Here is a 72089-nt window from a genome sequence, read left to right as displayed (position 1 = left end):
ATCAAGGGTATTTATACTCAGTTACAAAGCAACAAAGAAACAACTGTTAGAAACTCAAATTAACAAACTAATTACAACTAGAGTAAAAATGTAAAACAATAATAAAGGTGTTTGCTCTCTAAATTCGCCATGGGCCTTGCGGGCATGCTAGGAATTTACTCAAACATGAAATTGGTGGGTGCGGGCGTGCCACTACTAGATGTTGCTAGTAGACAGGATCTGAATGATCGAGGTTGCGCCTGAGTTCGACTTCAAACCAAGAGATTGTGCCATTGAGTGGGAGTCGCTCAAATTAAGGTTCTTTGTTTGCCTTAAAGATAAGGACTTTACTTATATGGAAAAATGTAATAACAAGTAAATGACAAGGTTGCTAGAAGTGTGAATGACCGAGGAAAGTAAATGATTGGTGTTGTAGATTGCTTGTAATTTAAATGACTGAAAAGGAGTTGTACATGAACTACAAAGGAGATCGATACCACTAGTGAGCAACAGAGCTAATAAACAAGAAAAGCAATGGATGCTTGGCTAAAGCTAAATGTCTATAAGGAAGCTGATGAGCTGATTTGAGTAAGCAGATTTGATTGGTTGTTTGAGTGTCCATAATCCTTCTGTCTCTGCTTCTTTATATAGAGATCTGAAAGAGTCCCCTTGCTGAGAACAATGAACTTGCTCAAAAGAAGCTTGGCCAGCTTGCATTGTGAAATAACATTAAAATGGGAATTTGCATCTCCACCGCATGTTTTCACCACTTGCAATAAACTATTAATTAAAAGAAGCAAGTTAGCCTCTTTCACCATGTATCCTCTGTCAGAATGTCTGTGTCTTCCCATCCATTTGTATTTAGGAAAACATGCAATTGTTGTTTAAACAAAGCTCTAGGCAAACCTCCACCACCCAAATAAAAAGGAAAAATATTATTTTAATGTCAAACTATTCCATTTGCACCCAAATATCTTTCCAAATTCAATGTTTTGCCCCATCATCCTCTAAATGCCATATTTAGTCCAAATGGCACATTTTAGGTGTAAACAAAAGGAACCAATTCTAACAAACTCTGTTTTGTTAAGTCTTTTCACATGGAGATTGCTCTATACTAGTATGGAGTTGCTCTTCACACCCCCTTAAGTTGAACAGAGGAGAACACAAAGAAATCTTGGATTGCAAGTACAAAAATCGAGCTTTAGAAAGAGACTTCGTATGTATATCGGCAATTTGATTTGCACTACAAACATATTTAATTTGCACATTCTGATTTAGAACTTTGGCCTCTACTGTAATGGTAATGAATTTCAATATGCTTTGTTCTAGCATGGAAAATAAGATTAGAGGCTAAACACACAATAGGTCTTTGTGACAAAGGAAAACCCAATTTCAGTAAAGATCTTGCCAATCCAAGTAACTCAACAGCAGTTAAGGCAAGAGGTTGATATTTAGCTTCGGTAGAAGATCAAGCCACTGAAGAATGTTTTTTGGCACTCCAACTAATAAGATTTGGCCTAAAAGATACCCAATTGCCACTAGTTGATTTCCTATTAAAAGGGCTCCAACCAGTCAGCATCGTAATAGGCATTAAGATGTAAAGAATCTTTGGTTATCCACAAAACATGAGTAGCAATGCCCTTAACAAATCTTAATATCTTTTTAACGGCTTGAAAGTGACCATCTGCTGTTCTTTTAATTTCCAAACCCAAGAAATAATGAAGAGGACCCAAAACCTTCACTGGAAATAGAGAACTGAGTTTTTGAATCAATTGAGAACAATTGGCAGCATTAGGACCAGTCAGTGCAGTCACCATTATATCATCAACGTATACAAGAATTAAAACCAAAGTAGGATCAGATAGAATGAAGAGTGAGTTGTTAGACTAGAAGTTCAAAAACATAGAGACTTGAAAGCTCGAAACAGCTTTTCATATGAAGCCCTTGAGGCCTGCTTTAAGCTATAAAGAGATTCAAATTTTGTATATCATGTCGGGCCTCGTATTTGCACAACTTATTTCTGAACTCCTTAGCACCACCTTCAAATATTTGGCCGATTGTATAGATATAATTTTTCCAATCATATAACAAACATATTTTCATTAATCTTCAAGCTAACTTATTCCTCTTGTCTTCTTGAAGTGGTAGCAATCCTCATGACGCTCGTAAGGCAAAATAATCACAAGCAAGTTTAAACGATGAAGTTCCTCCTCGTGGCTAATTCACAAATAAAAAATATATGAGACGATCAATGTTGTGTTTTGAGTTGGTTTAACAAATAACAAGGAACATTTGTCAAGAACAACTCAATCTCTTAAGAACTAAGTAAACAATTCATATATGATTTTGATTTCCAAGTTGCTCAAGATGCTTATAATGGAGAAAGTGAATTAATGTTCATGCCACTTGCTTGCCATTTTTATTGCTATTTATTTATGCATATTAATATATATTATATAGAGGTTTCTTGCCTTTTAAAAAATGAAACCAGCTAGTGTGGCTTCACTACAACAATCCAATCTTCCGGGAGCTGGGATATTATAAAGAGGTTTGTTTCAATAAAAGTGGCGATGCTATTCAGCTAAGGTCCAAGGATTAGGAAAGGGAAAATTCAACTGCTAATATAAAGCCAGACAAACTAATAATCCAAATGCTGATTTGGTGTCTGAGAATCTCAGACTTCCAAAAGTCTATATATTCTCCTGTGACCATTGCATGATTGAGGATTTCTTTATTTGGGGGGTCCAAATAAGAAATTGCTTATGCATACACAATCTGTATCATGCATAAATAATTCTCGTGTGTTAAAAATATCATGTATTAGTGGTCACATACAACGCATACAAGCCTTATGATCTCAGAATATTCACTTTCTCAAAAAACATAACTAAATCAAATATATGATCCAAAACATCAGCATCACCATTTCACCAAACTCTACCCATACCAGAAACGTCATACTAATTATTTAGTGTTAGTTTAACTTATACAATATTCTTCGACTTGTTTTTGTAGGTTTACATCTTTTAGCTAGGTTTGGCTTTACAGTTGTTAGGTTTCATGTCCACCATCATTTCTTTGCATCTTTATTGTTTTAGTTTCTAGAAGGGTAATGTTTATGTCCCCCTCTCTTTCATGTAGTTTTTCTTTTCTTTTTTGATAAGGGGGGTATAAATAAAATTTTCCTCATACCGTCGAGGTTTAAATAAACAAAATATATATATACACACACACACACACACACATACACAATATTCTAATGTAAATCATATAATTAAGAATCCAGTCCAACTCCAAGCCAACATGACACACCCCGATCCTAGATTCAAGGTGTGCTGGCCGTCACGTGGGCGTGACGTAACCAAAAGTGCGATGTGGAAGCAAAAGATAAAAGAAATACGAAGGAATAAAAACCAACTACTAGAAATAATATCCAACTAGCATGCTAGAGCGAGTTTAAGTGTGAAACACACATATTCAGAGCATAATTACTAAGTGCAGTCAAGTAGGACAATTACTATGTTACAACACCCGAAGGTGAGTCCTACATTTAAGTAGTCTATCAGTACACCGTGGGAATCCTCGTGGGCCACCAATACTGCTAACTAGAACCTGGAGGGGCGCATAACAAGATTGAGTGGGTCAGTAAAACAAAGCTTTTCGAAAATATTTCATTTAACAACACTTCTAACCCCTCACTGTAAAACCTGTATACTTTCCCAGAAAATAGTATATATATAACTATATATAACAGTAAAACTCAAATCACAAGTCTTTAACACTTTTCAAGAAATATGCCATGCTATGCTTCAAACATGATAAGGATACATCAATATAACAGGTGAAATAATGAATCAACCGGAGACCCTGCAGCTGTCCTGTACGGTTAATTCTATGGCTCACTATCCAACCCAACCTGAGTCACCACTGTGACCTGTACGGCACTACTCTGCACATAAATCGGAACTACCTGAAGTAGTTTGTACGACAAGAATGGTGTAATAATACGCTCTAGTGCTTCTCTCATCAACAGCTGCATAATAATCTAAAGTCACCTATAAGTCGGAACCACCTCCAATGGTCTGTTCGACATGCACCTACTTGGATCCAAGGTGAGCGTGTGGTGCGAGGTAAATAATATAAGCACTAACACCAAGGGTGCAGGTTATGAGCTCTCAACAGAATTCATATCATTAATAATTCACATGAACACATAAAACTCACTTGATACTCACCTGTGCGTCCATAGCACCATTTCATACATATGCATCAAATACTAATTCATATAATTCATATATTATGTATGCATGGCATTTTAAAACCTACTTCCATTTAAATTCAATTTCTGGGAAAAATCAGTAGTATATAGGTATAAACAGAAAATAACTGCCCACTCACTAGTAAGTCGAAGGGTCGTAACCCCCGTGACGCCTTTGAATGCGCTCGTCCTCGTGATAGGTCTCACTTATATGCGAAACAACTATAAAAACGTTATTTTAAAGCACACAACCAACAATACGTAATAATTTCTCATACGATGCTCAATTTGGGTATATGAATATACCACAGTGACCTACTCGACGTCACGGACGTCGAGGTATTTTTAGAAAAAAATTTCAATGCCGCACGCACCCCCACGCGCCGGGAGAGGCACGGACCTACACGCCCCCACACGCGTCATCCCCTACCTCGAAACGCCGGAAAACTGGCAGACCTGCAATCGCCCTTTTCTCGCTCGATTTTTGCACCATTTTTCATGAAATTTTCACCAAAGTGAAGCCCTAAACATGAAGAATCACGATGTACTAATTTAAGGCTAAAAACACACACGAAATCTCACCAGAGAAAATCCAAGAAAACCGGCCAACTTCGAACCTTGCGATCCCGACGTCCAAAACCTTCAAACTAAGTACTCCGAGCTTCCTTAGGACCTCACTAAGCTCCCTGCAGGCTTAGAATTCCCTAAAAACCAACATTTCACGTGTGCATGAACAATTTTTTCAAACTGGGTTATAGTTTCGACGTGATTTCGAGGGTTTCCAGTTCTAAAAATAGTACCAATCGATTCAGAAGGTTGCAGGGATGAAGGAACTCACATTTTTTATGTTGATCGGTGAAGTTTTGAGGGGTTTTGCTCTTGTCCGTACAAGTTCAAAAGGGAGGGAGAGAGAGTGAATTGAGAGGGAGGAGAGATAGGGCACGGGGTGAGGGTATGTGTCCCCTGTGTGTGTGAACAAACCACAATCCAATTTTCTTTAAGTCCCTAACCACACAAAAATGTATACAATTTTAATCCACTTACTTTATTTTCCAAGAACTTAGGAGAGTATGAAATATTCAAATAAACATGTCACACATACCATAGCAACCTTTAAGGGCAATTCCGTCATTTCACATCCACGATAAATGAAATTTTGGGACTGGCTGTGACAATCTACCCTCCTTATAGAATTTCGTCCTCGAAATTCATACAACACTCAATCCACTAATTCTCATAAAACAACCCTGGATACATCTCTCTCATTCGATCTTCTGTCTCCCAAGTAGCTTCTTCTACTGAGTGGTTCCTCCACAATACTTTTACCAAGCTCATTGTCTTATTCCCTAGAACCTTGTCTTTCTGATCCAAGATAGTCATTGGTTCCTCATCACACGTCAAATCCGGATTAATCTCCAAAGGTTGAGGAGGAATCACTTGTGAAAGATTTGAAACATAATGTCGAAGCATCGAGACATGAAACACATTATGCACCTTAGATAACTCCGGAGGCAACTCCAATCTGTAAGCAACTTCGCCAATCCTTTCAGTGATCTCATAAGGTCCTATGTACCTAGGACTTAGCTTGCCTTTCTTTCCGAACCGCACTACCCCTCTCCAAGGTGACAATTTCAAAAATACCAAATTACCCACATCATATACTTGATCAGTGGCATGTCTATCTGCTAAACTCTTTTGTCGATCCTGGGCCGCTTTCAGGTTAGACTTAATCACCTGAACATTTTGAGTAGTTTCATCCACAATCTCTGGGCCCTCTAGCACTCTTGTGCCAACCTCTGACCAACACAATGGCGTACGACAAGCTCTACCATTAAGTGCCTCAAATGGTGACATACCAATGCTAGAATGAAAACCATTATTGTAAGCAAATTCCATCAAGTCTAGGCGATCATGCCAAGAATCACCAAACTGTAACACTGAAGATCTCAGCATATCCTCTAACGTCTGAATAGTCCTCTCTGATTGTCCATCTGTTTGAGGATGATAAGCAGTGTTGTAAAGCAATTTCGTACAAAGAGCTTCCTGGAAAGCTATCCAAAACTTAGAAGTAAATCTTGGATCTCGATCAGAAATAATATTCACTGGAACTCCATGATACTTCACAATCTTCGTGATGAACAACTTAGCAAATTTATTCAGGGGATACTTTTCCCTCACTGGAATGAAGTGTGTTGACTTGGTAAGCAGATCTACAATCACCCAAACGCCATCAAATCCATTCTGAATACGTGGAAGCTTATACGCAAAATCCATAGTTATATTTTCCCATTTCCACTAAGGAACGGGAAATGGTTGCATCCGTCCAAAATGTTTCTTTCTTTCTACTTTGACTTGCTGGCAAACAATACACCTGCTTAGATATTCAGCAATTTCCCTTTTCATACCCGGCCAATAATAAAATGGTCGAATGGTATGGTACATCTTAGTTCCTCCTGGATGCATCGCATAAGCCGAACAATGTGCTTCATCCAAAATTTCCTTTTTTAGTTCCTCATTATTCGGCACATATATTATGTTCTCCTGCATAAGCATGCTATCCGATTCTCGAATCTTGAGATCTTTCTTTTTTCCCTTCATTTCTCAATCGGATCATTTCTTGGATCTCTTCATCAACCATCTGAGCTTCAAGTACACGATCGACCAAAACTGGCCTGACTTGGAAACTAGCAAAAAAAGCTTCTCTTCATTCTTCTAACTCCAACTTTACTCCAGTAGCTCTCAAATCTGCAAGAAGAGGAACACGACAAGCATACAAAGCATTAAGTTGACCTTGAGGTTTCCTACTCAGTGCATCAGCAACCACATTTGCACGACCCAGATGATACTCAATAGTGCAGTCATAATCACTTAGTAACTTCATCCACCTTCGCTGACGAAGATTAAGATCATGCTGAGTAAAAAGATACTGAAGACTCTTATGATCTTGAAGATCTTACATTTCTCACCATAGAGATAATGCCTCCAAATCTTCAAAGCAAAGACAATGGCTGCCAACTCAAGATCTTGAGTAGGATAATTCCTTTCATGAATCTTCAACTATCGAGAAGCATAGGCGATCACTCTATTATGCTGCATCAAGACACATCCCAAACCATTCAATGAAGCATCACTATAAATCTCAAAGTTACCGTTATCGTCAGGAAGTACCAATATTGAAGCATGAGTGAGGCAATATTTCAGCTGCTGGAAACTTTGCTCACAATTCTCGTCCCACTCGAACTTAACATCCTTCCTGGTTAACTTCGTTAGTGGTAAAGCAATCATAGAAAAATCTTGAACAAACCGTCGATAATAACCTACTCGACCAAGAAAACTCCGTACTTCTGTGACGGTTCGTGGTTGTTCCCAATTCTTCACTGCTGCTATCTTTTGAGGATCTACTTAAATTCCTTGAGCCGATACTACATGTCCCAAAAATGCCACTTGATTCAACCAAAACTGACATTTGCTAAACTTGGCATACAGCCGATGTTCCCTCAATTTCTTTAATACTAAATTAAGATGTCGAATATGATCTGCTTTCGACTTAGAGTATACCAGAATATCATCAATAAAAACAATGACAAATCTATCAAGATATTGCTGGAATACTTCATTCATTAACCTCATGAAAACTGCAGGTGCATTAGTCAATCCAAATGGCATCACCAAAAACTCATATTGTCCATAACGGGTCTTGAAAGTTGTTTTAGGTACATCTTCATCTTTAATCTTCAACTGATAATAGCTAGATCTCAAATTAATCTTAGAGAACACACATGAACCTTTAAGCTGATCAAACAAATCATCGATACAAGGCAATGGATAACGGTTTTTAATCGTTACCCGATTCAATTGCTTGTAATCAATACATAATCTCAAAGTTCCATCTTTCTTTCTTACAAACAACACTAGAGCTCCCCAAGGTGAAGTACTAGGTTGAATGAAACCTTTATCAGTTAATTCCTGTAACTGAATTTTCAATTCTCTTAACTTGGCTGGAGCCATTCTATATGGAGTCAAAGATATAGGATCCGTACCTGGAAGCAAATCAATAGAAAACTCCACATCTCTGTCTGGCGGCAATCTAGGCAAATCATCTGGGAATACATCAGGATAGTGCCTGACTACTCCAACTTCCTTCACACTGCTAGGAACAACATCATTTAACACCACATGTGCTTAGTATCCTTGACAACCTTTTGATAACAACTTCTTTTCTCTCATGGCAGAAATAACACTATGTCTGACCCCACTTCTTTCTCCCACAAAAGTAACTTCTGGTAGTCCAGGACGATGAAAAGTAACATATTTCCCATGACAATCTATATGGGCACGATTATAATGTAACCAATCTGCCCTTAAAATCACATCAAAATCCACAATATCTAACGGGATAAGATTAGTTAACATAACTACACCATCTATCATCACTGGACACCCTGGATAAACATTATCAACATAACATTTGTCACCTCTAGGCATAGCAAACTCTAAATCAAATCCTAGAGGTGTAGGGTGAGGTTGTGTCATTTGAGCAAAAGTTTGAGAAATCACAGAATGTGTAGCACCACAATCAATCAAAACTCTAGCAAAGTGACCAAGGATGTTTAACGTACCCATAATCAAGTCCGGATGATTCTGAACATCTTGCATTGAGATGTGATTAACACGTCCATGAGCTTGTTGTCGTCCTCCACGACCTCTATTACCTTGATTGTCTCGCCTCTGAGAAGTACTTCCCTGTCCTGTCTGACTAGACTGTCTAGACAGTCCTGCACTACTAGCAGCAACCTCTCCCTGTCGGGGTTGACCTTCTTGAGATCCACTAGCTGGCATAGAAGGATATGAGGTATAACCTCCAGGATCTTGGGAATACCCAGTCTGAAAATAAGAATCCTGGGAATATTGATTCTGTCCGGAAGCATAGGGAGCAGCATCACCCTGATAGTGGTAAGCACCACCACGACCCGTCTGACCATAACTGCTTGATCCAAAGTTCTGCTGAATCAGCGCTGGAAGTGGCATAACAGACTGCTGAGGCCTCTGCTGACTCTAGGGACACTGAACAGCTCTATGTCCCATATGTCCACAAGTGTAGCAACCATCGCCACTTCTCCTACACTCTCCATGATGTCTGAAGTTACAACGGCGGTACAACGGAGGACCTGAACCACCAGTACCACTAAAGTCTCTCTGTCTCTGAAACCTAGGTCCACCAGTAAATCTTCCACCTCTCCTCAGGCCTGTGACACTAAATCCTCCGCTGGAATAACTCGAGCTCGCTCTACTTCTCTTAAAATTCTGTGTCTTACGGGGTCCCTGAGTGGAGATACCTTTACCCCTATCATCTTTCTTCTGATTATTATTCTTATCTTCATCTTCCTCATTATCACTATGAAGATTTTCGGAATCCTCCATCCGAACCAAAATCTCAGAAAACTCATGGTAAGTGGTGCAAAGAATCGCACTAGTAAACGCTGCCATTTCCTCTTAGTTCCCTGCTTAAAACGGCGAAGCATCTCTACCTGATTACCAGCTGTATCAGGATCATAGAGTGACAAGTCTGTAAACTTCCTGTAATACTCATGCGCCGACATATTCTTTTGCTTCAATTGAGTGAACTCCTGCTTTTTACGATCAATGTACTCCGGGGGAACAAATATTTTCTTAAAATTCTCTTTGAATACTTCCCAATCAGTTGCCGCTTCAGGTGACATAAACTAAGTTTGATTTACCCACCAAGCTGCTGGCTAACGTCCTAAAAACCAAGTAGTGGTCTCGACCCATCTACTAGCAGGAAGATTTCCTTGACTCTGCATCACCTGAAAGGTCTTCTCAATATGGTCTAACCACTTTTCTGCCTTTTCATGACCCTTATTACCCATTAAGCGGTCTAATTTCAGATTGTACATAGTCTCCAGGGGTGTTCTCTGAGGAGGACGGATTGCAGTTTGAAAGGCATGGGCCATCATTTCCCCTAATTGAGTTATATCAGGGAAATTAGGTTGAGAAGCACGACGTGATTCCCTACGAGGCGGCATGGTTATGACAGAAGACACTAAAAGAGCATTAGAGCATTCATAATTTATACAGGACTACAAACCTACGCTCTGATACCAAACTGACACACCCCAATCCTATAATCAAGGTGTGCTGGCCGTCACATGGGCGTGACGTAACCAAAAGTGCGATGCGGAAGCAAAAGATAAAAGAAATACGAGGGAATGAAAACCAACTACTAGCAATAATATCCAACTAGCATGCTAGAACGAGTTTAAGTGTGAAACACACATATTCATAGCACAATTACTGCAGTCAAGTAGGACCATTACTAAGTTACAACACCCGAAGGTGAGTCCTACATTTAAGTAGTCTGTCAGTATGCCGTGGGAATCCTCATGGGCCACCAATACTGCTAACTAGAACTTGAAGGGGCGCAAAACAAGATTGAGTGGGTCAGTAAAACAAAGCTTTTCGAAAATATTTCATTTAACAACACTTCTAACCCCTCACTGTAAAACCTGTATACTTTCCCAAAAATAGTATATATATAACCATATATAGCAGCAAAACTCAAATCACAAGTCTTTAACACTTTTCAAGAAATATGCCATGCTATGCATCAAACATGATAAGGATGCATCAATATAACTGGTGAAATAATGAATCAACCGGAGACCCTACAGCTGTCCTGTACGGTTAATTCTATAGCTCACTATCCAACCCAACCGGAGTCACCACTGTGACCTGTACGGCACTACTCTGTACATAAATCGGAACTACCTGAAGTAGTCTGTACGACAAGAATGGTGTAATAATACGCTCTAGTGCTTCTCTCATGAATAGCTGTATAATAATCTAAAGTCACCTACAAGTCGGAACCACCTCTAATGGTCTGTACAACATGTCGGAACCACCTCCAATGGTTTGTTCGACATGCACCTATTTGGATCCAAGGTGAGCGTGTGGTGCAGGGTGAATAATATAAGCACTAACACCAGAGGCGCAGGTTATGAGCTCTCAACACAATTCATATCATTAATAATTCACATGAACACATAAAACTCACCTGATACTCACATGTGCGTCCACAACACCATTTCATACATATGCATCAAATACTAATTCATATAATTCATATATTATGTATGCATGGCATTTTAAAACCTACTTCCATTTAAATTCAATTTCTGGGAAAAATCAGTAGTATATAGGTATAAACAGAATATAACTGCCCACTCACTAGTAAGTCGAAGGGTCGTAACCCCCGTGACGCCTTTGAATGCGCTCGTCCTCGTGATAGGTCTCAATTATATGAGAAACAACTACAAAAACGTTATTTTAAAGCACACAACCAACAATACGTAATAACTTCTCATACGATGCTCAATTTGGGTATATGAATATACCACAGTGACTTACTTGACGTCACGGACGTCGAGGTATTTTTAGAAAAAAATTTCAATGCCGCATGCGCCCCCACGCGCCAGGAAAGGCACGGACCTACACGCCCCCACGCGCGTAATCCCCTACCTCGAAACACCGGAAAACTGGGCAGACTTGCAATCGCCCTTTTCTCGCTCGATTTTGCACCATTTTTCATGAAATTTTCACCAAAGTGAAGCCCTAAACATGAAGAATCACAATGTACTAATTTAAGGCTAAAAAACACACGAAATCTCACCGGAGAAAATCCAAGAAAACCGGCCAACTTTGAACCCTACGATCCCGACGTCCAAAACCTTCAAACTAAGTACTCCGAGCTTCCTTGGGACCTCACTAAGCTCCCTGCAGGCTTAGAATTCCCTGAAAACCAACATTTCACGTGTGCATGAACAGTGATTTCAAACTGGGTTACGGTTTCGAAGTGATTTTGAGGGTTTCCAGTTCTAAAAATAGTACCAATCGATTCAGAAGGTTGCAAGGATGAAGGAACTCACATTTTTTACGTCGATCGGTGAAGTTTTGAGGGGTTTTGCTCTTGTCCGTACAAGTTCAAAAGGGAGGGAGAGAGAGTGAACTGAGAGGGAGGAGAGAGAGGGCACAGGGTGAGGGTATGTGTCCCGTGTGTGTGTGCTCCACCCAAAACAAACCACAATCCAATTTTCTTTAAGTCCCTAACCACACAAAAATGTATACAATTTTAATCCACTTACTTTATTTTCCAAGAACTTAGGAGAGTATGAAATATTCAAATAAACATGTCACACATATCATAGCAACCTATAAGGGCAATTCCGTCATTTCACATCCACGATAAATGAAATTTCGGGACGGGCTGTGACACAACATGTTACATATAGGCACCTAATTTCACCTAAAACGCACAGAGTGCAATTTTCAACAAGATTCTAAAATAAGCTAGACACTAGTCGGACATGGGGTTGGGGTCTAGCGCCTAGGTGGACTAGGCGGATTTAAATAAATCTATTATATTTTGTGTAAATAAGTATCTACTTATACTTAAAATATATAAAATATCACCATAAACTACAAAATAGAATGACATATATATTATGAAGTAGTAGAACATAATATAAACATGGGGAACAAGGATATAATGTATGTTCATTTAAGTATGCAACAAGTGACATACAATTTATTAAAAAAATAAAATGCAAAATGAAATTTATCTATTTTTTGTTTAAGTGAATCGTGATCTAGGTGAGTTTGGACGGGCTAAACGGTCTAGGTGGGCGCCTCAGTAGGTCTAGAGGCCCTTCTTAGTTTTCAAACGCTTACACATTAATCGGGGCGGTGGCCAGCCGCCAAACATCGATTTTCAGAACAATAATTTTAAATATATTAAAGGGGATAATCCACGTGACGTCCATATCCATTTATGTATCCACATATAATTTCTTAAACTTTCCTTGGGAGTAGTTGGAGTCTTGACACAGTAAACTTGCTTCTTTAAGGTTTGGTGGTGTTTCAGATTCGTTGATTCCTAAAGCACCTAACAAAATTAAGTAAATCATTAGTCAACTTTTTTATTAATTTCATTTCAAACAAGTTCCATATTGATTAGGGTTAGAATTGTTCCTCTGTCCCACTAGTTAGAATTGTTCAATTCGAAATTTCCATGGTTCTTTGTTATAAAAAAAAAATCAAGAAATACTAACAATTCTGCGTTGCTGTGGATGTTGGAAGATCATGAGTCATGAGTTGAACTAGGAGATGAAACCTGATGCAACGGTGGAAGGCTTGGTTCATGATATTTGGATATTGACTGAGAGTGTCCGGTCTGTGGAGTTTGTGTTCTCGTTGAGAGAAGATAATAGAGAACCACCCTCCGTGACAACGTTTGTTCTTAAGGAGGGGGCTCGTTGGAGTGGGATTGTATTGGTACTCCTTTTCTGTTTAGTATTTTTGCTGTGGATGTAAACATTTTGACTAGAATTTAATAAAATCCATCTATTTGACAAAAAAGGAAAATCCAATTAATCCACCGTGTGTAGTATAGGAATTAGGATTTTGTCCTACACCAGGACACCACGCGCGTATGTTAGAATATTTTATATAAAGATCAGACTAGTAGACTGGGATTTGGATCCTCTGCTGAGCAGAGGGTCCGAATCCTGCTGAGCAGAGAGTCCGAATCTTACTAACCAAACAACATGGACCGTTGGATTAAGATTCAACGGCTATAATTATTATAACTTTTAGAATAGCCCCTTCTGTTTGTAGCCTTTGGATTTTGATCCAACGGTCCGTATTGCTTGGTCAGCAGGTTTCAAACCCTTTGCTCACGAGAGGATCCAAATCCACTAGACTGGTCACAACTCCCAGACACAACTCCCAGACATATACCTTTTGGACTGCTAATGAGTACTGACGACTATGCACTAGGATCCTCCACCCTCCAATCCTCGTTTTCAAACTTTGATTCATTCAAATGTCTAAACACAACACCAAGGGTGTTTTTGTCATATTAAATTGATAGACTCGCCACATGGCGCCATGACCTTCTGTTGCCGCGAAGAAAATTTTAGTTGTGACGGGAATACGGATGGTACACCACGTGTTTTTATGCAAGTGGTAGAAAATTTTAATTTTTAAGTTATTAATCCTTTAACACACATAACCCACCATGTATATAGAAACACGTGGTGTATCACCTTATGTGACGGTCACACTGAAAAATCTCTCGTTGCCGCGACAATAAGCCCATTATACGTATGAGTGCGCCCTACTTTTTAATTTTCTTAATTAATCACAAATTCACGTTAAGTGAACTTTTTTCTCTTAATTAACGATTTGATCATTTGTGGTAAGTATTGATCGCCAGGTGGCCCAAGCTGCATGATCACCTAACCTATCACTCATTTCTCCCCTAAAATAGATAATATTGTTTGTTAAAAAAAAAATTATATATATATATATATAGGCCTTTTAAGCAAAGAGATTCTCATTTTTTTTTTAAAAATGGGGATTAGGTGTGGGGCTCATTCCACATTGAACTTCAACGATTTAAACTGTCTATTTTGTAAGTTTCGATTCATAGATCATCCTTGCAAAAATTCAATTCAATCCAAAATCATTTACCTATTTAATTATCAAGATAAAATTTCATTGTTTCTTATATAACAAAGTATTCATTAATTTCTTTGAACTCAATTAGATGTCTTAAATATTTTCGATTTGCCTAATATTTTGCAAGGATGATTTATGAGGTGCAACTTGAAAAATAGACGGTTCAAATCGTTAAAATTCGATATAGTGTGGACCCCACAACTAATTCCCATTTTTATTAAAAAAAAACGAAGATCCCTTTTCTTAAAAGATTTCCTATATATATATATATATATTGATGAATTAATTTGTAACGGCATCCATAAAACATTAAAATGAATGAAAGGAAAATTTTTGTTTGATCAAACTAATAATGCCTTTTGCTTTCTAACCCATGATAAATATTAGATTAAAATTGTACAAAACAACATGATACGAACAAGTGTGAAAATTTAAGTGTTCGAGTCAAGCCATATCTGGACGGGTTCAAAATGGTTCGTCACATACAGAAAATTAGGCCTGGCAAACGGGTCGTGTCAGTCGTGTTCGTGTCGTTTTCGTGTAACACCTGTTATCTTAACGGGTCGTGTCGTGTCACACCCGTTATCTTAACGGGTCCTTAACAAGTCGTGTCACTTTACCCAACGGGTAAAGTGACCCGACCCGTTATGACCCGTTATGACCCGTTAAGAAAAATATATATTTTTTTCTTAAATTTGCACATACCACACATTGCCACATAAATATTACTTCAAAACATTAAAACACATTTGTCGTTTAAGTACTACATCTACACTCGAAAATAAGAGCCTAATAAAAAAATAATACATACACTACTAATCTATTACAAATTTTTAATGTGCAAGGATATGCAAAATGAAACAGTTTTTGTTTTCAAGGTTGTGAAATCTTTCTCAAAAGTTTAAACCTCAATTTACAAAATCCTCGATTTACATCGATCATCATGAAATTGCATTGGAACTTTGGCTTGATCTATTGCCTTCAAGAGTTACGTTGATGATGTTTTCAGTAAGGTTTTCCACGTCATAACTATCTTCTGCATAAACTAAGCATAGAAAAACCAAACATTAAAAATCATTCAAATTATGAGAAGTTTACCAAAATAATTATGAAAAACAATAAAACAATAGTACTATACCATACTTTTATTAAGTATAAACATAAGATTTTGTGGTATCCACTAGTGTAAATATTTTAAATTGAAGATCGAATTCAATCATTGTATTCATATAAGGTCAAGGAGTGTAGTTGTAAAAAATCATCAAAATCGGAGTTAAATTAACCGTTAAATCGTGATTTTTCGTTTATAACCGTCAAAAAGTTTTGTCCCGTTACGTGCTCTCTGAATGTTTGTTTTTTGCAATTTTTTGTGTATGCGATCTCGAAATATATACAAACATATTTGACGGTTGGATCATTGAAACTAGTTTCGTAGAATGAGTATCCCATCAAAACAATATATTCACTAATACTTAAGAGTTTATTCATACTTTTATTAAGTATAACATAAGATTTTGTGGTTTCCACTAGTGTAAATATTTTAAATTGCAGATCGAATTCAATCATTGTATTCATATAGGGTCAAGGAGTGTAGTTGTAAAAAATCATCAAAATCGGAGTTAAAATGACCGTTAAATCGTGATTTTTCGTTTATAACCGTCGAAAAGTTTTGTCCCGTTACTTGATCTCTGAATATTTGTTTTTTGCAATTTTTGGCATATGCAATCTCGAAGTATATATAAACATATTTGACGGTTGGATCATTGAAACTAGTTTTGTAGAATGAGTATCTCATCAAAACAATAGATTCACTAATACTTAATAGTTTATTCATACTTTTATTAAGTATAATATAAGATTTTGTGGTATCCACTAGTGTAAATATTTTAAATTGAAGATCGAATTCAATCATTGTATTCATATAGGGTCAAGGAGTGTGGTTGTAAAAAAACATCAAAATCGGAGTTAAAATGACCGTTAAATCGTGATTTTTCGTTTATAATCGTCGAAAAGTTTTGTCCCGTTACTTGATCTCTGAATGTTTGGTTTTTGTAATTTTTGACGTATACGATCTTGAAGTATATACAAACATGTTTGACGGTTGGATCTTTGAAACTAGTTTCGTAGAATGAGTATCCCATCAAAACAATAGATTCACTAATACTTAATAGTTTATTCATACTTTTATTAAGTATAATATAAGATTTTGTGGTTTCCACTAGTGTAAATATTTTAAATTGAAGATCGAATTCAATCATTGTATTCATATAAGGTCAAGGAGTGTAGCTGCAAAAAATCATCAAAATCAGAGTTAAAATGACCGTTAAATCGTGGTTTTTCTTTTTATAATCGTCGAAAATTTTGTCCCGTTAATTGATCTCTGAATGTTTGTTTTTTGTACTTTTTGACGTATGCGATCTCGAAGTATATACAAACATGTTTGACGGTTGGATCTTTGAAACTAGTTTCGTAGAATGAGTATCCCATCAAAACAATAGATTCACTAATACTTAAGAGTTTATTCATACTTTTATTAAGTATAACATAAGATTTTGTGGTATCCACTAGTGTAAATATTTTAAATTGAAGATCGAATTGAATCATTGTATTCATATAAGGTCAAGGAGTGTAGTTGTAAAAAATCATCAAAATCGGAGTTAAAATGACCGTTAAATCATGATTTTTCGTTTATAACCGTCGAAATGTTTTGTCCCGTTACTTGATCTCTGAATGTTTGTTTTTTGCAATTTTTGGCGTATGCAATCTCGAAGTATATATAAACATGTTTGATGGTTGGATCATTGAAACTAGTTTCGTAGAATGAGTATCCCATCAAAACAATAGATTCACTAATACTTAATAGTTTATTCATACTTTTATTAAGTATAATATAAGATTTTGTGGTATCCACTAGTGTAAATATTTTAAATTGAAGATCGAATTCAATCAACATATTCATATAAGGTCAAGGAGTGTAGCTGCAAAAAAATCATCAAAATCAGAGTTAAAATGACTGTTAAATCGTGATTTTTCTTTTTATAACCGTCGAAAAGTTTTGTCCCGTTAATTAATCTCTGAATGTTTGTTTTTTGTAATTTTTTACGTATGCGATCTCGAAGTATATACAAACATGTTTGACGGTTGGATCTTTGAAACTAGTTTCGTAGAATGAGTATCCCATCAAAACAATAGATTCACTAATACTTAATAGTTTATTCATACTTTTATTAAGTATAACATAAGATTTTGTGGTATCCACTAGTGTAAATATTTTAAATTGAAGATCGAATTCAATCATTGTATTCATATAAGGTCAAGGAGTGTAGCTGCAAAAAATCATCAAAATCAGAGTTAAAATGACCGTTAAATCGTGGTTTTTCTTTTTATAACCGTCGAAAAGTTTTGTCCCGTTAATTAATCTCTGAATGTTTGTTTTTTGTAATTTTTGACGTGTGCGATCTCAAAGTATATACAAACATGTTTGACGGTTGGATCTTTGAAACTAGTTTCGTAGAATGAGTATCCCATCAAAACAATATATTCACTAATACTTAAGAGTTTATTCATACTTTTATTAAGTATAACATAAGATTAGTGTAAATATTTTAAATTGAAGATCGAATTCAATCATTGTATTCATATAGGGTCAAGGAGTGTGGTTGTAAAAAATCATCAAAATCGGAGTTAAAATGACCGTTAAATCGTGATTTTTCGTTTATAACCGTCGAAAAGTTTTGTCCCGTTACTTGATCTCTGAATGTTTGTTTTTTGTAATTTTTGGCGTATGCGATCTCGAAGTATATACAAACATGTTTGACGGTTGGATCGTTGAAATTAGTTTCGTATAATTCGTATCCCATGAAGTTCAATGGTGTGTGTGTGTGTATATATATATTTATTTATTAAGTAGATTTAAATCTATTTATTTTGTATGTATAATTATTATAGTTTTTAGGGGTATAAAATTTAATATATATATATATATAATTATTATAGTTAATATTTTGGGTATAATTATTATAGTGTATATAATTATTATAATTATTATAGTTAATTTAATATATATATATATATATATAATTATTATAGTTTTTAGGGGTATTAAATTGTTAAATTAATATATATATAATTATTATAGTATTTTTTAGGGTTATAAATTATTAAATTAATATTTTGCTTATCGTGTATCGTGTTACCCACGTGTATACCCGAACAAACCCGTTATCTTAACAGGTGCTTATCGGGTTACCCGATAACGACCCGTTTCGTTATCGTGTCGACCCGAACACCTGTTAATTTCGTGTCGTGTCGTGTCGGGTTATCGGGTCGTGTCAGGAATTGCCAGGCCTACAGAAAATGGTACAATCAATGTTTTTTTCAAAAAACACAGTACTAAACTACTAACACGGTAACTTTGTGAAGTATGTTTTTGTTTACTTTGCGAATATTAACTTTAAACTTATAACTTATTTATTTGTGTACGACTTTTGGTATTTTGTTTAAACATTTGTTGCGTATGTGTATGACCTAAGTTTTTTGGTGTCACAAGGTGTTTTCTTTATGTTATTAGTAGCATATGAGCACACACAAAGTGTGTGAGGAAATTTTTTATTTTTTATTTTGAAATAGAAGGAGAGAGGAAGAGAGTGATAAAGAATGTGGGAGTGAGAAGTTTTTTACACTAAAATTTGGTTGTGTGAAATTACATTTCTGCCCTAAATTTCTTATTCATGTTCTGTTTTAATTAGAGAGTTAAACTGATAATTTTATAAAATTTTAGTTGACAATAAGTGTTTTATTAGTTAGTAGAGATTTGATATAATCAAGTAATTTATTCGTAATTTGTTGACGGGTGAACATAATTTGATACGCAATATTCGGCAAGCTAATAAGTCGAGTTCAAACTTAAAATAACCTACACACAATGCCAACAAGTTAAAACATGACTTGTTGCCGCGTTTAACCCATGCAAGCAAATTAACTTCAACTATATATATATATATATATATATATATATATTTTTTTTTTTTTAAACAGTGGACCAGCTAGTGGTTTCGTCACTGTAGTCCATCGTTCCTGATACTGTGAGTCTCTCCATCTTTCTCAAACCACCATTGTGCGATTCACTAAAATCAAGAATCGAACTCAACACATACCGTGTGAAATACGGGTTTGAAATTCATCTCATTGGTGTGGTGGTTCAACTATATATAACTGAGTAAGTTGCAAAGTGTCCAACAAGAAAATATTCAAATGTAAAAGCTCAAACTTTGAAGTCGGCAGCCAAAATCAGGTCAAAGGCCGCCGGCAATAATATATTGTTGCGTCTCCATTTATTTTCTTCCTCCAAAGCTTCTTCTTTCATGGGGTGCTCTCTCTTTAATCCATTGTAATTATCACCAAGGCTTAAGATTAAGCACATTCAATAGCAAAAACCCAACAAACAAAAAAAGAGTGCATCCAGCTGCTGGAACATGAAGTTCCCACTTCCTTGCAAAGATTGCTTCGTCTCCTCACCCACAAAGGCCATTCAAAGAAGGATGCAAGGTATTATTAGGGTTTGTTGTTCTTGGGTTTTGCAGCGATTTACTGTGGTCTTAATTGCTTTTTTTTTTTTTTTTTTGTACTTTTTTATATTACCCAGATGGTCAAATTCCAGACAACTTGAGAATTTTCTCCTGCAAGGAATTGAAGTCTGCCACCAATGGTTTCCATTCCTCCAACAAGCTTGGAGAAGGCGGCTTTGGCTCTGTTTATAAGGTTTTTCTCTGACCCTACAACATCAAATTCTGCATATTGTTGATACAATTGCATGTGTGTGTGTTGTGTGTGTGTGTGTAATATATATTGTGTTTGCTGATATAGGGTTAATTGTGATTGAGTTCTAAAGGGTCAGCTTAGAGATGGGAACCTTGTGGCTGTGAAAGTGCTTTCCGTTGAACTCGAATCGATGAGAGGAGAGAGGGAATTCATCACCGAATTAGCTGCTCTGTCTGTAATCAGACATGAGAATCTTGTTAGGCTTCAAGGGTGTTGTGTTGATGGAGCTGCAAGATATTTGGTCTATGATTACATGAAAAACAATAGCCTCACACACACTTTACTTGGTAAATAATCATTCATCTGCTTCTAGTTCTTCAATTTCTAACTGAATAATCCACATTTTTGCTGGATTGTTATTGAAATTCTTAAGTAATGAAGAATGTGATATTGATTAATAGGTGGAGAGCAAAACAGGATGAGATTTAGTTGGGAGGCAAGGCGGGGTATTTCAATAGGAGTAGCTCGAGGACTTGCCTATCTGCACGAGGAAGTTGATCCTCACATTCTGCATAGAGACATTAAATCCAGCAACATTCTTCTTGATGAGAAATTGACACCGAAAGTTGGTGATTTTGGTTTATCGAAGCTGTTGCGGGACAACCATACTCACATTAGTACTCGTGTAGCCGGGACAATGTAAGTTGTTTTTGAATCACTGAATATGCTTGCATTGTGATTGGATTACTCTTTGAAATGCTACTGCATTGCTAATGGGGTGTCTCGCGATAATCCAAAAGAGGCTATCTTGCTCCAGAATACGCTATTAGTGGGCGTTTGACGCGAAAATCAGATACCTATAGCTTCGGAGTGCTGTTGTTGGAAATTGTCAGCGGCCGAGCAGTTGTGGATTTTGACTTGCAACTTGGGGAGCAGTACCTGGTTCAGAAGGTAAACAAATTAAATTAGAGCATCTATTTACTGCGGGCATAGTTGGACATATTTTTCTGATATAAATATAAGAGGATTAGGCGAGACTACTTCCTCAGTAACAGTCAATGTTAGACTGAAGCAAAGCAAAACAGCTAGTTAGTAGCCTTGAACACGCTTTCAATTTAAACTTCAGAACTGAAGCAATGTTGTTTGTGAAATTGCAGGTATGGGAAGCGCACAAGGCTGGAAACCTTGCACAACTAGTTGATCCTACACTTCAGATGAACTTTCCTACGGATGAAGCCATTCAGTTCTTGAAGGTAGGACTTCTTTGCGTGCAAGAAAGGGCCAACCAACGGCCACGGATGTCAAAGGCGGTTGAGATGTTGTCCGGAGATGAAGTCCTCAAGGACTCTCATATTTCACAACCCGGGCATGTTTCGGATTTCATGGATATCAAAATGAGGCAAGAGAACTCAAGTGATCAGAGCACTTTCTCCAAGGCCTCCACAGCTAGCAGCACATAAAACCATTGTAAATCTGAGGACTATGTGCTGCCCTTATAACCGTGTGAGTGAAGCCTGCAGAGCCATTGATTTTTGTTGGATGTCTTTTGAGTATATGATACTCAGACAACCAATTTTTTTCTCTCTGGGGTTTACATTGTTTAATTGTTTTTGGGATTTTGGGGATGGTTTTTCTTTGCTTCTTGCTGTTGTTGATAGTACTTTTGCAAAAAACGTGTACATAGTTACCTCCCAGTAAATTAATGTGAAAAACCAGCATAGACGTTGAGCTTTTTTCTGTTATTTACAGTGTCTAAAGTTAAATAAACTGCAGCAGAGACGGTGGTAACTAATGAAGCATGTCCAACTTGAGGCAAAATACATTATAACAGTAAATTTAACCAATAAGAATTTCAAGTTAAATATAGAAATTTTCACCCCAGGCAAAAGTTTAAATATAGAAAAGGGTAAATCTATTCCCTCATTTCAGGTGTAAATAAATCGTTGTAGAAAAAAAAAAATTAACTTGACAAGTGATTTATGCACACCTTTTTTTACCTTTGTACGCTGACCATTGATTCTCATTTGTTTGCTTAATCCAATGATAAGATGGTGTGTAAAATGTGAAAAATTGTGTACAAAAATCATTCCCTGTAATGTAACACCCCATTATTTACTTGAATAAATGGTTTACAGAAGTCTTATTATATGTATGCCATATATAATTTCTCTTATCCGAACATTAATGTGAGATTTAACTAAAATCTAAGCGAGAAACATGTGTTGGCCGACCAAGCTTAGCAAAAGTTGTACTGTTGGCTCAGTAAATGAGCTCTAACATAGAAATTCTCTTATCCAGTCGTTAATGTAAGTGATCAATCTAAAATTCAAGCGAAAATCATGTGCCGCCCATCTACGTATTTGTATTATTGAGATTTTATATTATTTTTTGAGAATTTATATTAATATATTTGAATTTAGATTTTTTAATTGAACTAATCACGAAGTTTGAATTTTGGTAAGTAATCATTAAAATTCGTGGACTTTACTGGGTCACATTAAGTATAATTGGATAGAGTTCGATTCTACGAGCTCGTAGGCGTAAACCGTTCGCAAATCGGAGTTGAAACGATAAATTAGAGACGTTTTAGTTGTTGAAAAAAAAAAATGATTAGAAGCTGCCAAGTGGCAGCAAGAGAGGTGGAAAAATGAGAGATGAGTTAGAAAAACGAGGGAAAGGAGAGAAGAGGAGCAGCAGCCAACCTGGATCCCAAACGACCCGTTTTGTTGACCTGATTGCAGACCCGGTTCTGGATAGCCAATTCCGATGATTTTCATTGGTTTTTCCGATGAATTCTACCCAACCCTTACCTGCATTCACAACCTTGACCTCTATTCTCTCTTTTCCACCAAAAATCTAAGGGTCTTTGGCCTCGATTTTGTGAAGATCGAAGCCGACGGCTTCGAAGGCACCCACGACAGCAATCCGCTATTTTTGAAGCCACCACCATCGACCACCACCATCATTCAAACCCTCTTGACACCAGGAACAAAACCCAAGCCAAGATCGGGGCGTTGGAGGTCGTTTTGGTGTTGAATCGAAGTACACCCTTTTTAGGGTTTCCGGCGGATCAAAGCGAATTCAGGTGACTTCACGGTCGAACAGGGCCTCAGCCCAGATATTAAAATTGTTCCCCTTGACTTGTTCTACATTTCTGTAAAATTTGGTAATTTTTAGAGTTAGTCGGAAAATTGGGTTTTTGTTCGTCGAAAACCGCCACCCGCGGCGGCACGTGACCAATGGACTGATACTGCCTTTTTAAGTTAAATTTGATGTTCTGATTTCAAATTTGATAACCGTTTAGTGTAGTTCGATAGTTTGAACCTAGTATGGAATATTAGGCCATCTGACCATTTTATGATTTGACGATCCGACTGTTGGATAGTCACTAAACCTTAATACATTATAGTACGTAATATTTGAGGATGCTAGAAACTGATGGATTGGGAATCCGACGTACGGATCTTCCCAAGTTGAATTTCTAAGTTTGTAAAATCAAACGTTGATAGCAACCTAATTCTAGCAATTGGTGGAGATCCAACCGTTGGATAGTTCTAAAATTTTAGAATATTGTTCTCGAAGATTAATGAGAACCTTGGGAAGCTACGGATTGGAAATCCATGGGTGGATGTTCCAGATTGACTTGTATAAGGTTGTGGACCCCACCTTTGACAAAGACTTGACTTTTGGTCAATCGGCTATGAAATGATCTTAAATATTAAAATTTGTATTACTAGAGACTATGTAGGGCTTAGTGGGCCTATATGGGTTAGTGGTTATCCCAGATGATTTATAAATCGGTTTACATGTATGGGACGTCATATTGTGATATATATGTGTTTAGTTATCTTCTTAATAATGTGAATGATAAGTATGATAAATGTTATGACAATGTGATCCTAAAATCCTATTAGATGTATTCGGTAGAACTTATATGCTTGTGTGACATATTAGTTGGTGGCCATAAGAAGTTGATGGTGTAGGTGACTGTTGTAACTCATATGGGTTGAGTTGTGGGTAGGTTGTGTGTTGAATTTATTGCACCATGTAGCAGTGGGACATGGATGGTCCTGCTTGGTATATCTGCGTTGGGGGACCATACGTATTTCAGGGGTGATCATGCTTGGTATATCCGCGTTGGGTGATCACTACCTGCACGATGAGATTATGTTGTGGTTATGCTTGGTGTATCCGCGTTGGGGGACCATATGCATTCTAGGAGTGATCATGCTTGGTATATTCGCGTTGAGGGACCATGCGTATTAAGGGGTGATCATGCTTGATATATCCGCGATGGGTGATCACTGCTTGCACAATGAGATTATGCCTATGGTTCTGCTTGGTATATCCGCGATGGGGGACCATATGCATTCTAGGGGTGATGAGGATTAGTTGTACTTGGTACATTCCGATAGGCAATTATATTTCGGGTTTGATTCCGTTGAGTGGTCTGGAATCCTTACGCTTGCTCATTTGCATGAAGTTAGTTCGACCCTAGATTCAATTGAGTAGGAATTGCTCATAGTAGACGTTATGTTTATAAATTAGAATTATCATGTTATTACTTGGAATCCAGGCAGGGAATTATGTAGAATTCCTTTATTAAATTTCGTGCATTGATATGTGATCTTGTTTACTGATTAACATAATTAAATGTTAATATCATGCCTCCTTGATTCATGGAATTGGTTACTTGGTGATTGTGGAATGATGTTGGATGTGATTGTTATTAATACGATTAGATTAGTTGATCAATGTGACTAGAGGATACTATTGTTCTTTGTTGATTCTTTGATATATTACATGCTATGAATTGAGATTTTATGTTGAAACATAGTAATTTATATGATGGAGGAAATAGAAACCTTGATTGTCATGTGGGTTCGTTATGTAGCTTGAATCGCATAATTCATCCTTGTCAAGTCCAAATGATTGATTGATGAATGCTATGCTTTTCTGCTTGAACGTATTGTGATAAATGTCGGAGTGTGGTGAATGGTGAACTACGAATGGCTTGATCCCTCTTTAGAGTACATAGGCAGTCTAACGAGGAGGTTAAATGCAGTCATAAAGTACACGAATATTACTATGCAATTCGAATCTTGAATTATGCTTTGTACATATCTCGGAGGCGGGTTCTGTTGGATATACGGATACTTGGTGACGTCACGTGTCGATTCTAGACGTATGTTGGGATCGGGACTTGACACTACCTTCCTAACCTCACTTGATGACCGGGTAATGCTAGGTAGACCAAATTTTATAAACCAAATAATGTGGAGTATTACTTAGATGTTGATTAACGTGCTTATTTTTTATTGGTGACATGTCATTTGGTTTGCAATTTTGATTTTAAAATTTGGTCTATCTGGTATTACCCCTTGATTGCCCCCCAATTCCGAAGCCAAGATAGAGCCTCAAGTCACTAGAACATGCCCTTTTAGAGTATGAGAAGTGAGAACTGTGAAGCACTACTTAACTAGTAGTGGAGGTGTCTTTTTTCCCCACTATTTTCTCAGCTCAGGAACCAATCAAGTCAAATGCCAAGCTTGAGTTGGCAAATTGCACAAAACAAGCTCATCTCGTCAACAAAGCACTATCCATCTGAAAGCCACTTACCTCTTCTATTTTTTTTTTTCAACTTGGTTATGGTTTGCACAGCCACTGATGGGCTTTGAGAGAAGCTGCAATGCAAAAGTGACAGATGAGGTTGCAAATCTTTTCCCATAAGTTTTCTGAGATCTTTCATTCTTTTGTGCATCACAAAGATAAGGTTGTTTTTCTCTTCCGAAACCCTTCGTCGTATGAGTGCTTCAGTTCAGAAGATGCTGTAGTTTTCACATTTCTGAGTTGCACAAGGTATCCTGGTAAAAAACTTTTGTACAGATATCAGATGATCGTAATATTGCGGTTGAAAGAGATAATAGATAATGCAGCGAATGACTCAATACTCCTCAAATCAGAGAAATCTTTTGTGCAAGTGTATCATAAGTAGAACCCATGGAGCTAACATTGCTTGATTTTAGTAACTACATCTGGTTTAATTACTACATATTGTGCAATCAATGAATAATATGAACGAAAACATCAAAGTACAATGATGACGATAGTTAACAAATTTAAATCAGAACATTGCTATCGTCTTGATAAAACACACGAAAGAAATGTGAGATTTTAATACAAAACCCAACGATGGGAAATGGGGTCTTTATGGCTCCCCAATGTTTTACTTGAGAAGGCAAATTATTAAATCATGTTTCATGTGGAAAACTAAAAGTACAAAAGTAGTGTTCCCTTCACTTTGTGTGGATTAAGAGAAATAATCAGAAACGAAGAAAGAAGATTAATCACTTCACTTACAAGCAGCTCGTAAATAGATGTACAGTTCAGGAAGATTAGAGCAGTACTTACTGAAACAAGTGTAACAATCTTTGTTCAATTGATCTTTGATGAATTGCCGGTGACCTGGTTCAGAAATTACAAGGTCAAACCATCTTTCACAATGTGCCCCAACCAAGATGCAATATCTGACATTGTAGGACGCTCGATTGGATTTTCCTTTATAGCCAGTCCTGCTATATCAGCAAGCTTAAGCAAAGGCTCAACATTTCTCAGAAAAGCTATATAACGATCAATTATGGCAGCCACCTTGTTCTGTTTGATTAGAGGCAGTGCCCATTCGACTATACTTGGCGGAGTGTAATCTCTGTCATAAGCTTTCCTTCCACTGAGGATCTCCAACAGTACTATTCCAAAGTTGTAAACATCGCTGGCCATTTGACATCCTTGTCATTAGATGTAAGGAGTCCGAAATCTGCAATTCGCGTATTCCATTCAGCGTCTAAAAGAATGTTTGAGGTCTTGACATTGTGATGAACAATGGGAGGCACGGATTCCTTGTGAAGGTACTCAAGCCCCTTAGCCGCCTGCATTGAAATTTTCAACCGGAGGCTCCAATTCGGGGAAGAAAGGCCACCATGGGAGGCACTGTCCATCTGCTAGCACAACTTTTTAAACAAATCCATAACTTCCCCTGCCAAGCTCATTAAACTCCTTGAATCCGTTGGTGGCGTCTCTTAGTTCTGAGAGCCGGAACACTTGAGCCATCCCAGGACACGGAACCACGGATAGAGGAGGATTTGAATCCTTATTATTGTCAGCTTCCAACTCTGCTTTCCCAATGCAAGATTTAAACTGCTTTTTGCTCCCTTCTTTTTCAAGAAGTTGTTAAATGGGGAAGAAGGCACCAACAAGTTAATATCAACAAAAACCCCAAAGCAGAAGACCCGAATATGATCACCAACCTACGCACATGATTCCAAAGCTTCTTCCTCATTTCTGGAGGAGTTTGAAGCCCACAAATATCCCAACAAGAGCTGTTTTGGCAAAGAGAGAAAGCTGTGCACACTCGATCAGCATGTTCACTACATGAACTAGACAAGAAGAATCCTTCGGAACAATTTGACCCGCACGAGGAACAAATCGTGAGATCTTTTCGAACACACAAGCTTGTCAAATCCACCTCATTGAGTATGCTAGCATTGAAAGAAAACTCCCCTTGGCCACAAGAACCACGAGTGCAAAGACCTGGACTGCACAATTCCAATGGAGGATCATACTCCGGCGGGGATGAAGTTGCATTGGCATCCCAACAATCAATCACCAAATCATCTTCCCTGATCCCACAAGTGGTATAATCCGATGAGGCAATCGCCAAAAACCCAGAAGTCTTTGGAATCAAGGAGGAGTTAAGCATGCCCCAACACTCAACTCTATGATTGTCGTGTCGAATCCCACAAAAATGGTGATCACCAGCTGCCAAAGACACATACTGAGTTCCATTTGGACGACCATCCAACAAATCAGCATCACCCCAACATTTCAATTCACCAAAATCTGAAACTCCACAGATTGAGCCCTTCCTGAAGCTAAAGCTGTGAAATTCTGTAGCGAACCCGAAATGCCTAAATTCGAAGAATTCGGTCCCCAACAAATCAGCCCTCCATCTCTAACACCCCCACAGCTAAACCCTTCACCAGAAACAACCGTTTTGAACACAAGATTGGTAATTGCCTGGTCAGAAATTGCTCTGTTTTGAACTCAAACTTTTATTCGATGTTTCAAAAATTTCCCAACTATCTACTGTTCCAAATTCGTGATCAGAGTAATACGACCCTCTAATAGCACAGACATGGCTCTTCCCAGCGGCAATATGAGAGTAAGCAGTGGACTTGAATACGGGAGGAGCATCTATACCTGGAGAAACGGAGCTCCAACAATACGCCAGCGAGGTGTTAGCCAAAACACCACAAAGAAAATCTTCACCGCCGGAGAGGGCAGCCATCGCCGGAATATTTCCGAAAGAGGCTGAGGACGATGAAGACGCCGAAGACAGCGTCGATGAAGAGCTGTTCTTTCCCCAGCAAACCACGTCCTGCTTGCCACTGGCGTCTATGAAGCAAAAGAAGCCGTCTTTGCAGAAAGAGGCCGAGATGGGTCCCATTAATCCGAACCCAGAAGCGGTGGTGGAGCATAAGAGCAGGAGGAGGAGCAGAGGAGGTACGGATCGAGAGAACCCACAAATGGTTTGCTGGGTTTGCATGGTTTTGCTGGGTTTAGAATTGAATCAGTGATGGTGGCATGGAGTGGTTCGATGGTGAGCTTGCCTGTCTGTGCTGCTGGTGTCGTTGGGTTGCTGAAGTTAGAGCTGTGAGTGTAAGGATGGTGACGATGAAAGACGTGGGTGTCGCAGCCATTTTTACAGTTTTTGAGTAGACTCCCATTCGAAGTACTCGAACTAGTTACCTGAGTTTACTATATTTTAATGCTGGATTTCTTTTGGTTTACTGCATCCTGGCTGTATAATGTATTGGGTGTATGTAGTTACTGTGTTGCCGTCAGACCGGGATTACAGACCGCTGCTATGTCGGATACATGCTTGAACAAGTGGGGAGAGTTGGGGTTTGATTATCGAAATCACTTGAGTTCTCTATATATAATTTGTAAAAAGTGTTCAATTTGTGATCCTTTGAGTTCTTTATTTGAATTGTTTAGCTGTTTGTGTGGTGATCTATGATGGATTAATGCTTCTAGATCTGTCTGGTTTGTGTCCAACGCTAGTCATCAGCACATTTTTACAACCGTCAAGGTTGTATCAGATAATAATCCGACATTGGCGTATGATACTTATTCATCGTAGTTTAATAGCAGGTTTATATTAATACATACCGTCTACATTTTTCAGAATTGTCTATTCTAGTTGAATATGTGCCATTGCCACTACTTTAGAATACGTGTCAAAAAAGCTTGAAAACTTTGAGTTTTAATGATAAGGACAAAATAAAGGGTAAAGTGAATAGTACCAGGATTGACTTTTTAGTGTAAAAATGTGGTTTTTCGTTAAAATGAACAGTACCAGGTGCTTTTCGTTAAAGTTCCCTTTTACAAAACCCTCATGTTTTGTTGCCAAAAACACATGCAATTAACACTTCATAGCTATCATGTTGGTAGCAAACACTAGTTATTAGCACTTTACAAAAGTATCATGTTCACGTCAAATATATGTAATTCCTATTTCTCTTGTTCATACTAAATATGTGTTACTAACACTTTCCAGCAGTGTCATGCTTGTGTCAAACATACGTCGTCAACACTATTTCCTATCCATGAAGATAAATTTCAATTTTCATTTTCTCTTTTTTTTTAACCAATGCACCCTCTCCCACGTACTTTCACTTTCTTTGGCCAACATCCGTGGTCCTAACACACATATATTTTACAGGCATAGCATCACTCTCTGATAAAATAATCAGGCCACCAACATTTTCCACTCGTCTAAGATAACCTTATTTATGAATATTTCTTGTTACGTAAGATCACACATGTTTCATAAGATATTGGTGTAAAATATGAAGACACTTGCAGAAACTATTTGGTGGATCCAAATGAAAATGGAGGACCTAATGCACAAGAGCAATTCGTGTAGGTTTGCACTTGATGTATAGTAAATAAGAAGACCATACTAAAAAGTTTCTATTTATTAAACATCCTAACTGTACCAATGAGCAAGAAAGTGGGTTTGTTCGAAAGAATTTTTTTAACAAATAATATTATCTATAATAAAAGAGATGGGGATGAGCTTAATCTCATAATGAACTAGCAATAATACGGTTTAAATTCGTTTTTAGTGAGAATCAAACCTAAGATCTCTCACTTACAAATGAAAATGAATATCATTAGATCGTAGTACTAAGTGGTTAGTCGAAAGAAATTTAAATAGTGAAAGAAAAAAAAAGCCACCCACGAATTAAATTCTTTATACCTAGGAAATATGGAGCAAACTCGTAGGCAACGTTTCTACATGACATGCGGTGTATTTGATTTACATATTTTTAAAGTGAACTCGAATTGCTGACGTCCGTCACAAGTGCAACAACCATTTCTCTGAATCATAACTAATTTTACTATAACTGACAACGATAGACAAAAACTTTCACCCCAAATTTAGGTTATAGAATTTCATCATGTCTCACCCTATAGTTTGAAGTCCCAACAAGAAAAAGGTGTTGAGTTGAGATCGATCCCATTCTACTTAAGGATTCTTTTGGTTCCGGAGAATCTAGTATCAAAGAACCATGGACAATAGTTTTTCACACTTTTCCACTCAACTTTTAAGCTTAAGAGATTAAATTTTAATTAAGAATAAGGGTAACGAACTCATACTTTAAGGTATAGGATCAATAACATGCACTGTTAAGAAATATGACAAACATCACGTGATGATGTAGTCATCCAAAAAACTTAATAAACTGGATAGCAAAACTTTTACGCTAAATTATAGGATCAATAATATGCATTGTTTTAGAAGAGAAACGATAGCTTTCATAGAAGATTGAATCCGTACAAAACAAAACAGCAGCAACTTAATTATAACAATCCTCTAATAACAAGTCAGAGATGAGGTCCGGAGGATATCAAACCTGTTGAAAATTTTGAGTAGAATTTCATTATCTCATATTGCTCATCACCATAAGGTTTCTTCACTTTATAAGGTTTTGTCTCTTATAGAAAGTGATTGGAGTGATGGATCTTGGAGAATAAAATTGGGCTCACCCTTAGGGTTGGGCTTTGAGGTGTAATAATTAATTGATAATTAATTAATAATTATGTAATGTATTATTACATAATTAATTATCAAAAGATGGGGCTCTTGGGCTCTGAAAATTAAATTCTTTAATTAATTATTTTAAATTAATTTCAAATTTAATTAAATTATTTTTTATGAAAAGACTCATATTTTTAGATGAAGTCTGAGAGCGTATCTGAGAAACAGATGGAGCAACACACCCTTTACGTTGAACAGTCGCCTCCTAAAAATATGTCTCTTGCTAACAGACATATGCTCACTATAAATACATGCATCTGCATATCATTCAAACCACTGAAAATCATCAATCCTCATATACCAAGCATACTGAAAGCACCACAAACAAATTCGCCAGAAGTCTAGTTTTTCGGTGCTAGAATTCTAACTTAGATCGTTGAATCCTGGTGAAGCAGATGTCCGTAGAACTACAAACACTAAGTAGGGACAAAATTTTTGTTTCAAGGACATTCGGTACGCAAGCCTCGATCTTCAAGTTGTCTGTTTTATATTTTTGTTTTGTTCATATTTTGTAAATTTCTATTCGCATTTATTATTTATTGGCATATATAATTATATCACGGATTGTTGACTTATATTCAACAATCTTGAAACAGAAATTTATGGATCAATAATCTGTGAATGTGAATGACGCTGTGCCAAGATACTCTTAAAAGCCTAAGAAGTTCAAAGGGCTGCAATTCAAGAGAAGGCAACAAAAGATGTTGTTTTTCCTGACAACAATGAATCTCGCTTATGTTGTCAAGGAAGAAGCTTCGAAGTCTAATGAGAATCCAATGACGAAAGAGACTGTCATGGCAATTGAAGCTTGGAATCATTCCGAGTTTTGTTACAGGAATTATATTCTGAATAGTTTGGATGACAATCTCTACGACATTTATTCTTTGTGCAAGATAGCAAAGGAGTTGTGAGAATCCCTGGAGAAAAAGTATAAGATTGATGATGCCGGTTCAAAGAAATTTGTTATCGGTAAGTTTCTCAAATATACAATGGTGGATTCAAAATCTATTGTCTCTCAGGTCGAAGAAATCTAGAAATTGATCTATGAACTGCACTCCGAGGGATGTGAGATCAATGAGCATTTCCAAGTTGGGGCGATAATTGAAAAGTTGCCAACTTCGTGGAATGACTTCAAAATTTATCCCAAGCACAAGTGTCGTGAGATGAATATGGAGGATTTAATTCTGACGCTACGAGTGGAAGAAGACCACAAAAAGGCAGATCATTAGGGTGGGTTAGTTGCCATTGAAGCCAATGCAAATTATGTTGAGGGAGGAAACTCCAAGGCTAAGTCGAAGAAGAATAAGGCTTTGAAAATCAAGCAATTTGTACAATCTACCCTTGCTCCCAAAGGCAAGAATCTGAAGAAGATTAAGGGCGCATGCTATGTGTGGCAAATCTGGTCACAAGGCACAAGGTTGTTATCATCGCAAGGATGGAAATCATGCCAACGAAAACAACAACAACCATGCTAACATGGCAACCACCAATGAAGAATTGGCTGCTGTTGTGTCCAAGGTCAACATGGTCTCAAATGTGAGTGAATGACTGATGGATACTAGTGCTACTAAGCACATCTGTGTTGACAGAAATCTGTTCACTGAATACCATCCAGCTGCTCATGGAGAAAAACTGTATATGGGCAATTCTGCCTCATTTGCGGTGGAGGGCAAAGGCAAAGTGGTACTTAAATTCACATCTGGAAAGAGTCTCACCTTGCTGAATGTGTTACATGTTCCTGAAATGAGGAGGAACTTGGTTTCTAGACGTATTCTGATTGCTAAGGGCTTTAAACTTGTAATGGAATCCAACAAATTTGTACTTACCAAGGGTGGGATGTTTATTGGAAAGGGTTATGTGGCTGATGACCTCGTGAAACTCAATGTAATTGCCATTGATGATGCTAATAAAATAAATGCTTCTACTTATATTGTTGAGTCTTCTAATATTTGGCATGCTAGATTAGGATATGTTAATTTTCGTTCCATGCAAAGAATGGTTAAATTAGAATTATTACCTAAATTCGAAATTGATTTTAATCATAAGTGTGAAACATGTACTGAATCGAAATTTGCTAGGCAAACAAGAAAGTCAATTCTGGCAAGATCAACTGAATTACTTGGATTAATTCATAGTGATCTTTGTGACTTTAAATCTATACCAACTCCTGAAGGAAAGAATTATTATGTCACTTTTATTGATGATTGCAGTAAGTATTGCTATTTTTATTTGATTCATAGCAAGGACGAAGATTTGAATATGTTTAAGACATATAAAGCCGAAGTTGAAAATCAACTAGAGAGAAAAATCAATGCACTTAGATCCGATAGAGGAGGAGAGTATGAGTCTATTGTCTTCTCTGATTTTTGTGCACAACATGAAATTATACATCAAACAATGGCTCCATACACACCACAACAAAATGGTTTTGCCGAAAGAAAAAATAGAACATTCAAAGATATGATTAATTCCATGTTAAATAGTTTAGGGCTTCCACACAGTTTGTGGGGTGAAGCTTTACTTATTGCAAATACCATATTGAATAAGGTTCATCTAAAGAAAATTGACGAGTCACCTTATGAATTGTGAAAATGACATAAACCCACTTATAAAACCCTCAAAGTGTGAGGTTGCTTAGCAAAGGTGCAAGTTCCGTTACCGAAAAGAACGAAACTAGGACCTAAAACTATTGATTGCGTATTCATTGGATATGCAAATAATAGTTCTTCTTATAGGTTCCTTGTTGTAAAATCATCGTTATCTGACATACATGTTAACACTATATTAGAATCAGCGGATGCAGAATTCTTTGAGGACATATTTCCTTACAAAGATAAGGAATTTGGTTCTAATACAAAGAGGGTTCATGATCATAGTCATGATGAAGCCTCTTCTTCTGGTGTCCAAGATGTGGAACCAATAAAAGGTAAAAGAATCAAAGTTTCTAAAAACTTTGGACCAGATTTCATTGATTTCTTGTCCGAGAATGAACCTAGAACTTTTAAAGAAGCAATGTCTTATTCCGAGGCTCCTTTATGGAAGGAAGCAATTAAAAGTGAAATGGAATCCATTATGGAAAATAACACTTGGGAATTGGTTGATTTACCTCGCGGTAGTAAACCAATTGGCCATAAATAGATTTTCAAGAAAAAACTTAAGGCGGATGGAACCATTGATAAGTTCAAGACACGTTTATTAGCCAAAGGTTATCACCAAAAGGAAGGGTTGGATTATTTTGACACCTATTCTCCCGTTTCTCACATAACATCAATTAGGACGTTAATAGCGATTGCGGCTGTATACAACTTTGATATACATCAAATGGATGTAAAAACAACATTTTTAAATAGAGAACTAGATGAAGAAATATACATGGAACAACCTGAAGGGTTCGTGCTTAAAGGACAAGAAAGCAAAGTGTGCAAATTAATTATGTCATTATATGGACTTAAACAAGACCAAAACAATGGCACGAGAAATTTGATCATACTTTGTTGACACATGGGTTCAAAATAAATGAATCTGATAAATGTGTCTACATTCAGAGTAATGATGAAACTTGCATCAGTGTCTGCTTGTATGTGGATGATATGCTCATAATGGGAAGTGATAAAGATGTAATAAACAAAACAAAGAAAATGTTGAATTCAAGTTTTGACATGAAAGACTTAGAGCCAATGTCATTTTAGGAATTCAAATTAAGAGAAATAGTGAAGGGTATGTCCTTACACAATCCCATTATGCAGAAAAAATATTACGAAGGTTTGGTCAATTTGACTGCAAACCTGCGACAACTCCTTTTGATGCTGGATGCAAGTTGGAATAAAATAAAGGCCATGCCATATCTCAACTTGAATATTCCCAAGTAATTGGAAGTCTAATGTATTTGATGAATTCAACTAGGCCCGACTTAGCTTATGCAGTAAGTAGGCTTAGTAGATATACAAGTAATCTGGCACAAGATCATTGGGATGCTTTAGTAAGAGTGTTAAGGTATTTGACAAATACACTTAACTACGGATTACTACTCAACGTATCCACCTGTTGTAGAATGCTTCAGTGATGCCAATTGGATTTCTGACACTATAGAATCCAAGTCGACAAGTGGATATGTTTTTACCTTAAGAGGTGCATCAATATCTTGGAAATCCTCTAAATAGAAATGTATAGCTCGTTCCACCATGAAGTCTGAGTTTATAGCTTTAGACTTGGCTGGCGAAGAAGCCGAATGACTCAAAAAATTTTTGGAGGATATTCCAATGTGGCCAAAGCCTGTAACTGTTATATGTATACATTGTGACAGTATGGCCGTGCAATCAAGGGCCAAAAGTCATGTATACAATGGGAAGTCACGACACATCAGGCGTCGACATAATACTCTTAAGAAGTTTCTCCTCAATGGAATAATATCCATTGATTATGTGAAGTCAAAGGAAAATATAGTTGATCCTTTGACAAAATGCCTACCAAGAGAGCAAATATTATTTACATCGAGGGGAATGGGTCGCAAGCCAATTCAATGAATCGAACTGGGTGGAAACCTAACCTAGCTGATTGGAGATCCCATGGTCTAGGTTCAATAGGCAAACTGGTTGAGTTTGATTCAAAAGTTGAACACACAACTTACCTATTCTTATGATAAAATGTGTGTTGTCTGTTGAACTTTGAGGGGTTATATTTTATACATTTAATGACATTAATATCTTGTTATCAAGAGGAATATGGCAGACTATGGTTAATTAATTTTACCTATGTAACATCCCATATCGTCCAGGGGAGTGATCCTTAAATGTATATTTTCATCCCTACCTAGCACGAGGCCTTTTGGGAGCTCACTGGCTTCGGGTTCCGTAAGAACTCTGAAGTTAAGCGAGAAGAAGGCCAGAGCACTCCCATGATGGGTGACCCACTAGGAAGTTGCTCGTGAGTTCCCAAAAACAAAATCGTGAGGGAATGGTAAGCCCAAAGCGGACAATATCGTGCTACGGTAGTGGAACGGGCTCAGGATATGGTGGACCTGGGCCAGGATGTGACAACCTATACAGGAGTAAATGGGGCCGCATTTATGAGAATTGAAATGGCTAAATTCTCTAAAGCTCCTAAGAAATTCGAGATCTGTTCAGAGACAAAATGAACACAACCGTATGAATTGACGTGTGGCAAACATGATATGTGTGTAGCATATTGTCTCGGTTTACTACTGCGGTGAACAATTCAAGATCTTCCACATCCACTGTGTCACCAAGTAAACTCGATATGTTTTCACTAGGGTAAGTTCAAGTCCAAAAGACACTTCACTTGATGCATATCATGTCTATTCTCTCTCAGTTTTAGGTAGCCTCGTCATACATTTGCATTTCCATTTGCATTAAAATGTGGGGTGTTATAAGTAAATTGGTGGCGTTTGAATGAAATTTCAACTCAAATGTGGGGTATTGTTGGAAATTTTGAGTGGAATTTCATTGTCCTACATTGCTCACCACCACAAGGTTTCCTCACTTTATAAGGCTTTGTCCCTTATAGAAAGTAATTGGAGTGATGGACCTTGGAGAATAAAATTAGGCTCACCCTTGGGGTTGGGCTTTGGGGTGTAATAATTTATTGATAATTAATTAATAATTAATATATATATATATATATATATATATATATAATTAGTTATCAAAAGATGGGCCTTAGGCCTTGGGGCTTTAAAAATTAAATTCTTTAATTAATTATTTTAATTAATTTCGAATTTAATTAAATTATTTTTTTTATAAAAAGACTCATATTTTCAGATAAAGTCTGAAAGCGTATTTGAGAAACAAATGGAGCAACACACCCTTTACATTGAACAGTCGCCTCCCAAAAATATGTCTGTTGCGAACAGACATATGCTCACTATAAATACATGCATATGCATATCATTCAAACCACTGAAAATCATCAATCCTCATATACCAAGCATACTAAAAGCACCGCAAGCAAATTCGCCAGAAGTCTAGTTTTTTGGTGCTGGAATTCTAACTTAGATCGTTGAATCCTGGTGAAGCTGATGTCCGTAGAACTACAAGCACTGAGTAGGGACGAAATTTTTGTTCAAGGACTTTGCAGTATGCAAGCCTCGATCTTCAAGTTGTCTGTTTTATATTTTTGTTTTGTTCATATTTTGTAAATTTCTATTTGCATTTATTATTTATTAGCATATATAATTCTATCACAGATTGTTGACTTATAACAATAAAAGCAACCAGTATGAAGAGCGTACCATGCTAAGCGATGAGCAATTGTATTGGCTTGGAATCGTACACGAGAAGGATAGGCTCTAGTGATCGCAGCTATCATTTATTTGGCTTGATGAACAAAAGCAACCAGTAATATGCATTGTTAACATGAGTGAATATAGGATAAGCATCACAGCAATGCTAGGGTTAAAAACTTGATAAACAAGATAGGAAAAACTTGTAATCAACATCAGTTGTGAAGGTGGCCCACTTGACAAGCATATAAATAAACAAACTGAATTTAATTGTTTTCAATTATACTAATGAATTTTTTTATTTAGATTAAAATATCAGCATATATATTAAAGGATAGGTTGTGCTGGGATATTTGCTGCCAAATATCAAGCCCTAGAATTTCTCAGCTGTGATCACATGGTTGCTAGGTCACGTTTGTCTGGCCTTTATGTGGAATCCCCAATAGAAATGACTCTGGTCAGAACCAGTTGCCTTTTCTGGATAGATTTTTCAGTGTGACCGTCACACGGGGTGGTATACCACGTGTCATTATATAAATTGTGGAACATGTGTGTTAAAAAGTTAATAACTTAAAAAATAAAATTTCTTACCATTTACATAAAAACACGTGGTGTATCATCCGTGTTTCTGTCACAATTAACAATTTCTCCCTTTTCTGCCAAAACAAACCCAATGGGGTTGTCTCATATCTTAATCTTACAAAATCACTTCCTATTGGTTTAGATTAAGCATCAAGGTGGAGAATTTGGGATGATATCTTGGTCAATCCAACAATCCAATGTATGCTATGAATATTCAAAATAAAGTTTTCCGTGTTTGGTTTTACCGAAAGTGGTCGCATGGTGTTATCATTCGACTTATATCTAGTTACAAATATATATTTAATAGGAGAATGATTTTTATACTTATTTTTATATCTTAATACTCTTGCAAAAGAATGACGAATTGAATGGAGATCCCAACAATAGAATACAAGATGGATGGATGAAGTGGAAGAGTGCATCAAGTGTGTTATGTCGACATTCAAATTCAAGGGAAATTTTTTATAGGATGGCAATAAAGCCATCAATGTTTAATGGCACAAAATGTTGAGCGGTCAAGCATCAACATGTGCAAAAAATGAGTGTAGTGAAGATGAAAATGCTTAGCTAGATGTGTGGGCACACGAAAAAGGACATGATTAAGAACAAGATATTTGAGGTAAAGTAGGAGTGGCTGCAATTAAAGATAAGATGAGTGAAAATCGACTAAGGTTGTTTGGACATGTGAACTGAAGGCCTATATATGCTCCAATTAGAAAATGTGATTATGAGATAGAGATTTAGGCAAAACTAGTAGAGGAAGACTTGGAAAGAGACTCAAAGAAAATACATGAAGTACTTGGAGCTAACAGAAGACTTTGTGCAAAATTGAGCGAATTGACACTTTAGGATTCATACAACCAACCCTAGTTAGTGGAATAAAGTTTTGTTGATGTTGTTGTAGGATTATCAATGCACAAAGTTAAAAAGGAGAGTGTCGAACATGAAAAGTAAGTAGGTTCGAAGATCATTTTCTAATTAGTTATGTGGGAACTTAAAATATGATCGTCTTCGAAATTTTGGGGACCATGTGAGAAAATAGAAAATTATACTCTCATTAACGTAATCTTTCATGAAAATCTTAAGAATTTTGTAACAAAACACTGATGTTAGAAAAACAATGGCACAATGCATATCACTCCTTAAAGTGCAAACATGCCTTATAACATGTTAATTAATAGAACCAGATCATGATAGTGATACAAAGAATCACACATAAAGAAAACAAAGATTGGAGGTGGTTTTCACTTAGCTTCTCACACACATCCAAGGTTCTACAAGACGCTAGGCACTAGTCAGGCGGTGGGTTGGGGCCTACATTATGGTTAAAACCATTTTTTTGTCAATATGGTTGAAACTTTTGGGTCCCTACATTACTGTTCAACATTAAGCCTATGATGCAGTCATAGAAACTATGCTTGAAAATAGTCTCTGAAATTAACCTTTACCATCAAAACGGTCCATGAAATTGAAAACCAATCAATGCAGTCCTTGAAAATACGTGTCACAAATTAATGTGGTCCTTTCTGTGACAATTATGTTAAAAATTCAGTTAAGTGCTAATGTGGCACATAAATGAGCCCCACAAGATTTATGGGTTTTTATCACAAAAGGACCCTGAAATTGAGCCACACCATCAAGATGGTCCTTGAAATTAAGCCACACTACCAAGATGGTTTTTGAAATTGAAAATCGATTAATGTAGTCGTTGAAAATAAATGTCGCAAATCATAATGATCATTCCGCCACAATTCTGTAAATTTTTTTGTTATGTGCTGATGTGAGTTTAATAATTAATTAAAATAGTTGTCTAAATACCTTTTTGCATAATGAAATTTTTTTTTCTTATAGTAGGGCCTACTCTGAAGAGAGATCCCTTTCATAAATTCTCGAAGGTAAGAGGGGGTGTGGAAATAGTTTTCAACCAATAATAGACACACCTCGGGTATAACCTCATTATCTCAAGGCAGACCTTACTGTTATTTGCATCACCAGACCACCAGGGAAGCCCCAAAAAGCTCTCCAAGATTAAGGTTGTAAGGATGTTGATCACCTAAATGTTAACGGTGATGTCCCAGAAGTTGTTGTCAATCGGCCAAACCATCACCAAAGGTGATCCCGATCCAGGTTCAATTCTGTGAAGGTTGTTGAAGTGTGTAAGGATGGGTACTGTAACATCCTACATCGACCAACGGAGAGAGGGTGATGTGCCTGATATGTACACGCCCACCTACCTATAGCACGAGGCCTTTTGGGAACTCATTGGCTTCAAATTCCATCGGAACTTAGAAGTTAAGCGAGTTCGGGTGAGAGCAATCCTAGGATGGGTGACCCACTAGGAAGTTCTTGTCTGAGTTCCCAGAAACAAAACCATGAGGGTGTGACCGGGATCCAAAACGGACAATATCGTGCTACGACGGAGTCGAGACTGGGATGTGGCAGAATGTAACATCCTACATCGACCAACAGAGAGGGGGTGATGTGCCTTATATGTACTTGCGAAGGGTGACGAGGCCTTTTGGGAATTCACTGGCTTCGGATTCCATTGGAACTCCGAAGTTAAGCGAGTTTGGGCGAGAGAAATCCTAGGATGGGTGACCCATTGAGAAGTTCTCGTCTGAGTTTCCAGAAATAAAACTGTGAGGGCATGGTCGGGGCCCAAAGTGGACAATATCATGCTCTAGCGAAGCCGGTCTGTGATGTGACAAAATGGTATCAAAGCCACTCTGTCATGTGGTGCGAGTGTGCCGACGAGGACATCGGGCCCCTAAGAGGGGTGGATTGTAACATCCCACATCGACCAACAGAGAAAGGGTGATGTGCCTTATATGTACATGCCCACTCCATATAGCACGAGGTCTTTTGGGAACTCACTGGCTTCAAATTCCATTGGAACTCTGAAGTTAAGTGAATTCGAGTGAGAGCATTCCCAAGATTGGTGACCCACTGGGAAGTTCTCGTGTGAGTTCCCAAAAACAAAACCGTGAAGGCGTGGCCAAGGCCCAAATCTAACAATATCATGCTACAACAGAACCGAGACTGGGATGTGACAAGTACATTGAGATTTTTTCTTTTTTAGAGAATAGATAGTGAATGAGGTGGAGAAATGTGGATTGGGATCCGAGGTGATTGCATGATTGGGTTTTTGGGTTGACAACTTTTTTATTAACTATTAAATTATTAAGCGTATTTGTAATTTTTTTAAATTTAATTAGACTTGTATGACCCATTTATGTGTCACATCAACACATACAAAAATTTTGACAAAATTGTGATAGAAGGACTACGTTGATTTGAGACACTAGCGGGACTACATTGATCATTTTTTAATTTCAGGGACCATTTTGATGTCGTGGGTCAATTTCAGGGACCATTTTGATGTCTCGGGTCAATTTCAAGGACCATTTGTAAGAAAAAAAATGACTTATAGGGCCCATTTATGTGCCACATTAGTACTTAACAGATTTTTTTTAACAAAATTGTGACGGAATGACCAAATTGATTTGTGACACCTATTTTCAAGGACTACATTGATTGATTTTCAATTTCAAGGACCATCTTGATGGTGAGAGTCAATTTCAGGGACCATTTGTGATAAAAAACCTACAATCACACATAAAGAAAACAAAGATAGGAGGTGGTTTTCACTTAGCTTCTCACACACATCCAAGGTTTTAAAAAATGCTAGGCACTAATCGGACGGTGGGTTGAGGCCTACATTACGGTTAAAACCATTTTTTTGTCAATAAGATTGAAACTTTTGGGTCCTACATTTCTGTTCAACATTAAGCCTATGATGCAATCATAGAAACTATGCCTTGTCTCTATCCCCTAATTTTTAGGCCATCCAAGAGTCAAGACCCATTTTTGTGACAGCCTTTGAGTGAGGCAGCAAGGTCCATCAAATAAAATGCAAGAAATGGACCCGCTTGCTTCTTTGGCACCCATATTTCCATGTGGTCTGCCGTTGGAAGATGATGTGCACCAACTCACCAAACTTATCTTGGATTTTCTTTGTTTACATTTTACAGTTTTCTCTTGAGCCCTGTTTGAGTAGAACGGCATTGTTGGTGGATTAAATAGGAAAGAAGAAAATTGATGGGGATCAAATCCGCATCAAAATACATATGCATGATTACTTTTTGCTAATGTAGTAATCGTCATTTGCACACATCGAGAGTTTGACAAAAATAATTTACAACTTATAATTATATGATTCTATTTATAATATTACCAATGATTGTTAAAATAAAACTTCATTTTTGTCGGGCTAGCATATGATTGAGTAGAGAGAGCAACATTGGTATTAGACTATTTTGCTTGTCTCTCTAAAACTTTGGCATGTACTCTTTTTCAGCTCACTGCTTCATAGAATCAAGTTTTCTTTCTCTTTTTAACGTGACTTAGAATAATAAAATCGCTTGAATAAAAAATAAAAATACTGTATTATGTCTTTATAGGATCTACATGATTTAGGCCTGGTTTGGTACTGAGGTGATTCTGAAAAAAGTGGGTATCAAAAAAAGCTGTGGGCTTTTTTGTGTTTGGTAAACATTCGGCTTCAGTTTTTTTTCACAGTTTTGGGTGAAAAAAAAAGCCAAAAACACAAAGCTGCAAAACCCAGCTTTGAAAAATTGACTTTTTTCACATCTGTTTTACATAAAAGTTTACTAAACACTATAATACTGCTTTTTTTTTTCAAAAGCACTTTTACAAAAATGTTTACCAAACACTTTGCTGTTTTATTTCACAACTGCTTATTCTCACAGCACTGCAGAAGCAGTTTTTTTTCAAAACACAGCAATACTAAACCAGCCCTTACTCTTTATTAATAATGTTTTTGTCGAGTTCTTTATTAAGATTTCAATTGATAAATTAATCTAATGCCAAGATTTCAATTAGAATATTAAATTAACAATCCAATGTTCTTTGCTTCCTAAAACCCAAAAAATTAGTCAGTCCATTGATGGTCTCAATAAAGAGCCATTCTCTCTGGAAAATGGAGAGAAAATTGGGAGGACAAGTTTGATCTGCTCTTAAAATCAAACAAATCAGTTTAACTAACTCCATTGTTTTGACTTATTGTGAGGATGGGGAATGTTTTATAAGAAATTGGGTTATTCTTCTATTACCAATTGATTTTACAGTAGAATTCCAACGTACTTCTTGATATGTGGCCAAGTTTAACGATCATAAATGGTCCATAATAAGGATGTAGCCCATGTGAAAGTTCAACAGCCTAACGTGCTCTATGATGTGGGATGCTCTTAAGGTTCCATAGAATATTAGAATTACTAAGTATTACTTCTTTTGTTTTTTTTTTACTCAGAAGGCCAAAGTTAAACCATAATCTACGAGAGGCCAAGACTACTCATTTTACTGTCAATTTAATTTAATTTTCTATAAAATAAGCATTTTTTTTTGTTTTTCTTTCACAAGACTATAGTTTAACTTTGGTGTGGAGCCAAAAATAATCCTGAAATGTAGAAGAGCACATGATTTTTTTTTCAAGAAAGACAAGCTTGCCCTCATTAAATGGTCAGGGCTATCATATACTCCCACGTGCTGCTCAGCATGGCGTGGAAAAGTCAAAGACATTAAAGATATGATTAATTACTAAATTTTATCTTTAATACATTCACAATTGGAGATCAACTTCATCAAGCAAGGAATCTCTATCACAATCAATCATGGATGCTTCCATTATAATTCCAAGATATTATCTCCTAATTAAAATCTTGGGAATATTTTTTCCTCATTCATCCAACGGATGACACACCTTGGCCAAATGATACCGCCATGTGTAAGGTAAAAGCCTAACCCTATGGTTGGCCACCTCCTCCTATAAATACCTTCATCTCCATCAAATTTTGGTAAGTTTTTTTGCTACATATAAAAGCCCTAAACATTTACTCTTTATAGAGAACTAACTTAGACATCGTAAATCTATTGGCCAAGCACCCCGCCTCCCCCAACCACCTCATGAGTACGTGAGGCTTTGGTCTTTGATCAAAATGTGTTGATTGTTTTGTAGGTACAAATTCGTGAAGACTGAAGGCGACGAATTTTTGCTACCACATCTGCTTTGAAGCTGTCCTGATGAGGAAGGTGGACAAGAGAATGCGCTGGTGTCGTTGAGGTGAGTAAGAAGGGAAGAGGTGAAACATTTGGGCCATTGGTTGCAGCCTACGATCACCAGATCACAGCACTTGTTTAGTAGGACAACTGACGATAGAGAATAGAGCTCCCGGTTGTCAGCTTGGGCTATACTGATTACCCAGCCGAACAAAATAATATATAATCGGATAGTACTGATTTTTTAGCCGGGCTTATTAACTATTTAGTCAGGAATACTAACTATTTACTCATGGTATTGACTCTTTAGTCGAGTATTTGGTGCAGTACCAAATTAAAAATTGATTTTTTCCATGAAAAAAATAATGTGTAGATACTTTTTAAGAGAACAGAAAATAAAGAATATTGATCAGAGCTGTTCTCAGTTACAAAAAAAAAACTCAGTTCATCTTTGACCTGTTTTTGTCTGTACTTCTTCCTCCTATTAATAAAAGTTGCCGCTACACAAAGATGTTCATCTACTTCCTCAAAAGGAGACTGTAGAAGGAATACTGATTGAGAAGACGGCTTGGTAAGGCGCTTGAGTAATCCGCGAGAGAGGGATGCAGAAAGAGCTAGAGTGATTTTGTTTCTAGCGACCCGACTAACAATACTGAGGATTGGAGTGTATAAGTAATCTAGTGTGAGTTGTATAAAATAGGTGAGGCTACATAAATAATTCGGTGCTAATTTAATACAAAATGGCACCAAATACTGAGTTAGTATTAAATGGTATTATCCAGTGTCTAATAAGGCGTTGCCAAAGTAGTGGTCGGCCTTTCTACAGCGCCTCCGCCAGAACACTTACACTTGGTGATGGACGAAGCCAAGCTGATACATGAGTAATGCAGGCCCCATGAACGTCGATTCCCAGGAACCATGCAACCAATGGCTTCCCCGTTGGCGATTGCAGCTCGATAACCTTCATCACCATGGGTTTCCAGATCCCAGGAACCAGGGACCCCAAAAATTTTTATTTTATTTATTTGTCTTATAAATACTATGAAGTAAGATAGATGAAACAGAATGCATACAGGTGTAGTGGTAAAGGCGTAGTGGTTGCTTGTTGTCCCGGTTTGAAACTTGAAGATGGTGTTTTGTTTTTAATTAATTTCGTATTAAACTAAAAAGGCCACGCTATAGCCTAGAAGACTCCCAACAAAGATATTCAAATGCAATTAGGAAACATAATCTAATAAGAATTTTATATTTTTATTTTGGCCTTTCAAATGTAATATTTAAATAGTGAACCGCCGATCTAGTCTTTAAATTATTACCCAAGTAAAAATTAGGTTCCTGAATTATTATTTTCAGAAAAATAAGTTCCTAAACTCATTACAAACAGCCAATTTCATCATTGCCGTTAGATTTCAAGCTTTTCCATTTACTTTTCGGTTAACTTAGGTTATATGACTTGCACATGACACAATTTGAAAGGTAAAATCGTCATTTCATCGCTCATGAAACACAACTAGGAGAAGCATCCATCTCCTCACTTTTCGCGCTCAAATTTTCCCAAATTTTGAAATTTATAGATCCTAATTTGCAACTGTTTTTCGCTGGGAATCTTATATAAACATTAAAGGCTTTCGATTTGGCCATCGCAAAGCAAATTTCATGAAAATAATTTCAACTCTTCAACAACAAATTTCATTAAAATAATTCCATACCATGTTTTCTTTATTTTCAATGCAAAAATAAAGTCCAAGGCACCAATTCCACATCATGCCAATAACATAACAAACCAAGTTTAGGCATGCAAAGCAAGTCATGAACTGCTCTTCGGTATCTTCTGGTGCAATAAGTCCCACATGGTTATACAATCTCTACTAATATTGTCCTTCCAATGCACAATTTCCCCCAAGTAAAAGCATAGTCAGTAAAAGATTTGTCTCTGTTTGAGAATTTTTTGAGCAAAAGTTTGAATCGATTCTTTCAATCTTCCCAAATTCGTCTAAAAGTGCAACGCACCTAGAGGAATGAACGGCGTTGTCTCTCTTCTCTCCAAAAGAGTTCTGGTTACCTTAAAAGACCTACACCACCAGAGTATGGGCATAGAAAATGATGATTTTTACTTATGTCATGTGCAAGTCATGTAACTTGAGTGAACAGAAAATTGGATGGAAAAACTTAAAATCTCACGACAAAGATGAAATTGGCTGTTTGTAATGAGTTTACGAACTTATTTTTCCAAAAAAATTTAAGGATCTAATTTTCATGCGAGTAATAATTTAGAGACTAAATCGACAGTTCATCCATATTTAAATAATGTTTTTATATATTTTTTATATTAATTTTTATAGGTATTTGATGTAAAAATATATTTTTTCATGTATTTGGTAAATTTTTGTCTACATATTAATGTATAAAGTGTAAAGGGTCAGTGCCCTCTAGGTCCCCAATTCAAATTTTTTTCATAACTGTTAAAATTGCACTCCACTCGAAAATAATAGTAAGTGTTACAAGGATTGTGCCAAATAAAACCTCATTCCAATGATTAAAAAAGGATACGAGGATACCAACCACAGCACCGCAAGTCTAAGGAATAGGATGAATCAGGCAACAAGAGTACAATGCTTGCAAAGAGTTTGAAATTATAATTTATCACCAATAGCATTAGTTTCTCACTGTCGTCACCTGCTTCAGAAGCATTTGCACAACATCATTCGATATCCTTGAGCCCTCTGTCGAGAGGTGATTGATCTTTTCTGCAGTTTCATATTCAAGACGCTTCACATTGGCCCCTGAATCTCCACTGCTCTGCTTAGTCGCCATATGAAAGCATGGGGGGAAGGGCATAAGAAGCACATATGTAACAAGTGTAGGGTAGCTTCAGGATAACAAAAACTACGGGGGGGAAAGACACTCATCATATATTCGTGGTTGGTATGTTAATTTTCTCAAATTGCAAGAAACACAAGACACTGACATTGGCAAGCACATTGCCAGACGTAATGAACAATCAACGTATTGCTTTACCAACATATACATACCGCTTGAACTTTCTTCTGGAACTCAGCCTCCACATGGGCACGGTATTCAGCAATCTCCCTCTCGGCCTCATCTTTGGCTTCCTTCAGTCTAGCATTTTTAGCTAACAGCAGAAGGCCAGACAGCAAAGCAATTAGAAAACTAAAAAAACTCGTTTTTTGTGTAACATTTAGGGATTTTCAAATTTAAGCCCTTGAAGCATCAGGCTTCAAAGAAAAACACTTCAAACTCAATACTTTGTAACACCAAATGGTTAGGTGATTCCACAACTAAGCATCAAGTGGATAGGCGAGGGTTTTGTTTTTCTCCAATTGAGCTATTGGAGTGTTTTCTATAAAATTTACAGTTGTCGGGTATTTTATTTACTTTACCTATAAAATTCAAAAAAAAAAAAAAAATTCAAAGAGCATATTAAGACTGCAAATTCATACTAAAATAACGATCTCAATGCATATCTTGACAACACAATATGTTAGACTAGAAAAAAGATAAATTGCTCTCCAATTAAAATCAAGAACCCACCTTCACACAATTTGGCAAGAGTCCAATTAATAAACACTGCAAACAATTCCGTTTGCAAAATGAAAATACAGAGATTCGCACATCAAGTACTTGAATCAGTGGTAGAAACAAACAGCTAACCGATCGATATACACAATTGATCGATGGCCAAATAAAACTTAACGAAAAATTACCACTTCGGGCAGCATTGACGATATGCTGAGCTTCTTGCTCTGCAGCCAGCAACTGCTGAATTCCACCATGACCCCTATTGGATGCCATAATTTCTGGAAAATACTACAGTTGATTAACACACTGAACAAAACCCAATTAACAAAAAATCAAACAAAACATAATAAAATCAAATAAATCAAATCTTCGCGAAAATCTGCATAAATTTCAGCCATGAATGGCACATCAAAATTTAATCTGTGACCCTCTGATTACCCTATTCATACATTTATACATAATAATTAATCGATCCCTATTCGTATACAGAGATCCAATAACTAGGCCGGTGTACTGAATGAGTGATTCAATTCACAGCAGCTTCAAACAGATCGGAACTCAAAGCACCACAATTTTTCAGATTTGTCATAAGAATTCAATAAATTGAAGTAAATAACACATAAACGGATCAAAGTAATTTCACATAAAGCAAAATAAAGACAGAGTAACGCAGATTCAGTACCTTTAGGGAGAGAGAGAGGCAGAGAGAGAGAGAGAGCGTCGATTTGAGAAGTTGAAGAGAAAGATTCAGAGAAAAGCGGGGGGCACAGATGCGATAAGAATAAATGGAGATGACCGTAACAGACCAAGTTCAGCCTCCAAACGATGACGTTTTCTAATCACATTAGAGTTGGGCTTCTGGCCTTATCTGCACTGTACACGTGTATACATCTAATTTCCTAGTCTTGCTTTTTGGTCCAAAATAAAAAGTTCCAATTTTATTGGGTCGTACACAACATGAACCTTTTTTTTGTTTAATTGAAAGAAGCCTAGCCATTTGTGACTCCCAAGTTTTTTAAGTTGTGAGGTATTTTCTTGCTACTCTTGTTCTAGATTTATTGGTCATATCATTTGCTTTTTCTTTTCAATGTATTTTATTTTTCTTAAAAAGAGCTAGAATTAAACTCTTATCGAAAATATGAAGGTAAAATTAATGTGAAACCTTCAGATTGATTCAATAATTTGATTGCTTTGTATGAAAACTTAATCGCTAACCTTAATTTGGTAACATTTGCATGCTTGAGATGAAATTGGTATCATTATATCGCATTACTATGTGACAGTGATGTGTGAAATTTTGGTTGATTTAGGGTGAGGTTCGAATTATTCTGTGAACAAGACTTTTTCAGAGAGTAGGTCTATAAGACCTCTTGCGTCATTCAATATTTTTTTTCTTCCATAAGTTGGGGCAAATGCTTTACCATTAAAGTTATAAATCTATATTAACAAAAGAAAAATTAATATGTACTCATTAGTTACCACTTTAACTGTAATGAAAAAATTAGGAACCATCTAAGTAATTAAGCAAGACTAGGTTTCATTATATATAGTTCGTTACAATAATAGAATAATAGTACGTAGTACATGCAAGTAGCTAGTCACTCAACATCTGAGGAGCTTCTAAGCAAAGTAGTAAACGTACTAGAAGTAGACATGTTCAATTACAAAACTTGATGATCAACTATGAATTCGGCTGTAGAACAGACGTTTTGCAGAGAGAATTTATGTATATTTCTCTATGTGGGAAGTGTATGTAGGTGAAGCCAACCAAGGCGAGAGGTTTAGACTCTAGAGATCCTCTCTCTTAGCCAATTCATACTCATAATCTGCTTTTGACTTGCTGTACTTCTTCTTCTTGTACACAAAACCTGCCAATCCAACCAAGCAAACAGACCCAAGCGCAAAACCCGCCATTGTTGCCCTATTCTTATTCTGCTCAGAGTTATAAGCTTCATCAGATTCTAGCTCACCGAGCTCACCAATCTCATCATCGGCTCTGTAGTTGGAAGGCAACACATTGGGCTGAGGAGCCAAGTTTGGAGGAGAAGTGAAATCATCAGTATCCGAAAATTGAGCCCGTTCGGAAGACGGTGCTAGACTTGGACCCTGAATGGGACTGTAAAAAGCATAGTAACTTTCAGGAGCCTGAGCTTCAATGTAAGGAGGAGGAGAAGGGTAATCTTGGAAGTAAGTAGGAGCAGGGAAAGGAGAGTAGTCTGGAGAGAGAAGCTCTTGAGCTTCAGGGGCAAATGTGTCAATGTAAGGTTGTTATGGTGGTTGTGGTGGAGTATTGTATTGATCTGAATCTGTTGAAGGGGCCAAATAGCCTCCAGTTTCGGGAGCCAGATTTTCGGCATAAGGAGATTGTGATGGAGACGAAGCAGCAGCTAGGGAAATCAGCTCATCATCTGCAGGGATGGTGTCATTTGTGAGTGAGGGTTGTGGGGATTGTTGTGAAGCCATTGCCACAGAGAGCAATGTGACTATGCAGATCATGCATATTTTGGAGAACTCAGATATTGCCATGGTTTTGGAGATTAGGGTTTTAGAGAATGTTGAAAGTCTGCTGCTGGACTGTGAAGATTTTGGAGAAGGGTTTATAATACATATATAGAGAGAGAGGTGATAAAAGAAGAGATTTTAGTTGCCTTTGAGAATTGTATTAATTGGTGGGAAAATAATTTTGATTTTAATTTGTGTGTGATTGTGATTCTTTGATATTTAGTAATTAAGTGAATGCGACAATTTTTTATAATACAACAATATATTTACATTAATTGGTGGGGGATTAGACTAAGTACACAATGGTAAGTGATGTGAAAATTAACTAACACAAATTAAACCCTCTTGTTGACAATTGTAGTATGGATAAGTAAGGATCGTTTTGGACCGGTGATTAGGAGGGATTGCTAATCTACTCTAAACTGACTCAAAAACTCAAAAACAAATTTAAAGACACTTAACTAGACTCTAATGACTCAAAACAAACTCAAATGACTCAAAACAGCTTCAAACAACTAAATAGACTCAAACTGGACAATAGGAATGACTTTGTATGAAAATTGATTTTAACTTGACTCAAAACACTTAAAACACAAACTAAGACAGATTCTAACTAATTTGACACTCTAAAGTAAAGGGGATTGGGTTTTGGATGAAATTAAAGTAAAAACAAGTGAATTAAAGACTTAAACAAAATTGGACGAATTTGGTGAATTAAATGGATGATGGGCTAACTAGAGGGTCATTCTCCACACATGATACACTTGCATACAAATCAATCTCCAATTGCTTTTTCAATAAACCATGAATGACAATACCCTAGATTAATTATGCCATCACTAATTAACCTTCAGATTTTCCTTAAGTCATTGAATTGGATACGCATCATCAACCCAAATCATTCTTCAATAGTCCCCTACATGCACATCATAATAGAGATACAATCAAAGATCATTAAGTTCTATGAAAATCATAAGCATTGACATAGCATTCGTAACTATAACATCATGATACTCATGCTAGGAATTTAATTTAATGCGATCATGACCAGCGACCTTTACTGCTTATGAATATAAGTTTGTAACAATTATGTGAAACTCCCTTATATTCTAGCATCAGATTCAAGCATGCAAACTAAGTAGGCCTCTTTAATCAACATACAAGAATAAGTTTTGAATAAAACAGTTAAGCAAATTGCATTCACACTTTATGAAATCACAATTGGAATTAATCAATTCATAATGCAAATATGTTCATGGTTTCGAAATTCCCCCTAGCTAAAAGGGGTTTAGCTCCTTATGTCTTTAAAAACTGAAAATAACATTATTGAAAATAAAAGATAGAAAACACCTAAGAAAGCTCCAGCAATCCTATGTGAATGACAATGCACGGCAAGGGCTCTTTCTCTCTGAATTGTATATGAATGTATGGTTGTGTGGTGTAGAAGAATATGGTAGAGGGTGGTGAATCTGAAATAGGCGCATAATGATGTATTTATAGGGCTAGGTGCGGCACAATCCCTAAGGATTAGGATAGGTTTCTAAAATTAAAGTGGGACAAGGTTTGTGTAACCAAAACCCAAGTGGAATGGGTTAAAACAATCAGAAACCAAAGGGGATTAGGTTAGAAAGGTGCATCACTAATTCCTGCAAGGAAAGGGATAAATTTGGCCTAATTCAAGAGGGAAAAGGATTAGGGTTGCAGGTTCTAGAGCTTCTAGAAGAGGGGGCGGCGCCAGATTGGTAAGGACTTCTAGAAAGGATGTTTCAGCACCAATTTAGAGGTTCTAGAAGGATAAGGGTGTGGCATAAATGTAGGGAAATGATAAGCCTTCTAGAAATCAGATATTTAGGTCCTCTTGCAGCTAGATTTAAGGCACAAACTGATTTAGGTAAGATAAGATTGGATAATGCTAGATTTAGGAAAGGATAAGATAAGATAAAGTTAGTTTGGATAAGATAAGGTTGAATAAGGTTTTGGATAATGTTCATTCTTTTGAGCTGATTCCTTATCTTCTTTGTCTTGGATTTATTTTCTTCATCTTTTCAGCACATTCCTAGCCTTTTGAACTTCAAACTCGTCCATCCATCTTGCTCCATTCATAAGCTATCCATTTGATGCCCAAAACTGCTCCAAAATGCTTCAAATTGCATTTTCTTGCCAACTTTGTCATTTGGACCTACAAACATATGAAAATAGCTTAAAACACTATAATAAACACAAACTAACTATGAAAATGCAAGAAAAAAAGCTAATTAAGTCGCATAAATATGCTCCTATCAGTAAGTCGTAATAATTTGATATCGAACGAGTGTCGAATTTAAGATCTCCACTTAAAAGTGGAGAGGAGGTGAATGTGACAACCTTTATTATGTGTGTAATGGTGAAAGGGTTGCATTGAAATATTCTTGTCCAAACGTTAATGCTTAATTTGAACAGTTAATGCAGATTTAAATCTAATTAGGGCATGACTTAACCCACAGTATCAGTCATGGCATTAACCATTGAAAGAAATTTCCAGGAAAGAGAACTTGAAAACGATATCTGAGGAAAGGCACAAATTATTTACATACCCAGAAAGCTACATATGAAAGCAGTACAACACAAGGAAATAGCATAAATTCCAACACTCTTCTCGGCAAGATGCGGTGGCTTGACGACGGTGCTTCAGGTATTAGCGGTAGTGCTTATTTGGGCCGATTAGGTTATTTTAAGGCGTTGAATATTTTGAGTTTGTGGACTTGCGTAAAAAATCGTACTTAGTTTAGTGCTGTAAGTTCTGTGTTTGTTTGGGCACCTTTTCGTTGTTTTCATTTTATCTTTTTGGGCTCATTGTATTTGTTGCTTGATTTGATGCTATATTTTTTTAGTAGACGTCTATGTTGTACTATTGGAATTTAGCTATTGAAATGCCAATTCGGTGACCCAATCCATATTTTTATAATTCATCACTAATTAAACATGTTGATGACACAATAACCAACATAGCAGAGTGCAACGTTGTGCACGCAGAAAGAGGAAGCTAACACAATTGACAACCTCAACACCAATACAAATAGTAGTAATATACAAATTCCATGCTTCCAGAATAATCTAAAGTTTCTCAGACCATTGAGAAAACACAATAAGTCTCTTAGAATTCATCTGTTGGAGGAGCTCCTGAGAGAACTCAGAGTTTTAACAGCTCCTGCTCTCAAGATGTATTGGTAATGCAAGGCAGCAATGGTAGCTCCAATGAATGGTCCAACCCAGAAGATCCACTGAATAATTAAACAACAAACATAAGTAAAATAATTAGAAAAATACGAAGACATAGAATTAATTATGAACTTTTTGATCAAAAGTAAAATTAAATAAAAAAGGAGACGACAATAAAGGGTATTACATTGCGTTATATATATCGGTTGATTATCTGTTTAGTGTTTCATTCTGTGTTTGTTCTCAACTAAAAGTTAGTAACTAAGAGAGCAAGGTCAAAGTGCATACTTGGTCATTCCAAACCTTGTCATTGTTGTAGATCACTGCAGCTCCAAAACTTCTAGCTGGGTTGATACCAGTGCCAGTGATTGGGACTGTGGCAAGGTGCACAATAAACACAGCAAACCCAATTGGCAGTGGTGCCAATACCTTTAATTAATTAACATAGACAAATCATTACAGTTCAGTAATTAAAATTAAAATTAATTTTCTTGAAACTAACTGCAAAATTAATTTATACTTACTGGGACATAGGAATTTCTTGCTTTTAGCTCCGGATCAATGGCAGACAAGACAGTGTAGACAAGAACAAAGGTGCCAACAATCTCAGCACCCAACCCAGTGCCTGTGCTGTAGCCATCGGCAAGCTTATTGGCTCCACCACCATATAGGCCTGGCAATTCCTGACACGACCCGATAACCCGACATGACACGACACGAAATTAACAGGTGTTCGGGTCGACACGATAACGAAACGGGTTGTTATCGGGTAACCCGATAAGCACCTGTTAAGATAACGGGTTGGTTCGGGTATACACGTGGGTAACACGATACACGATAAGCAGAATATTAATTTTATAATTTTATAACCCTAAAAAAATACTATAATAATTATATATATTAATTTAACAATTTTATATCCCTAAAAACTATAATAATTATATATATATATATATATTAAATTAACTATAATAATTATAATAATTATATATACTATAATAATTATACCCCCAAAATATTAACTATAATAGTTATATATATATATATATATATTAAATTTTAAATTGAATTTTATACCCCTAAAAACTATAATAATTATACATACAAAATAAATAGATTTAAATCTACTTAATAAATATATATATATATATATATATACACACACACATATCATTGAACTTCATGGGATACGAATTATACGAAACTAATTTCAACGATCCAACCGTCAAACTTGTTTGTATATGCTTCGAGATCGCATCAGCAAAAAATTACAAAAAAAAACATTCACATATCAAGTAACGAGACAAAACTTTTCGACGGTTATAAACGAAAAATCACGATTTAACGGTTATTTTAACTCCGATTTTGATGATTTTTTTACAGCTACACTCATTGACCCTATATGAATACAATGAATGAATTCGATCTTCAATTTAAAATATTTAAACTAGGGGATACCACAAAATCTTATGTTATACTTGATGAAAGTATGAATAAACTCTTAAGTGTTAGTGAATTTATTGTTTTGATGGGATACGCATTCTACGAAACTAGTTTCAACGATCCAACCGTCAAACATATTTGTATATACTTCGAGATCGCATACGCCAAAAATTGAAAAAAACAAACATTCAGAGATCAAGTAACGAGACAAAACTTTTCGACGGTTATAAACGAAAAATCACGATTTAACGGTTATTTTAACTCCAATTTTGATAATTTTTTACAGCTACACTCCTTGACCCTATATAAATACAAGGAATGAATTCGATCTTCAATTTAAAATATTTACACTAGTGGATACCACAAAATCTTATGTTATACTTGATGAAAGTATGAATAAACTCTTAAGTGTTAGTGAATCTATTGTTTTGATGGGATACGCATTCTACGAAACTAGTTTCAACTATCCAACCGTCAAACATGTTTGTATATACTTCGAGATCGCATATGCCAAAAATTGTAAAAAACAAACATTCAGAGATCAAGTAACGAGACAAAACTTTTCGACGGTTATAAACGAAAAATCACAATTTAACGGTTATTTTAACTCTGATTTTGATGATTTTTTACAGTTACACTCCTTGACCCTATATGAATACAATGAATGAACTCGATCTTCAATTTAAAATATTTACACTAGTGGACTGGACTGGACTGGACTACAGTCCCATGTTTGATAGGTGTTGGGACTAAGTTAAGTGGGACTAAAGGGGACTTGTGTGGACTACGGGACTCGCTAGGTAGTCTTAGCGAGACCCCCCAAATACCACCGGATTGCTAAGATCGTTGCTCTGCTCGACTCCTCAGCGCTTTGCTCGACTGCTCACCCTACTCGACAACCTCACCGGACCATCCCAGGACAACCGCCGCATCCTCGTAAATCGCCGCTCTCATTTCCTTCTTCCTCACTGCCTTGCACATTAAAAAATCCAAAACATCCAACCCCAGATTCGGAGTCCACAACCTTCGACAGCCCACAAACAGAGACAAATTTAACAAAGAAGACAGAATCCAAACAAAAAAACAGCAGCAGAGAAGACATAATCCAACCCCAGATTCAGAGTCCACAACGTCCGAATTCTGCAAAATGAAGAATCGAGCTTCGTTTTTCTCGTTTGTCCACCGGGTCTTCCTCTTCGTTTTTCTCCTCCTCTGGTGGACAAGCCCGACGATCCCATGAACAAAAACCAGAAAAACGAAGCTCGATTCTTCATTTTGCAGAATTTTTTTGGCAATTAATCAGTTTTGGCAATTAATCAGAAAAAAGAGGAAAGGGACGGAGAGTGTGGGACGGAGAGAACGAGGAAGAAAATGATGGAGGCTTCCAGAGAGAGGGAGAGTATTATTAGAAGAAAAAAAGATAGAATTAATTAATATAATATTATTAGATATGAATTAAAAAATATAAAATATTGTAGTTTGTTATTATCATTCTTTTTAGTCCGACACTGCACCAAATGCTTCACTAAATCAGTCCAGCTTAGTCTAGTCTAAGCCAGTCCAGCTTAGTCCCTGAAGCTAATCTAGTCTGAGATAGTCTGGTGCAACAAACGCACCCTTAAGTGTTAGTGAATATATTGTTTTGATGGGATACGCATTCTACGAAACTAGTTTCAATGATCTAACCGTCAAACTTGTTTGTATATGCTTCGAGATCGCATACGCCAAAAATTACGAAAAACAAACATTTAAAGATTAAGTAACGGGACAAAACTTTTTGACGGTTATAAACGAAAAATCACAATTTAACGGTTATTTTAACTCCGATTTTGATGATTTTTTACAACTACACTCCTTGATCCTATATGAATACAATGAATGAATTCGATATTCAATTTAAAATATTTACACTAGTGGATATCACAAAATCTTATGTTATACTTAATGAAAGTACGAATAAACACACTAGTGGGTCACTTTCATTAAGCTTTGAGTTCCATTGGCAATGTTTAAACTTTTGAGAAAGGCTTCACAACCTTGAAAACAAAAACGCTTTCATTTTGCATATCCTTGCACATTTAATATTTGTAATAGATTAGTAGTGTATGGATGTATTTTTTATGAGGCTCTTATTTTCGAGTGTAGATGTAGTGCTTGAACGATAAATGTGTTTTAATGTTTTGAAGTAATATTTATGTGACAATGTGTGGTATGTGCAAATTTAAGAAAAAAAAAAAAATTTCTTAACGGGTCATAATGGGTCGGTTCATTTTACCCGTTAAGGACCCGTTAAGATAACAGGTGTGATACGACACGACTCGTTAAGATAACAGGCGTTACACGAAAACGACACGAACACGATTGACACGACTCGTTTGCCAGGCCTACACCATACTTGGTATAGTAAGCACTTTGGAAAGCTTTAACAAGCCCAACACCACATATGGCTCCCAACGACTGAGCCACCATGTACAATATGGCTCTCATCAGTGACACCTTCCTTGTCAAAAACAGCCCAAATGTGACTGCAGGGTTTATATGCCCCCCTGCATACAAAAAATGCACAGATTAGTAAACCATAAGTTGGATGCTAACTCGAATATGTTTTAGTGAGTAACTGATCTGGTGTTACTAATTCACTTAGATTATAACTTAGGGGTGGTTTGGGAGGGAGGTGCTTAAAAAAAAAACACCCATGAAAAAAAGCTGTGAGGGTTTTAGGTGTTTGGTAAACTGAAAAAAAAGGGCTTATTTTGGAAGCTGCTGTGAGAATAAGCTGAAATCAAAGGAAAAAGCTGAAGTTGCTATTTGCAGCTTTGGAAAACTGGCTTTTTTTTAAAGCACACGGAGCTACAGTGCTCCTTTAATGAAAAGACCCACTATCAGACTGTTTTTTTTCTTTCCAAAAGCACTTTTACAAAAACGTTTACCAAACACTCTGCTAATTTATTTCACAGCCACTTATTCTCACAGCAATTTTTTTTCAAAGCACAGCAATACCAAACCAGCCCTTAGTGTGTGACAGGTGCTACTTATTCATTCAACCTTAATTATAATTCATTACTCTATCATTTCTCACTACTTAGACTAACTACATGAACTTACAATTTGAGTGGACTAGGCGCACCACGTTTGGATGTCAATAATGTTAGAGATTCAAATTAATTTTTTTGTGTGTAAGTGACGTGGTATGACTAATCCATCTAATGATAACATTATGTGGACAACTTTAGGTGGACAACACTGCATCAGCGCGTGATGTTTTAGTTAGACCAAAAAATGACTCACTACATAGGTTTTACTTAATTCTTGAAAATAATTAATGGGTTAGAGAAAGAGAGGATATTTGTTTAAGATCGAAATAAAACCCACCAGAGATGCCAGCAGTACAATAAACAAGGACAAAGATCATGCCACCAAAAGCCCAAGCAATACCATGAATGCCAACTCCACCACATTGGTTTCCATTTAGGGTAGTGTCAGTCTGTTGCTTGTAACCAATCACAGTGAGCACAGTGACGTACAAAAACAAGAGGGTGGCAATGAACTCAGCTATGATGGCTCTGTAGAATGACCACTTCCCTAGCTCCTCTGGGTCAATCAGCGGCGCCGGCGGAGGATCCTGGTAGTCCTTGGCTGGGTTCCCACTTCCAACCTCAATGTCTTTAGCCATGGCTAGAGAGAGAAACTAGAGAGAGAGAGAGAGAGAGGGGGGGGGGAGATGAAATGAAGTGAGTTTTTTTTAAGGTGGTGACGTTGCAAGAGGTTGTTTGTGGTTTTTGTGTGTGTGTGTGGGGGGGGGGGGGATGTTTATATGTTATATGGGAGTAGTACAGTGGAGTGGAATTATGAAATTTAATATTTGGCCGGTCGTCCTTCAAGGTCACATATATTCTATTCTTTTATTTGGTTTTTAAGTTATCCTACAATTATTTGTCTGATTCGAATTCTTTATACACAATTTCAGTAAGGTATTAATGAACAATCAACTTCTGAAGTAGAATCTAGATTACTGTTTACGACTTGACAAAATTTTAAATTGCAAGTTTTAGTTTGTGTAACAACATCGATGTTGGGTTAAGCACTATGGCATATGACCCGAAAGGGTGGGAAGCAATAATACTAAAGAATATGAGACGAACTATAAATTCAACGTCCAAACTTCAAACTCTTGCAAAAGCAAAAACACTAGAATGTATTTGCTACTGGTGATTTTCAAGTTATTTCATGTATATATCTAGTCTATGTCTCAGTACCTTTAAGAGCTCGTTGAATGACACTAGTAGGAAAAACAACTTGCGCGACCAAAACACAGTATTGTCGCACAAAAAATGAAGGAAAAAAAAAATTATTTTGCACGACGAAGAAATTAGTCGCGCATGAATACTTTGTGCGACAAACATTCATTGTCATCATGCAAAGTCAGTAGGAAAAACGTGGGATAATTTTTTTGACGCGAAAAACATGAGCGACGAAGCAGGGGACCTTTGCCCAACAAAGGATTCGTCGTGCAAATTATTGTTAGTTTTTAGTCAAACCATTCAGTGCATGTGAATCTAAGGAATCAATATTGTATTTATTGCAGATGTTTGCAAGACGAGGATGTTCATCGCCCAAGGTTTACGCGACAAAGACTTCGTCGCACAAAGGCCCTAACCTTCCTTTAAATATGCACTTCTGCTCTCCTTATTCTTCACAATTCTGTTCGTGCGAGGATGGATGATAAAAATCGGGATCAGAGCGTGCCCGCCAACTCGTATGATCTGAGGTAACATGTGGAGTTCGCGCATGCGATAGGTGTAGCCATTCAAAATAATTGTCCTACTGCTGAGTGGCATTCTTGGAAATATGTGCCCGAGAATGTGAAGAAGGCAGTGATGGATCAATTATTAGTAACTAGCCTCTTGCCACACGCATACGCGTGTGGTAATTGGCCTTTTTATATTTAAATAATTAATTTACATATTTAAAAAAAAAATATTTATAAAAAAAAAAGAAGAAATGAATTAATGAGGTGAAACCACCCACTAACGTGGGAAGTTTTGTTTTTATTTTGTTTTTTTCCTATAATTTTAAATATTAAATTCATTCAAAATAAAAATATGGTTAAATACTTTAGATTCTTTTGGTTCAATTGTAATTTATGAAATTCTTAAAGGACAATTCATGGTATTTTGAATGTTTCACCATTTTAAGGTGCTCACTTTATATATATAGATTATACTGTTGATGGATGAATAATTAATTTTGTGACATTTTTTTGTTATATGTTGGAATTAATTATTTGCATATATGTGTAATAGTGTAAGTATACTCTTGATGATGATACGAACAAAGAGTTGATGAAGTTGATGGAGGAAGAGTTGAAGGGAGGTTACAAGTGATGGCGTGATGACATGAAGCAGAATGGAGGACCATCCAAACAGTAGCTTTAAAGTTATGTTTTTGTGGACAATATTTAAATATCTTAGTTTGCTACTTTCAAGTTTCGTGGTTTTCAACATTTAGTACATGAAGTATTTTTCGTCCCAGAGTCATACCTAAAGTGTTAATATTGGGATAGTCTCATACATTCGTTAGTCTGGCTGTTAAGTTTTCCGTTAATTGATGACGTGGCGCCCATGTGGACAATGACTGGGCGCCATGTGTCATCTTCCCTACCCAACATCCCTTCATCCCCTCCACCCCCTCCACGGCTCCACCCCTCCATCCCCTCCACCCCTCACCCACCGACACCCTTCCCTTTCCCTGATACCCCGTACCACCAAAAAGCTCAATCTTATCCAACCCACCAAAAAGACCCAAAACCTCTGGGACCAACCAAAACCAAAATGTCTCTCTCTATTCTCTCCTCGCTCAACTATGGCTTCCAAGTCCTCTCCTCGCTCGTTTCTTCTCCAACCCACAACCTTCCCGACTTGCCATTTTCTCCGACCATGCACTCCGAACATGAATTGGATCAGATTCACCAAATTGCAGATCCTATTTTTGCAATTCCCTCGAATTCATAGCTCCATTTTTTGCTCCAATTAAACTTAAAATTAAAACTAGGCAAGCCAGAACTCTTGCTGCAGGAAAAATAGAGAAGGAGAAAGAAAAGAATGAGATAGGTTTTGTGGTTGTAAAACGGAGATTGAGGGATCGACAGAGTCAGCGGTGGTTGGTTTAATGGGAGGAGACAGCGATGGTGGGCCAAAGTACTTCAGACGACGATGGACTTGACACCAAGCTGGAACGATGGACTAGACATCAGAGCTTCTTCTTTGCTTCTAGGAATCACATCGTTTTGAGGTTCTGCAGCGCATGGATAGATTTGCACTTTATTTTTTTTAATTAAGTTTGAAATTAGAATTTGTGAATTTGCAGAAAGTTCGTGTGGGGGTTGTTTTGTTGTTTTGTATTTGCAGATATGAGATATGAGAAGGGAGAGAGGGAATTTTAGGGTTTTGGGGGAAGGGAAATGGCTGGGTTTTTGGGGAAGGAGAAAAGGGTTGTTGGTAGGGGTGGGTATCAGGAAAGGGAAGGGTGTCAGTGGGTGAGGGGTGGAGGGGATGGAGGGGTGTCGGGTGGGGAAGATGAAGGGGTTTTGGGTTTTTTTTTCTTGATTTTTTTTAAATACTTTTATGTAATTAATTATTTTAATATTTTAATATTTGTTTAATGACACATGGCGCCCAGTCATTGCCCACATGAGCGCCACATCATCAGTTAACGGGCGATTTAACAGTCAAACTAACAGATGTATGAGACCGTCCCAAAATTAACACTTTAGGTATGACTCTGGAACGAAAAAAACTTCATGTACTAAATGTTGAAAATCACGAAACTTAAGGGTAGTAAACTGAGATTTACCCTATTTAAATTTAAGATTTTGTATAAGTTATGTATTTTGGTTTTTTTAAATAGTTGAATGGATTAATTCAATTTATTTAAGGTATTAATTATTTTTAGAATAAATATTTAACTGAATATTTGTTTGTAATTAATTATGAAGTTTACGTAAACATAGAAATCTATGTTTACGTAAACTTCATAATTACAATCACTCATGTTCGTCGCTAAAGAGATTGCGCGACGACAATATTCATCAAGCAAGAGCACTTAGCGCGATGAATAACTGTTGTAGTCACGAAAAGTTTCAATGAAACGGTCATATTGCGTTCAAGCGCTCCCATTTATTGCGCAATTATGACTCGTTTTGCACGACGAAGTACTTCATCCCGCAAAGTGTTTCGAGTGCTATATAAACACAGTTTAAGAACTCTAATTTTCAAATATTTTGTTTGAAAGGTAATGGTCGATTTGGGAAAAGGTTTTGGCAAAAAGAAAGTTGTAGTGTGAGCAGAGAGGTATCGACGTAAGCAAGTGCCATACTTTGAAGAAAAAAGTATGGCTGATGCGTACGCCGAATTTAGTTATGACATTGGGAGTTTGGTGTGGAGGGAATGTTCTGCCAAGTTTTAGTCTTGGAAAAAGGTCCATGAAGAGGTGAAGTAGTTCATGCTTGGGGAGTTATCGATAAGTTTGTAGTAAATAATGAATAATTACTTTTGTTAAAACGTAGTATTTTTTCAATTACTAATTTATTGTTATTGGCATTAATGTAGGTTCATTGGGATGTTGATGAAACCGATGAGAAGCAACGAAGCGACGGGCTGTTGCCCCGGCGGAGGAGGATTGAAGTTGAATTGTAATTTTTTTTTTTGAAATAACATTTTGTGGACTTTATATTTATTTTAATTAATAAATTTATGTTATGTGGATGAGTATTAATATTTACATTAATTATAATACGTATTTGGGATAATAAATTAGTTTTGTTAATTAATTTAATGTTTAATTAGGTATGTGTTTTTTATTTAGATGAAAATAAAAATTTACATTACATAAAAAGAAAACGGAAAAACATAAAAACAAAAATTAAAAAATATGCATTTTGTGTGACGAAACATGTTTTCGTTGCGCTACTTGTTTAAAATAATAAGTTATAAAGTAAAGGAAAAAAATAAAAAAAGTTGTAAACTTGCGCAACGAATACATTGTTCGTCGCTCAAAGGGTATTTGCGTAATGAAGATGGTGTTCGTCGCACAAAATCATTCGTCTAAAAGTTAACTTTATAATCTGGATTCAGCTGTGCAGAGGCAAAACTGCATATTTAGCCTCTGCATTCTTTCCCTTTGTTTTCTTCAATTCGGCATTCGGCATTTCCATTTTCTCTCAATTTCATCATCTAATACTCCCTTCATCTTCTTCTCTAGGTTGATCAAGCTATCCCGGTGTGTCTAGTAAACATTTTGTTTTTGTTAGGGTAAAAGTATTAATGTAAATTCATACTAACGCCATGAATTTCGTTGTCTATAGGGATATTGTGTGTAATCAGCGATTGGTGGAGAACAATGAAGAAGGAATTTTCTTCATTTTATTTTTTTAAAATATAAATTAATTAAATTATGTTGAACTTATGTTGTTATGTTTATATTGTGTTGTGAAATTATATTTATATTATATTGTTAAATTTGTACGTGACGTACAAATATGTGTTGTGATGTACGAAGTTAATTGTAATTAACTTCGTACTTGTTTTTTTTTATTTTTTATTTTTTATTTTTTTTATTTTTTTATTTTTAGTAAAACTTAGTTTCCCATTCGAGGATTAGTTGGATTTCACCAAGGTCTAAAATATCGCTGATATCGGAAATATCGGTAGTCCAAAAACACGGAAATTTTGATGGAAATATCGGGATATTATCAATATCGATAAAAATTGAATAAAAACCACGGAAATTGTAAGAAAAACTTGGAAATTTTTATTGAAATTTGCAAGATGTTTATTTAGTCAATTATCTATTAGTTTATCACAAAAAATTTGAAGGATATGCATTGCATGATGAATTTAACTGATTTAAGTTGATTATATAGCGAGCTGGCAAACATTGTAAGTGTAGAAAATAGGTAGTAATTAATGAAAGAAGTTTAAAGACACCATAATAATTTATATATAATGAATAAGTACAATATTTTACACTTTATACATTGCATCGTAAGATACATGAGTAACTTAGTACCACACAGAGTTCCTATGAGGTTCAAAATTTTCACTATCTTCATCATCTCTATGTGTAAAGTAAGTGTATTGTGAAGAGTAGTCATCAAATGATAAATCCCCAAAATAGTTTTGGATGTAATTGTTAACATGCCACCCATATGAATCCGAGATTGGTTGACGTTGTCCATAAGCAAAATCATTTGAAGATTGAGTCTCAGATTCTTTCCATAAGTCGCTTAATTCTATCCCAATAGGAATGGGATATGAAGGGTAGGGAAATGGTTGGTTATGAGTATAACCATAGTTACTACTTCTCACTCCAGCAGAGTCAGAAGTTATAGATAACGAGTCATCTTATTGACTTGACAAAGTCCCCTTGCCTCTTTCTCTATGAGTATAGTCCTTCCCTATGGCACCAATTCCTGGTCCTGCCCGCCTACTGCCATGGTCCTCATCCTGTGTTGCATGCGTGAAGTTTGCCTCACCAGTGAAGGGGCTCATAAATCCGGAAGGTGGTCCAACATAGTTTCCATATCCACCACTATCTCCAGCTCCACTATATCCTTTATCATTCCCTCCTCCGGTGGTAGATGAGTCTCCTGATCTTGTACTAGAGCTATCATTATTATCAGCAGAATCTTGTGGTTGTGTAGGATTGGAAGGTGGAATTCCAATGTTTCTTAGTCTTAGGTGCAAAAGTTCTTCAAAAAAGTTAGTGTTGCTAGATCCCACCTCATCTTCTAATACTCTTTCTACATTTATCCCTTCATTACGTGCTTCTTTAGTAACTCTTAGAGCTGGGTTGCCTTCATCATCATCTAAATGAAGAGGTCTAATCTATTGATAAAGTTGGTTACCATCTGTATCATCATCTTCAACAACAATATCAAACACATCTAGTGGGTCACCACGGTCGACATGATCTATTTCTACTTCCTTATCTCAAATTTGAAGCTTCATGTTGTAGTAGCAATAAACTAATTTTTCCGACCTATTATGAGCCAACCTATTTCTTTGCTTTGTGTGTATAAGTGCAAATGTACTCCAATTTCTTTCACAAGTAGATGAGGAAGTTGTTCATGATAATACTTTGATTGCTAACTTTCTCACAGTTGGTGCATCAGTCCCACCATTCAGCTATAATGAAAAACAATGTTGATAAGCCTAATAACTCCAACAAATTCTATTATAAACTAATAGTGAAATATGTTTACACTCACTAGGAGACATTTTTGTTTGAGCAACAACTGATGTTGGTTCTCCAAAAGTTCTTCTTGCATCTTTAAACCATGTTAGCTGAATTCAATAAATCGTGTTAGTTTAATCCAACAATGTAATTATTATAATTTAAATAATTGTATACCTAATTTCCAAATTGGCCAACTGCTAGTGATGCAGGGTCTAATTTAGAGTATACTTTATGTACAGCACGTATAAAGGTACCATGATCTCCAACACCGGGTCTGTACTGGTATCGAGGATTCAAATAATATGTTATTCAAAGAAACACATACTCTAATAAGATAAATAATACTTATGCAACTAAAGAAATGAAGTGCAAATTATGACATAATTTATACCTGCTGCATGCAAATCGTGGTATAATGTTTTATACCATCGGTCATCAATTATCTTTTTGACTCACCTTGCACCATGTTTTCTTTCCAAGTCCTCCTTCACTACACGCATCAACTCATTTATTGCCCCCATAGTAGGATACACTTTCGTGTCAACGATCCGTAAAACTTTGTAAAAAGGTTCAAACAGTTGGCTCATATGTTCTGATTGAGTCTAAAAAGCATGATCAAGCACTATACTTTTCACCATACGACCTACATTTAAGTGGCTGAAATTGTGGTTGGCCTAATCGTCACTAGTGAATAGTTGTTTCAACCCTGCTTTCTTCTTAAGTAGGTTGTCTAATGCAATATAGTTGGTGGCGAATCGAGTGGTAGCTAGACGAATAATTTATCCTTTGCAAAATTCACGCATCTTTGCCAACAACCAACCGTTATTGTAAATATAATTTGTGATCATTTTAGCTCTTTTTACGATATTAGCAATATTCTCTCTCTTCCCCATTGCCTCAAACATGAGATCAATACAATGTGCTGCACATGATGTCCAAAACACATTATGATGCTTCATTAACTTTTTTCCAGCTTTGACAAATGCAGAACCGTTGTTGGTCACGACTTGGACAACATTATGCTTTCCCACCTCCATGATTACATCCCTCAATAATTTGTAAATATACTTGTAGTTCTTTATATGGTCTGAAGCATCAACGGACTTAAAAAAATTGTCTTTCCCCTGGAGTATACCATGAAGTTTATGATAGACAATCTGGTCGGGCTAGTCCATCCGTCACACATGATTGTGCAACCATTAGTTTCCCACTTTGACCTCAACTTGTTAATATACTCGCCAATGTCTTTATACTCCATTTCCAAATATTTGTTTCTTACCTCATAGGGAATGGGAGGCTGTACTCCAACACCGGCCTGTTGACATCCCAATACCATAGTTTTGAAATTATGTGATGATGCATTCTCAGCAGGGATATTTTCATAGATAAAGAACTTGCTAATTAGACGCCCCATTCCCTCCTTCACATTACCTCCAGTGAAATAACTCTAAACACTCTTTTGACGTGCTTTGGATGACTTAGATAAACTTGGGGTTGTTGGTGGTGTTGGTTGTGATTCTCTAACACTTGCTCCTCGTCTCATTTGTGCACCAGCACTTGTCCCGGAACCTTGTGCTATATTAGGAATTTTATGAAGGTGTTCTCTTTCCCATGCTGACTATTTGGAGGCACGTAATGCTTTTTGAAATTGCGTCGTTCTTCAGGTCCTATGTCATCATCACATTCGTCCTCATCATTATCATCATCACTGTCAACCGCTTGGCCAATGACTTCTCCTCGTAGCCCAGCTCGAATATTTTCCATTCCATGTGTTTTCTTTTTCTTCTGGTGTTTTTTATTTTTTAATAATGTGGTGATGAATGCCTTCACTTCTGGGGGGGAACATTATCGCATCGTTGGACATTATTTCTTGGACCTAATGCACTAAGATGGTACTTAAGTCATGTCACTCCGCCACTCTTCATTACTCGACCACAGTATTTGCAAATTGTGCCATGTTTGTTTCCGTCTATTGGGTCTCCATGTTCCCAAGCTGGATCACGTTTAGTAACTCCACTAGACATCTTAAATATACCTATATTTATTTTTCATGGAAATTAGGCAATTATTTTTTGGCCAAAAAATATAGTAGTGATGATGGTTATATAAGAGAACCTAAATAATAAAGTTATTCTACAGAAGGATTAAATACGAAGTAAAGAAAATGATTGTAAGAATTTAAGTAATTATAAAAATAATATAGAATAATAAAGCCTAATATTAATGAATAATAATCCAATTTGATAATAAAATAATCCTAATATTAAACATATTAATGAATAATAATCCAATTTGATAATAATCCAATTTAATGAATAATCCAATTTGATAATAATCCAATTTAATGAATAATAATCCAATTTGATAATAAAACCTAATATTAATAAAATAATAAAATAATAAATAACATTAAACATATTAAAATTATCCTAGGGAATAATTATACAACATTACTTAATTACTTAAAAAATTAACATGCAAGTATTATTTGGTTTTTAGATCACATGTACGGGTCCACACAATTTTTTTTGTTGTTGTATAAATTACAATAATATAAATATAAGTTTGTAAACTTACCTTAAATATGGAACCCTTCGTGTTGAAGCTCTGAAAGGGCTATGGAAAGGCTCTGAAAGGGCTAAGGGAAGAAGAAGAAACGAAAAGGTGTAATAGAGGTGTGATGATCTGATACTCCGAATGTGAAAGAGTTGGAAGTGGCACATGGTTTTGAGTATGAAACCAACCACCACTACTTTTTGTCTTGTCAAAAGTTGTCAAAAGTTTCAAAAGTTGACCGTTTGGGGGATTTATATTAAATATATTATACATTATATTATGCAACTTATCATAACACACACACACACACTGAATTATTATGTTTATTTTATCGATATTATCCCGATATTATCCCGATATATCGACGAAAATAAGGTGGACACGTGTGAAAATATCCCCTCTCAAAAAAATGATATTATCGGCGAAATATCGCCGATAATATCGATATTTAAGACCTTGGATTTCGCGAATGGATGCGAAAGCATGACTGTGGGCCAATTGATTCTTGAATTATCCCATTATTTGGACTGTTTAGGAATGCACAGTTATGGTGCGTAGTTTATAGTTGAAGGATTAGGTTTTGGTTGTGGAGATTTTTGTGTCATCTCTGTATGTTATTCGGATGGCACATAGGTATTTCATATCTACATCGTCCATCTGAAGAACTATACTGAGATGCTGCCAAAATTCATCCACGTTGAAATCTAATCTAATGTAGCTGTAAATTACGTGACATAACTATGCGTTCCCGAATGGGAAAAGGGCATTTACAAGAGGCATAAGGTGACACTATCATTTGTATGAAGTTGTTATGATTGTTGTACTGTTATTGTGGTTGCATGAATTATGGATAGAACATGGATACAGAACCCGAATAGATGTGCAGACAAATACTTGAATGGAATCGAGGATTTTATTGACTTTGCATGTACACACAACCCGGGTGCAACTAGAATCCGGTGTCCTTGTAGGAGGTGTAACAACATGTTAATGGAAACAATTGAAAATGTTCAATTTAATTTAGTAAGGAATGGAATGGTTGAGACCTATAATACTTGAAACCATCATGGGGAACAATTAGACAATGCTTCATCTTCAAACGCCACAAGAGTGGACAATGTTGAACCTATTGTGGATCCTAATGAACAAGTCATGGATATTATAAATGATGCTTTTCCATTTGCATCGACAAACACCAATTAGGAAGGGGAAGATGACGTGCCTACACCAATGGATAGTGCAGAGTTCGAACAATACGAAAAACTATTAAAAAAATACCAACCAAGAGTTATACCCAAGGTGTGAGAGCTTTTCGGTTGTCAAGGCCATTGTGGAACTAATGCATGGAAAATAAAGTATCGTATGTTGAACCAGTGTTTCGATTACTTTTTGGGGGTTTTCAAGAGAATGCTTCCAAAGGACAATTGTTTACCAAAAGACCATAGACATGCACAAAAGGTGTTGAATGGTCTTGGATTGGGTTATGAAAAAAATTCATGCTTGCAAAAACAATTGTATTTTATTCTACAAAGAGAATAAAGCATTGGATAAATGCCCTGTATGCAATGAGTCGAGGTTCAAAATGACATCTCAGAATAGAATGACTAAGATCCCACAAAAAATCATGCGTTATCTGCCTTTGAAACCTAGGTTGCAGTGATTGTATATGTCAACGCATACTGCCACTGACATGAGATGGCATAAGGAAAAACAAGTAGACGACGATATGATGAGGCATCCTGCAGATAGGGGGGCATGGAAAGAGTTTGATCGAACATTCCCCGAGTTTGCTGCTGATCCTCGAAATGTTAGATTGAGACTTGCCACTGACGGATTCAATCCGTTCGGGGTTCTAAACCAACACCACAACACTTGGCTGATTTTCGTATTCTCATATAATTTGCTGCCTTGGAAATGCATGAAAAAAGAATACATGATGATGACTCTTTTGATAATTGAGGATCTTGGTAGGTCAATCGATGTTTACTTAAGGTCGTTGGTTGATGAGCTAAAAGATTTATGGACAAACGATGTGTGCACGTATGATAAGTACATTGGGAAGATATTCACTTTGCAGGCAGCAGTTATGTGGATTGTGAACGATTTTCCCGCATATGAAATGGTTTATGGGTGGAACACTAAAGGTTATATGGCATGCCCTGTAGGCATAGATGATGTAACATCTGGTTGGCACGCCAAAAAAGTTTGTTACCTTGGTCATTGGAGATAGTTGCCATGGGACCACGAGTGGCGGGAAAAGGATAAAGAGTTCCACAGGAAAACAAAGCATCGCCTCAAACCTAGAGAATGGTCCGATGAATAAATTTTGGAACAACTTAACTGTTTTGATTTTTCTCCGTTCGGGAAAATAGTGAGTAGCACCAGACCTTCTACACATATGAACTGGATGCACAAGCCTATGTTTTTTGAGCTCCCGTATTGGTCAAAACTAAAATTGAGACACAACCTCGACGTTATGCATGTTGAGAAAAATGTATTTAACACATTGGTGGGCACCATTCTAGATATCGAGGGCAAAACAAAGGACACGATCAAAGCTCGTCTTGATTTGGAAAGAATGGGCATACAGAGGGGTTTATGGATGAATAGGGACAATGACAAAGCCAGAAGGGATCTTGCATTTTTTTTCCATGAAACCGAATGACAAAAAAGAATTTTTAAAGTTTGTATCGTCTGTAAAGTTTCCCGATGGGCATGCTTCTAATATCGCACATTGCGTGAATGTTGACGGGGGTAAATTTGCTTGACTAAAGAACCATGACTGCCAAATGGTTATGCAATGCCTACTTTCTATGGGTATTCGACACCTATTGCAAGAAGATGTTGTGAAGCCAATCATGTTGTTGTCCATATTTTTTTTCCCAACTGATGGTAAGAACGTTAATCAGTTACGCCATGACATTGTCCAAGTCCTATGCAAGTTTGAGATGATATTCCTTCCAGCTTTTTTCACAAGTATGATCCATGTGATGGTTCACTTGCTCGAAGAGTCATTGCTTGCTGGTCCAATCAACTATCACTGGATGTATCCAATAGAAAGGTATATAATCCTCATCATTTGTTTATTCATCATCAACCCACGCTTACTAATTTGTATCGTATCGTTTTATTTTGGCAGGGTTCTTGGGGAGCTGAAAAAAAGTGTACGCAATAGGGCGAAGCCCGAATGATCATTTATAGAGGCTTGGGTTTAATGTGAGTCGCTTACATTTTATGGAATGTATTTAAAAGATGTGGAGATGACTTTCAATCGTCTTCAGCGCAATAATGACGAGGGTATGAGAAAGTTGAAACCTTCTGCTTTTGCCTAATGCGCACGACCCTTTGGAGATCCTACATAAGGCGAGTCGTTTTCCAAAAATGACAAAAAGGTAGCGCATTGGTTCATACTGAACAATTGTGACGAGATAATGGCATACCTAAATGAGCATGAAGAGATGATGAAGCGAGAACATCCATCGTATTTGTATGCCAAGAAACATCGAGAATTGTTTCCACAGTGGTTTCTCGAATATGTAAGTTATAAATGTTTTGTATTTGACATATATATTGTAGTATGAAATTTTCTCAAACTAACAGGTGTATGTTTTTGTATAATGTTAGGTGAATAAATTGAAAGCATCGAATCCCCCTACTTATAGTGGAGAGTTATATAACTTGGTGTTGCGAGTTGAATCCAACAGAAGCCAAACAGGCTCTGTAATACAAGCCGAAGGGATTGTTCAAGCCCACAGGGCTGAAGCTTGCCGAGGAATAGGCCAAGCCTAAGTAGGCTTGGGTTTGCTTTGATCCAGACACCCTAGCGTATGCTGGGTGAACTCGCTAGAGAAGAAGACCGGGGTTACCGCTTCAGGCGGTCATGTTGTGGTGCAAACCCTGGGTTCAACAATAACCCACAAAATTGAACGGAGAGTGAAAAACTCTCAACGTAGTAAAACCCTAGGAATGTTCGATTTTAATTTCAAAGAAAAAAATCAAATTGTAAACAAGAAATCGTCAGG

General features: G+C 36.6%; 4 protein-coding genes and 1 pseudogene across 6 annotated transcripts; 1 reads left to right on the top strand and 4 right to left on the bottom strand.

Annotated features, from left to right (window-relative positions):
• The first annotated feature begins 20029 nt into the window (after nucleotides 1-20029).
• Nucleotides 20030-22275, top strand: LOC126618758 (putative serine/threonine-protein kinase). Of its 2 annotated transcripts, none has more exons than XM_050286917.1 (6): nucleotides 20030-20320; nucleotides 20433-20533; nucleotides 20664-20880; nucleotides 20995-21232; nucleotides 21334-21484; nucleotides 21691-22275. In XM_050286917.1, exons 1-6 carry the CDS (start codon nucleotides 20248-20250, stop codon nucleotides 21991-21993), a joined length of 1083 nt encoding a protein of 360 aa, XP_050142874.1. In that variant the 5' UTR covers nucleotides 20030-20247; the 3' UTR covers nucleotides 21994-22275. The 2 variants fall into 2 exon arrangements, with proteins under 2 accessions (XP_050142874.1, XP_050142873.1); XM_050286916.1 differs by having other exon boundaries at nucleotides 20418-20533.
• A 4430-nt stretch (nucleotides 22276-26705) lies between these two features.
• LOC126618755 (serine/threonine-protein kinase-like protein CCR1) lies at nucleotides 26706-29424 on the bottom strand (annotated as a pseudogene).
• A 16834-nt stretch (nucleotides 29425-46258) lies between these two features.
• On the bottom strand, nucleotides 46259-48969 carry LOC126618761 (V-type proton ATPase subunit G 1-like). Of its 2 annotated transcripts, XM_050286920.1 has the most exons (5): nucleotides 48815-48969; nucleotides 48318-48410; nucleotides 48145-48180; nucleotides 47625-47725; nucleotides 46259-47391 (listed from the first exon to the last, which is right to left on the bottom strand). In XM_050286920.1, exons 2-5 carry the CDS (start codon nucleotides 48403-48405, stop codon nucleotides 47248-47250), a joined length of 369 nt encoding a protein of 122 aa, XP_050142877.1. In that variant the 5' UTR covers nucleotides 48406-48410; nucleotides 48815-48969; the 3' UTR covers nucleotides 46259-47247. The 2 variants fall into 2 exon arrangements, with proteins under 2 accessions (XP_050142877.1, XP_050142878.1); XM_050286921.1 differs by lacking the exon at nucleotides 48145-48180.
• A 951-nt stretch (nucleotides 48970-49920) lies between these two features.
• LOC126618157 (uncharacterized) lies at nucleotides 49921-50658 on the bottom strand. Its single transcript, XM_050286246.1, has 2 exons — nucleotides 50460-50658; nucleotides 49921-50369 (listed from the first exon to the last, which is right to left on the bottom strand). Exons 1-2 carry the CDS (start codon nucleotides 50656-50658, stop codon nucleotides 49921-49923), a joined length of 648 nt encoding a protein of 215 aa, XP_050142203.1.
• Nucleotides 50659-53564: 2906 nt separating this feature from the next.
• LOC126617814 (aquaporin PIP2-1-like) lies at nucleotides 53565-59042 on the bottom strand. The gene is made up of 5 exons (XM_050285873.1): nucleotides 58648-59042; nucleotides 57666-57821; nucleotides 54357-54505; nucleotides 54121-54261; nucleotides 53565-53894 (listed from the first exon to the last, which is right to left on the bottom strand). Exons 1-5 carry the CDS (start codon nucleotides 58946-58948, stop codon nucleotides 53775-53777), a joined length of 867 nt encoding a protein of 288 aa, XP_050141830.1. The 5' UTR covers nucleotides 58949-59042; the 3' UTR covers nucleotides 53565-53774.
• Between the last annotated feature and the right edge of the window lie 13047 nt (nucleotides 59043-72089).

This window comes from Malus sylvestris, chromosome 4 (genome assembly GCF_916048215.2).
Source record: "Malus sylvestris chromosome 4, drMalSylv7.2, whole genome shotgun sequence".
Taxonomy (NCBI): Eukaryota; Viridiplantae; Streptophyta; class Magnoliopsida; order Rosales; family Rosaceae; genus Malus; species Malus sylvestris.
Note: the sequence above shows the minus strand (reverse complement) of the source record. Positions and strands in the feature narration are given on the sequence as shown.

Bases quoted from the DNA above. Each gene is read 5' to 3' on its own strand.
- LOC126618761 (XM_050286920.1), bottom strand. From the start codon at position 48,405: ATGGCATCCAATAGGGGTCATGGTGGAATTCAGCAGTTGCTGGCTGCA. The intron at 47,726-48,144 runs GTGGGTTCTTGA...TTCTGCTGTTAG, and splicing joins TCTTGCCAAATTGTGTGAAG to CTAAAAATGCTAGACTGAAG. The intron at 47,392-47,624 runs GTATGTATATGT...GCGACTAAGCAG, and splicing joins TCCAGAAGAAAGTTCAAGCG to AGCAGTGGAGATTCAGGGGC.
- LOC126618758 (XM_050286916.1), top strand. From the start codon at position 20,248: ATGAAGTTCCCACTTCCTTGCAAAGATTGCTTCGTCTCCTCACCCACA. The intron at 20,321-20,417 runs GTATTATTAGGG...TATATTACCCAG, and splicing joins CATTCAAAGAAGGATGCAAG to ATGGTCAAATTCCAGACAAC. The intron at 21,233-21,333 runs GTAAGTTGTTTT...ATAATCCAAAAG, and splicing joins ACTCGTGTAGCCGGGACAAT to AGGCTATCTTGCTCCAGAAT.
- LOC126617814 (XM_050285873.1), bottom strand. From the start codon at position 58,948: ATGGCTAAAGACATTGAGGTTGGAAGTGGGAACCCAGCCAAGGACTAC. The intron at 54,506-57,665 runs GTGTAGGCCTGG...AGGAATTGCCAG, and splicing joins TGCTTACTATACCAAGTATG to GCCTATATGGTGGTGGAGCC. The intron at 54,262-54,356 runs GTAAGTATAAAT...AATTAATTAAAG, and splicing joins CAAGAAATTCCTATGTCCCA to GTATTGGCACCACTGCCAAT.
- LOC126618157 (XM_050286246.1), bottom strand. From the start codon at position 50,658: ATGGCAATATCTGAGTTCTCCAAAATATGCATGATCTGCATAGTCACA. The intron at 50,370-50,459 runs GCTATTTGGCCC...TTGCCCCTGAAG, and splicing joins TCTGGCTCCCGAAACTGGAG to CTCAAGAGCTTCTCTCTCCA.